Source organism: Malaclemys terrapin, chromosome 9, assembly GCF_027887155.1.
Source record: "Malaclemys terrapin pileata isolate rMalTer1 chromosome 9, rMalTer1.hap1, whole genome shotgun sequence".
NCBI lineage: Eukaryota > Metazoa > Chordata > Testudines > Emydidae > Malaclemys > Malaclemys terrapin.
The window spans coordinates 78,637,869-78,709,811 of record NC_071513.1 but is presented as its reverse complement, the minus strand read 5'-3'; the positions used below and the strand labels follow the sequence as shown (position 1 = coordinate 78,709,811).

General features: G+C 43.9%; 1 protein-coding gene and 1 long non-coding RNA gene across 6 annotated transcripts; one reads left to right on the top strand and one right to left on the bottom strand.

Moving 5' to 3' along the window:
* Positions 1-43,561: 43,561 nt before the first annotated feature.
* Positions 43,562-59,470, bottom strand: LOC128843030 (uncharacterized). Of its 4 annotated transcripts, XR_008446165.1 has the most exons (4): positions 56,621-58,573; positions 55,749-55,877; positions 46,286-46,390; positions 43,562-44,119 (listed from the first exon to the last, which is right to left on the bottom strand). It is a non-coding gene; the product is annotated as an uncharacterized LOC128843030 (long non-coding RNA). The 4 variants fall into 4 exon arrangements; XR_008446162.1 differs by lacking the exons at positions 55,749-55,877; positions 56,621-58,573 and adding an exon at positions 58,693-59,470; XR_008446163.1 differs by lacking the exons at positions 55,749-55,877; positions 56,621-58,573 and adding an exon at positions 46,821-50,177.
* A 6-nt stretch (positions 59,471-59,476) lies between these two features.
* PFN2 (profilin 2) lies at positions 59,477-67,259 on the top strand. 2 transcript variants are annotated; one of them, XM_054039497.1, is made up of 3 exons: positions 59,477-59,903; positions 62,478-62,670; positions 65,542-67,259. In XM_054039497.1, the coding sequence occupies exons 1-3, from the start codon at positions 59,772-59,774 to the stop codon at positions 65,637-65,639; spliced, it is 423 nt and encodes a 140-aa protein (XP_053895472.1). In that variant the 5' UTR covers positions 59,477-59,771; the 3' UTR covers positions 65,640-67,259. The 2 variants fall into 2 exon arrangements, with proteins under 2 accessions (XP_053895472.1, XP_053895471.1); XM_054039496.1 differs by lacking the exon at positions 65,542-67,259 and adding an exon at positions 65,236-65,429 and having other exon boundaries at positions 59,484-59,903.
* The last annotated feature ends 4,684 nt before the right edge of the window (positions 67,260-71,943 follow it).

The window sequence follows — 71,943 nt, the reverse complement described above, 5'->3', positions numbered from 1 at the left end:
CTTTCTTTGATAGGATAACGAGTCTTGTGGATAAGGGAGAAGCTGTGGATGTGGTATACCTAGACTTCAGTAAGGTATTTGATACGGTCTCACATGATATTCTTATCGATAAACTAGGCAAATACAATTTAGATGGGGCTACTATAAGGCAGGTGCATAACTGTCTGGATAACCGTACTCAGAGAGTTGTTATTAATGGTTCCCAATCCTGCTGGAAAGGCATAACAAGTGGGGTTCCACAGGGTCTGTTTTGGGACCGGCTCTGTTCAATATCTTCATTAACGACTTAGATATTGGCATAGAAAGTACGCTTATTAAGTTTGTGGATAATACCAAACTGGGAGGGATTGCAACTGCTTTGGAGTACAGGGTCATAATTCAAAATGATCTGGACGAATTGGAGAAATGGTCTGAGGTAAACAGGATGAAGTTTAACAAAGACAAATGCAAAGTGCTCCACTTAGGAAGAAAAAATCAGTTTCACACATACAGAATGGGAAGAGACTGTCTAGGAAGGAGTACGGCAGAAAGGGATCTAGGGGTTATAGTGGACCACAAGCTAAATATGAGTCAACACTGTGATGCTGTTGCAAAATAAGCAAACATGATTCTGGGATGTATTAACAGGTGTGTTGTGAGCAAGACACGAGAAGTCATTCTTCCACTCTACTCTGCTCTGGTTAGGCCTCAGCTGGAGTATTTTCTGTTAGTCTCAAAGGTGCCACAGGACCCTCTGTTGCTTTTTACAGATTCAGACTAACACGGCTACCCCTCTGATAGCTGGAGTATTGTGTCCAGTTCTGGGCACCGCATTTCAAGAAAGATGTGGAGAAATTGGAAAGGGTCCAGAGAAGAGCAACAAGAATGATTAAAGGTCTTGAGAACATGACCTATGAAGGAGGCTGAAAGACTTGGGTTTGTTTAGTTTGGAAAAGAGAAGACTGAGAGGGGACATGATAGCAGTTTTCAGGTATCTAAAAGGGTGTCATAAGGAGGAGGGAGAAAACTTGTTCACCTTAGCCTCTAAGGATAGAACAAGAAGCAATGGGCTTAAACTGCAGCAAGGGAAGTCTAGGTTGGACATTAGGAAAAAGTTCCTAACTGTCAGGGTGGTTAAACACTGGAATAAATTGCCTAGGGAAGTTGTGGAATCTACACCTCTGGATATATTTAAGAGTAGATTAGATAAATGTCTATCAGGGATGGTCTAGACCGTATTTGGTTCTGCCATGCGGGCAGGGGACTGGAGTCGATGACCTCTCGAGGTCCCTTCCAGTCCTAGAATCTATGAATCTATAACTTTACATATAATTTTACATATATTTCACCATGATGTTATTGACCAGCAAATGATTAGGTTTTAATGATTGACCAGAGAGTGATTAGCTTTCAATGATACCTGTTCGTACAAAGTTTATTACAATAGTGTGTAGGGTATGAATACAGAGGTGCCTTCTGTCACACTCTCCTTTAGACAAGTAGGCCCATTGAAGTCAATGGAACTACTTGCCTGAATTAAGGATTATTTGCCTGAGTAAAGATTGCAAGATCTTGCTCATAATTGACAAAGGCGAAGGTTGATGAAGCAGTGAACATTTTAAAATCTGTTGGTTAAAAGTTAATTTGGGGGTGAGGATTACCTTTTTAAAAATCCCATTTTAAGTCATGGTTTACAAGGCCAAACAACTATACATAAGCATTGTGATAACAGAATCCATCCTTATTCAGTCATACCTTAAAATAGGATAAGTAACACAAGGCGAACAACTAAAAGTCCTGAGCTGCTGCCAATGGAACTGTCTCACTTCACTTCTAACATGTTTGCTCATGTTTACAACATGTTATTGTAAAAGGGCAAACTTAAGTATGACTCAGAAACGTGCTGAGCTGAGTGTTAATAAAGCCTAAAGGGAACTTCATCTGTAATCTAAACATCTCAAATCAATATATCAAATGCAATTTAAAAAAATCAATATTAGCTCTATGTATAATGTATGTAGTCTATAGACAAACACCTAGCTTTCACCATGATTAATACATTCATATCGCCCTTTGTGATCACTGGAAAGAGTCTAATGATGCCAGTTCTGTTTGTCCAAAAAAAAAAAAATTTTTTTTTTTAAAAAGTGCTCCATTAACATGATAATGGTATTGGAGACAAACTTGGTGGAGTTAAAAAATCCAAACACTCCTACTAGCATTATATTGAGTCTATTGACAGAGCTTCATATACTGTATTGTTTTCAGTGTCACAGTAGTTGAGCTGCATATACATCTGAAAGCCCTACAGGATATGTCAGTTGAAATGTCGCATGCACATAAGTTTCAATGAATGAAACTGTATCTCATACCCTTCTCACTAGAATGTCATTTGATATTTCGCACCCTGTATCAGCTTGTAATAATCTGTGTCAGATACATGCACCAACCTCAGAAGAGGCATTAGGTTTGTGAACTAATGACCTTTGGTTTCAAAGTACAAGTCTTTAGTAGGAAACTAAAGCAGCAGTTTCATCTGTTCAAGTACAGTAGTAGAGGGGACTGTTATATATGGTCAAGACCCTTCGATTCCAGTAGAGTATAGTAGTACATAGATACAAATCATGACACGCTTCCCCAACTCCTGCCCAGTTACAGTGGATCTTGGAGGTCCCCCTTGAAACTTAAAGCAGAAATCTGGTTTTAAAGTGGTTTTATAGGAGTGCTGGTTCTGTCATTGCCCTATGATGGAATTTCATTTGTTCATAACAAAATTTTAGTGGATGAACAGCTTATTTTAAAAAATACATCTGTAGTGCCCCCTTGCCAGCAGCACAACTCACCTCAAACCTGATTCAGAAGCATATTATTTTTGTGGTCACTTCCCACCTGTTTGATTCAAGTTACAAATGTTTGTTCTTTACCCAACCAGCCTTCCATGGATGACCAGTATGTGCTCTGCAGGCTACTAGCCACCCACATACCATGGTTTGGGAACCACTGGACTATTGGATGGTTTGAAAGAGGGGCAGGGTTTCATGAGACTACTAGCACAACAGGAGGGAAGGAAACGAGCACTGTGGTGTGTGAAATAGGAGGGACACAGGATGTCCTATTGGAGGCTTCATAGAGATGGGGAAGCTGGGATAAGGCTATAGTATGGTTTGTGTGAGGAGAAGGCCCAGAGAGAGATGACATACCCAAAGAATTTGGAACCTGAATGCCTCCAATGTTGAGGTGTCCAAATCTGTGAGAGAAAGTTCCACAGTAAAGCGTGTGTGTGTGTGTGTGTGTCGGCGGCGGGGTGGGGGGGAGTGGAAGAGCAGAATTAAGTGATCCACAGTCTAGGGAAAGATTCTTCCCCACCATCCTTGAATCAATATTAGGCTCAGAGGAATCCTGTGGCTGACACTCGTGGAAACTAAATTTCTGCTATGTACCGTGTGCAAAGTGTACTAGGTTGCAGGCCCAAAGAAAAGGTACAAAAAGCCAGATGGTTGCTGATGGAGCTGTGGGGAAACCCTTTCTGATTGGCTACTTTCCCCCTTTGTCTCCCTCCTGGGGAAGAGCAGCTAATCAAGGCTGCTGCAGGAAGCAGGCCAAGCTCTCCGCCTCCTCTCAGGATCTGACTCCATTCTCACAGAAGTGGGGAGGGAGCAGAAGGAGTCCAGCAGATCAGGGCAATTCCATTCCCTTCTCCTGCCTCCCCTCTTCTGAGCAATGTGCTGGCTCTTCTGCTCTTCCCCTTCCCTTCCTGCAGTAGGTGGTCTGGAAGGGGGAAAGGAGATCCTGCTGCAGCCCCTCCCACCCTCCCCACAACCTGGGAGATGGGGGTGAAGAATGCCGGCTCTCCAGGAAGAACAGAGGTGAGGCTGTGAGGAAAGAACTGAGGGTGGGGAGGGGCTGGAGGAGGCAGAACTGATGATGGACAGAAGATTGATTTGGGGGCAAAATTAATTGCTGGGCAGGGAGATGGGCAGCTGTGTGTCGGAGGGGAAGGGGTTGATAGACCCTCCCCACTTTTTCAGACCACTTTAAACCCTGGCTAAGCAGGGGCCTGATCTGGTGACCACTGCACTCAGTGGGAGCCTTCCTGTGACTGAGATCAGATCGAAGCCTAATTCCGAAGGTCTTTTCGTATACACAGGGGAACAGATTGTCACGTAACAGATCTCTCTGAGCTGAAAACTAGATCAAAAATACAGGCAGCTGTGGCAGCAAAAAAATGTTATCTTCCACATAGACACAACATCTGCTTTTTAAAGCATTGCCAAATCCCAGACTCTGTTTCACAAAATCACTTCTGAACCCCATCTTTACATACCATTCTCATGATTTACTGGATATGTGGCATATTGAAAGACTAGTTGTTTCCTTCTTGCGCAAACCACCAGTCTCACTCTGTTATTGTCTCCATTGACTCCTTTCCTTCAAGGTTGCCTGTTTCTTCACTAAAAGGAAATGTTGCAATCCTAGGGAAGGAATGGCACAAATTCACTTCAGATTATGACAGCTGCAGTAATTTCTGTGATAACTATCACTAGCTCTTTACCGTCTTCAAAGTGTTTTACAACCATTAACTAACTAATCACTATGACAACATGTCTAAGCAAATGTTATCCCCATTTTACAGATGAGAAAAATGAGCCAGGGGGCAGTTTAACCCTGAAAAATGAGTATGTAAAATGGCATGTTCTTACTCAACAGATGTGCTCCTTTTGTGCGTTCAGAGTCATACATGGTTACGGTTACCTTTGTGAGAAAAATGTCTTTACTATCTCTTACTCCCATTAGCCCTGCAGAATCAGCACAGCTATGGGAGACTGAGATGCAAATTCTATTCCATCTTGTGGCTCATCAACAGAAGAGTTTGCTAAGCTCCAATCAGTTCGGAAGGTGACACTGAGGGCTTACTTTGAAGGCAGTGGGTTTACTCCAATAGACTAATTTGGCCTGCAGAGCCCTTACTGCTGCTGCTGATGTATGAGAGATGGAATGAACCTAGCTTGAATCTGAGTCCTGGCTGAGTTTGTAGATCTGACAATAAATCTTGTTGCTTGTAAACCACTTCTCAAAGTAGAACTGCACTTTAAGTAAATTGGTTAAAGCCACAGTTGGGATAGGTGTCAGAGCCAAGATTGGAACTCTGAGGCTCCTGCTCTAACCACTAGATGCAACTCTCTTCACTGACTTAGTTTTGCTATTTTTCAAAGCTTTATTTGACAAGGTCGTAATTTGTGGCGCTAGCCACTGCTACAGTAAGCATGGGGCATGCTCAAATACTGTTCTGCTGTGTGTATTGTTATAGCTCCTAGGTGCTAGTCCTGGACCAGAACCTTATTAAAGATGCTGTGGAAGAGCAGAGAAAGCCCAAAACAGATTCTGTATAAATAGAGCATTGTTTCATTAGCAAAAATGTTGCTGTGATTGCAATATTTGATCTCTTCAGATTATTGTCCAGATCAGAAACTCTTGGACTTCTTGTATGATAGTTACAGTGGAGGAGGAGGAGACAAGACTTAGGACAGGGGTTCTCAAACTGGGGTCGGGACCCCTCAGGGGGTCTTGAGGTTATTACATGGGGGGTCGCGAGCTGTCAGCCTCCACCCCAAACCATGCTTCGCCTCTAGCATTTATAATAGTGTTAAATATAAAAAAGTGTTTTTAATTTAGAAGGGCGGGGTCACACTCAGAGATTTGCTGTGTGAAAGGGGTCACCAGTACAAAAGTTTGAGAACCTCTGACTTAGGAGGAAGAAGAGAACCATTTAAACTTTCTTCAGAATATGGAAGAGACGAGGGAAGAGTCCCTGGCCTGGCTCCTTAGTGCCATGCATCTCAGGTCTTTCACCACACATAGCACAGCCAGACATGAAGATTTCATTTGTTCTAGCTTTACACCATTGAAAAGGCATCTGGAATCACATGCCCTTTTTAATCCTTGTTACTCTCACCCCTTCCAGTCCAGTTCTCTGTGTTCTTGTTTATAGTAACTGTAGGCTTTGAAATGCTCTGGAGCTGGGTCAAAAGAGTAATGTGCCTCATTGAAAACTATACTCCAATTTCACTGGTAGATTTCATTCTGTTTCAGAGCTGTCCTGAGAAATAAAAGGAAAGTGGAAAGTCCTAATATGCAACCAACAGCCATCAGCAGCTAATTCAGTTACAACCAGAATGTGCAAAAATGTGGCTTTATTATATTGTGTTCAAGTGTATGGGTTATTCTATGTGTTTTTATGATGATGGCTGTTTGTTTATTTTTAAACATTTAGGCCTATATCTTCCTGTGTGATTTCTCAAAAGTGAACACTACTAGGGCAGGGGAGTTGGGGGGGGGGGAGGGGGGAAGGGTGGGAGGTTAATCTTCCTCTGCCTGCCATGTGCTGTTGCAGATCAGGTTGTGGGGAAGCTTAACAAATTGACATTCCCACTGCAGCTGGTCAATGTTGAACCAAAGTCTCCGATATTGGAGTTTGATTATGTGTGTGTTCCATCTGACAACACAGACCTTTTGTTTTAGCTTGCCTCTCCACCTTCCACTGGACACCTGATTATATACAAATTATCATCCCACCTGGCACAAACAGACTCTGTGGCACAGGTACGAGTGTGATTAAGAAAAACAGCATCAAAAGGGCAAGTTCAATATGTATTTTCAAGATGGATCATCTAACTGAATGGGAAGCTCAACTTAATTATATTCCAGGATAGTCAAATGTTGTACAAGAAGAGCACAGGGCTCTTTGTCAAGTTTAGATCATTGACACCAGCAATTTAGGTCCAAAACTAGGCAGCACTAACAATGAAACAAGTCTCTGTTAAAACAGTTGTAGAATCACAGCAAAAGGGCAAAACATATCACGTTTTGTAAACAAAGTAGTGCTATGTTCCAAGGCAGTAACGTCAAACACTACATGAAGAGCAAAGCTCTGGTTGCATACATGTCCAATAAAGTGTACCAGTGGACAAGTCACTGACATGCCTGACACATGTCCCTGAATGCAACACGATGATGTCACAGTGTTGATGGTATCTCAGGTTCCTGTACCCGGTTTTGAATAATGATACAGTGGTTCACAGGTTACTACCTTCAATTACGTTGGTCTGGATCCCACCCTCTAAAACAACCTGTTTATGCCACTCCAGCTCTGCAAAAGGATGATAAAGCTTCTCTAACTGGGCAACTAAGGATTTCATTGGTAGTAGGGAATCCTTGGGTGGCGTAGCCAGCCCTACCCCACAGTCCGTTGGCAGAGTAGGGGCTGGGTAATGGGCATTGGCAGAACCCTGCTGCTCTCTGGAGCTGCCCGGCCAATGGTAGTATGCAGGAGAGCTTAGCCAATTCTCATGTTTGGGCGCACTGACTTCTGAATTACACCACATGCAACCTCACTGATTAGAAATTTCAATCTGTGGGCCTGTCATGGGGCAGTTGCCCTTTATGGGAGTTAGAGCATGATCTGCCCATGACTGACCTTTGAAGGCCCCACCTGGAGGTCATTGACTGCCCCAGGTGGCTGATTAGTAAATGAGCATCTGGACCTAATAAAGGTTACCCAAGCTCAGTTAAAGGAGAACTCCCAAGGGAGACAGGAAGATCCTGTGGAGATGAGCTCTTAGAAGAGGCCTCAGCCAGGGAACAGACAGGATGAGTTCTCTGGGGAACCCACCAGAATGGAGAGCCTGTAAGAGGTGTTCCGAGAGAGGGGAGCCCCCCTAGATGGAAGGCTGCAGTTGGCAGGCATCCAATAGGGCCTGGTCTCAGCCAGGGGTCTTCCAGACACTAAAGATCACATACTGTCCCAGGAGAAGAATTGCAATAGACAGATCTCCCTGGAACCCAGATTCCAGAGAAGGATCTTACTCTAGTAGGACCAAGAGGCCTAACAGTAGGGGCAGAGACTAGAACCAAGATACCCCCAGGGAAGAGCCTGGGAAGAGGCTAGAACTGGACTCATGGGACAAATGAACTAAGAATGACCTGGTCACCCAGCTGAGATGTTGGGGTAACAGTTTTGTTTATGTTCTGCATTAGCTTTTCTGTTAATAATTGAGATCATCCACAAGAGGGTGCTCTTTAGCATCTAGCGGTTTGAGCGGACTCAATGCTTCTGTGGGTGAGGGCTCTGGAGTAAGGGCTCTCCTGCAACACCACTCCAACTTGCAAGAGGTGTGCCAGTTCTGCCTGGAATTATGACAGGGCTCAGACCTGAAATCTTTGGTCAGATTACTCAAGCAGAAGTCCCATGGAAGTCAGTGGTCCAGCCCTCCACTAGTGATGTGAATGCAAAGCACCATGGAGGGGACTTGCAGAAGAATCTTGTGAAAGGTTCCTGAAGAGGGAAGGTGGAGTTTTGTCTGAACTGGAGGACATAATCATTCTGAGTTGCCTTCAACATCCAATAATGCAAGATGACAAATACCCAAAAGGGATTGAAAGAAGAGAGAAATAGCCACTGACTTTAACCACTGTGACCTCATTCCTGACATCAAACTAGCTGCTTTGCATCCTGCAGTAAAGACCAAGCAGGTTGATTTTGAGCAGTGGAAAGTCATGTTTCACATTTTCTGCTGCTAACCACCTGGAAAAGCTTTATTCTGTAGAAAATTTTGGTGGCCATAAAGATATCATGGAGCTAAAGGCAAAGTGGGAAAACTGATCTGATTTCAAAGATACCAGTAAGGCTGAGAGAAGAAGAGCCTAGCAGGAATTAACAAAGTTGTCTATTTCATTGTGTTCCTGTAGCTGAGATGACAAACCAACAGTTTTTCAGAGCTGAATAGTTTTAGTGCTAAAACATTCCTGATCAAGTTTGCTGATGACACAAAGACTGGTGAGGCGATGAATTATAGTGGGGGCACATCACTGATACAGAGTGGTTTGGATCACTTGGTGAGCTGGGTGCAATCAAAGTACATATTTTAATACCACTAAATGCAAATCCAGTCATTTAAGAACAAAGAATGTCCGCTATATTTATAGGATGGGGGCCTGTATTCTGGAAAGCAGTGATTCTGAGAAGGATTTGCAAGTGATCATAGATAAACTAATTGAACATGAGCTCCCAGTGTGATGCTAAGGCAAAAAGGACTAACAAGCGAATTGGACTTATTAACCTGGGGAATATCAAGGAGCAGGGAGGAGGTATTACCTCTGCATACAGCATTGATGAGCCTGCTACTGGAGTACTGTATCCAGCTCCAGTAGCCACATTTTTTAAAGTGTTGGGAAAACTGGAGAAGGTTCAGAGAAGAGCTACAAAAATGATTTGTGATCTGAAAAACATACCTTGTAGTAAGAAATTCATTGAGCACAATTTATTTAGTTTATCAGAGAGTGTTAAGAGGTGACTTGATCCTAGTCTATAAGTACTTACATGGGGAGGAGATGTCTGATACCTTTAATTATGCACTTTTAGAGTATCATATGTTGAATATAGCAAATTTTTTAAATCCAATACAGTTTAACAGTGAAGAAAATTAACCAATGGAACAGATCACTACAGGGTTTGATAAATTTTCCATCATTTGGAGTCTTTAAAGCAAGTCTTTCTAAATGGTTTGCTCTAGTTCAAACAAGTTATTGGGCTACATGCAGGAATTTCTGAGTGAAAGTCTATGGCAGGAGGTCAGCCTATATGATCACAATGGTCCCTTCTGGGCTTAAAATCTATTAAATCTGTTTCTTTCCCAAAAGGAGTATATAGAAACTTCCCTTTGCCACATCTTCAATGCATGTTTGAAGATCATGAACTTGTACTTCAGATCAAGACTCAGCTTCCTAGTTGATTAATAGAAAACAAACCTCTGGGCCCACCATGACAGAACAACTCTAAGAGTTCCTAATAAGTCCCTAAACATTGCCTATTGTCCCATTAGGTGGGAAATCCAGAAAGGGAGTTGATTACGGACACAGATGACATATAATTGAAGATCTACAAGCTAAATTCTCAAAAGAACAAATGTTTGAGCATCCTAATCTAGGCATCTGGATAACATGGGAAGTTATATGATATGGTTTCAAAACACTGTATTATAAGGAACAAGACTGGAAATACAAAGAAATATATCTTACCAAATGATAAAATGTTTCTGAATGCTACATTTTACTGTTGTATATCAATTTAAAATAGTTTTGTCACAATGACATTGTGACTTATTTTGCCTTTATGTGAAGAAGATAAGATATACTATACAGCCATTCACTGAGACATCAATTACTGTGAATTGTGTAGATTAAAAATACCGAGTTCTGAGATGTTAGATCATCATTCTTAATGAAATTGCCTTCCAAGGAACATTTTAAATTTAATTTACACAAATGTTATATCACTTTATCAATTATATCTCCTCCCTTTTCCTCAGAGCTTCTTGGGCATATGTTTTGCCAGGGCTATACGCAGGGCCGGTGCTACCATTAAGGCAAACTAGGTTGTTGCCTAGGGCACCAAGATTTGGGGGCGCCAAAAAGCGGTGCCCCCAATTTTTTTACAGCGTTCCTACAGCCCCTCCCCAAGTGCACAGTCGCCGCTCCACTTCTCCCGCCTCCCAGGCTTGCAGCGCCAATCAACTGTTTGGCGCCACAAGCCTGGGAGGGGAGGAGAATTAGAGCGGGGGCAGCGTGCTCGGGGAGGAGGCGGAGCAGAGGTGAGCTGGGTTGGGGAGCTGCCGCACGGCTCCCCGGGCCGGGGGGGTGGGGAGCTGCCACGGGGGTGCCTCAGGGCGGGGGGGAGCTGCCACAGGGTTCCCCACGCCAGCTCACCTCTGCTACGCCCCCTTCCCGAGTACACTGTCGCTGCTCCACTTCTCCCGCCTCCCAGGCTTGTGGCACCAATCAGCTGTTTGGCGTCGCAAGCCTGGGAGGAGAGGAGAATTAGAGCGGGGGCGGGAGGAGGAGGAGCAGATGTGAGCTGGGGTGGGGAGCTGCCGCACGGCTCCCCGGGGGGGTGGGGACCTGCCACGGGGGGGGGGCCCTCAGGGCGGGGGGGAGGCGCGGGAAGCTACCGCAGGACTGGAGCGGAGGGCGCAAGGTGGAAGTTTCGCCTAGGGCGCGAAACTTCCTTGCACCAGCCCTGGCTATACGCTAACATCAAACAGCAATTGCCATGAATAAATTGTGACCATTGTTTTGTCTTACTGATTTTTAAATTCCTGAGATACATAGTGATCAGACAGAAACTTGTTAATAGAGTGAAAACACATACTAAAACACATAGACACAAGAGAGTTTAAAGTGATGTATATGAGTGAAATTAAAAGCTCTAAGAGCCATACACCAATTTTGGCTATGTGCATCTCTCATGGCTATCAATGGCAGTTGTGCACATAAATCTAGTACAGCATGTGTCACTGCACCTGGAATCTTTCTACATTTAGAGTGTGAATCATGACCTTGCAGATACTTGATAACAATACCTCGGATTGCAACAGAGCAGATCATTCACTGTAAGGTGATGAGTGTTCTGTATGGAGCATGATCCTTGTCTAAGAGGAGTGAGTGTACACACTTGGCAAACCAGATGTGGAGGAAGGCACTACTTGCTTGTATTTTTGCCTAGGTTTCAAGCAAGGTTTAATCTAATAGCTTGCTCAGTCTTTATGCTAGTTTAATTAGGGTTACCATACGTCCGGATTTTCCCGGACATGTCCGGCTTTTTGGGCTCCAAATCCCCGTCCGGGGGGAAATCCCAAAAAGCCGGACATGTCCGGGAAAATTGGGACATGCGGGGCCGGCGGTGCTGGGCCGGGGGCCGGGCCGGGGACCGGCAGTGCTGGGCGGGCCGGGGGTGCTCGGCCGGGGGCCGGCCCGGGGCCGGCACCCCAGGGCCCGAGCCGACCCAGGCTGGAGACGCCGGGGAGGCCAGACTGGGCCGCGCCTCCTCCCCCCATCCCCCCTTACCTGCTTCAGGCTTCCCGTGAATCAAATGTTCGCGGGAAGCAGGGGAGGGGGCGGAGTTGGGACGGGGGGCATGGGCGGGGCTGGGCGGGGCTGGGGGCGGGGCCAGGGCCCCGTGGAGTGTCCTCTTTTGGACACTCAAAATATGGTAACCCTAGTTTAATATTTGGAGGGCAGATGCTCTGTATGGAGGTTGTGGTCGTGCCCAGGCTAGCTGTTCTAGGGGACCTGAGTATATCCATCCTTCTTCCAGATTTCCAAACTATTTGCTCTACAATTTAGTTAAAATTGTAATATCCTTCCAGATCTTCAACTTGTTCTCTCTTAATCTGAACCTTCCACCCCACTCCTTACTTCAGTAGATGGTGCACTTTGCCATTGTAACTATTGGATTGTGCTAACCTGCTACAAATGAATGTTCTCTCCGTATTGCCCACAAATCTCTCTGTACAGTCCTTCTCCTACACTGAGCTAAACAGTAGCTGACTAGATGTTCTCTCCAGGAGAGGGTGGTGGTACACACTAGTCAGTCTAACACATACTGGTACTCCCCCACAGTCAGGCTAACTCAGGGTTTGCAAAATCTAAAATCTAAAAAAGCTTGGATTTCTCATATGGTTAAATGCTGCCATCGGGCACGACTCCATGACAGCATATCTACAGACATCACCATAACCACATACTTGCAGCAACAAGGAAAGAACTCACAAACTTTTTCTGCCAAACACAGGTCTCTATTTGGAGTAGACAGAACGGTATTAGGGCTTTTATTTTCTGTGCAGTTCAGTCGTAATCAAACAGTTGAGCTGGTCTGCCTTTCTATCCAGTAGAGGGCAGTGATATACAGACACACTAGCAGGTTTATTACAGGTTTCAGAGTAGCAGCCGTGTTAGTCTGTATCCGTAAAAAGAACAGGAGTACTTGTGGCACAAGTTTAATAAATTGTTAGTCTCTAAGGTGCCACAAGTACTCCTGTTCTTTTTAGGTTTATTACAGGCACTCCACTGACTGAGCATTATGGTTCTGGGTACATGAACAGTCACACTCAGCATCCCACAGAGTAGGTGTACTGCAGATCACTTCATGAGGGTTTCTGACCAGTCTCCTTAGTAGCAGAGCTCAAAACGCTTGAAGAGGAGTAGACTTTACTCAGGAGGGTATCAGAGCTTTCAGTTAAGGGCCCGGTCCTGCAGCCCTGACACAGGCCAAACTTTCCTTGACTTTATTTAATCAAACGCAAAGCTGCGATCAGTGTTGCAAGTGAAGAGCAATTGAAAAATAAGCTATTTGTTATTAGAGTACAGATATGGAGCAGTGGACATGCACAGGGAGAAGGAAAGAGAGGAGTTGCATCGGTTTAATATAAGGCAGTAGTTCTCAACCAGAGGTCTGAGTAGGGTTGCCAGGCATCCATTTTTTTGGACACACATGGACACATTCGTAGGATCTGGCTTATATGTATTTGTGTTTTAGATTCTAATTTATTGTGATGGTTTATATTACTTTTGTGTATAGCTGTTTCATACATCTTTTCAATATTGCAGTTGTTGCTTTTAGTAAAATCATTTGGTGTTATAACCAGGCCATGGAGTGAAGTGGACTAAAGATACTTCTTGGATGTATTGGGAATACTTAACTTCATCTTGCACCTTATTAGGCACCTGAGAGATAATGTTAATCAGCATTACAATATGGTCTGTCACTTCTTATTCTTTAAGTAAATTGGTATGACCCGGCCCCTCTGTGCATACATTTTGGGGTACCATAGGGCAGTAGCTGCAGAATAGAAATTTAGTTGAAATCAAGAGACTGTGCATCTCTAGTTTATTAAAGATCCATTTGTGTAAGATTTTAAAAACAAATAAACCTGTGAGTATAAATCAGAAACTAGCTTCTATTGATATCTGTTCTGAGGGACTAGACTGCTTAGGAACTGGTAATGGAATATAGCCTGTTTCAACTAGGGTGACCAGATGTCCCGATTTTATAGGGACAGTCCTGATTTTTGGGTCTTTTTCTTATATAGGCTCCTATTCCCCCCACCCCGTCCCGATTTTTTCACACTTGCTGTCTGGTCACCCTGGTTTCAACTCTAGGTTATTGGGGAACTCCAGCCCAGGTTGGAAAGGACAGAAAGGAACGACCACGTGATGGCTTTTTGGTGGCCTATGTGAGATGATGATGGTGGTCTCAGTTCAATTCTTACTCAACAAGCACCCACATAATATACACAATCATTCTCCTTCATTGGTCTCTCCGTATCCAGCTGTTGTGTCTTATACTTAGATTGTAAGTTCTCTGGGGCAGGAACCATATTTTTCTTCTATGTTTGTATGTGCCTAGCACAGTGAGGTCCGGGTCCATGACTAGGTGCTATGTAATTAGTAATAACTGGCAATCTTATTGGCAGGCTCAGCGTAGAGGCAAAGGATTAAGTGCCTGATCCTGAGCCCACTGAAAGCAATGGGAGTCTTTCTGTTCATTTCAGTGGACTTTGGATCAGTTCCTAAATGGACTAGGAGATTGAACTGTCTTCTGGCCCTTAGAGTTTGTCCCTCTGGACGGGGGTTAAGGCACTTTGATGAATCAGTAGTAGGACAGAGAACTTCACGCTCCAGGGCTGTCAGGCCTGGCCCCTTTTATGAGCACAAAGTTTCTCAGAAAAATATTGGTGGTCATCAGAGTAATATCCAGTGCAATGCTATGGAGAAACTGAAGCTTTGTTACTTATAAAAATGAAGAGTTACATAGTGTACTTTGCTTTTATGAACAAGTGGTTTCATGTTGAACCTGATTTTCATTTGGGCCTGGTCCATACTAACCCCCCACTTCAAACTAAGATACGCAACTTCAGCTACGTTAATAACGTAGCTGAAGTCGAAGTACTTAGTTCGAACTTACCGCGGGTCCAGACGTGGCAGGCTGGCTCCTCCGTCGATGCCGTGTACTCCTCTCGCCGAGCAGGAGTACCGGCGTCGACGGCGAGCACTTCTGGGATCGATCCGGGATCAATTTATCGCGTCTAGACAAGACACGATACATCGATCCCAGAAGATCGATTGCTTACCGCCGGACCCAGGAGGTAAGTATAAACCTACCCTTACACTAAGGTCCCCTGCAGTGCAGAGGGGCTTCAAACTGGGCATAAATGACACTTACCTTTACACTACCAGAGTGGTGTTAAGGGGCCGCAGTGTAAATAAGAATCAGGCCCTGTGCTTGTTTAAACAAAAAGGGGGGGGGGCAGATAAGGGCTAGATTGAGCAATAAGATTGGCTTTAATGTCATTAATGCAAGTCCTGTCATTTTGGACATAAGAACCGTACAAAAATATCCTTAGTAAGTTAAATGGGTAGAAAAAGAAGCCCCCGTCATGTTTATTCATGCTACATTATATGTACATCTTCCGAGCGTGGGGTCAGAATATTCTAAATGTCCTTTTATCTAAGAGACTGGAATGTGACATATGGAGAAAATTGTCCAGCCTATGTCTGTAAATCTTAATCCTGGTGTGACTTGCCATAGAGGGTAATATAAAATATATAAAATATGGCAGTAGATTTTATAGTATATCACTTTTTTTTTTGTCGATATGCATTTATGTACGGCGGGACTACAGAATGGCTCATGGTATGTTAACATATTGATTCTCACACAAAGCTGTTGGCAACTAACATATTGCCCCCAATGACAGTGATGAATGAAACACAGTAAAATAACTATTGAATGTTGCATCAGATTGTGTGATGTTAGAGATCCTGATTTCAAGACATGGCTTTGCCCTCCTAAGAAGACTGAGAACTGGTTAGTGGAGGAAAATGAAATCATATTTAATTGGTTTTGTTTGTTTTTCCTCATATAAAAGATAGGCTGTTTTCATTAATCTGGGTCGAAAGCACTAATTTCTCTTTATCAGTGCCCTACAGCCCAGAATCTTTTCATGCTTAGTTTAGTGAATCAGAAATTGGTGGGATGTACAACATGGTTCATGCAGGACACATTGCAAGAATGTGGTTTGAGAGCCTTGATGTGCTCTTGCTTGGTTGCAGAAATGAAGAGCAATGTGATCTGGTTCAGTTGTGCATTATGGGCCAAAATTCAGACCTGGAGTAAGCCAGTGGAACCCCACTGATGTTAATGAAGTTGTAGCTACTTACTCCAGGTCTGAATATTGTCCTAAATTTTTGTTATTTTGCATCTGTCTGTGTGTCACAACCCAGGTTCATCCTACAGTATATGAACAAAGAAACTCGCTGGGATTCACTTTTAAATAAATTAAGTTCTGGTACTGTGTAACCCATTATAGAGGTGTGAAACAAAGTGGTTTCACTTTGCATGGGCCTGTGCAAATGTTTTCTTCAGTTTTGATCTGTGCGGTTTCACAATTCTTGATTTGTGCTTTAAGGCACAGGTTCAAATGAACTCAAAGCTTAAAGCAAAACTTGGTCTGAGTTTCATCTGGTTTAATGTCAGATTCATGCAAAACAACAATATTTGTCATGATTAAGGCTACATTTTAGTCATGGGTATTTTTAGTAGAAGTCATGGACCTGTGACCTGTCCACAACTACTACTACTATACCCCTGATTAAATCTTGGGGGGGAGGAGGGTGGCTGGCCCAGGGGTGCCACGGGTATTAGGGGAGGGTGGCCCAGGACCCCCGCCGGTGCTGGGGGGGGCGAGGGTGGCAGCGCATGGCCCAGGATCCCCCTCTGGTGCTTGGGGGGAGAGGGTGGCAGGGCTGGCAGGCTCCCTACCTGGCTCCGTGCCTCCCCGGAAGTGGGGACATCCCCCTCGCTCAGCTCCTAGGCCAAGGTGTAGCCAGGCAGCTCTGCCCAAGTGCTGGTTTCGCAGCTCCCATTGGCCGGGAACTGTGGCCAATGGGAGCTGCAGAGATGGTGCCTGCAGGCAGAGGCAGCACGCAGAGCTGAGCGAGGGGCATGTTGCCGCTTCCAGGGAGCTCCACGAGGTAAGCACCGCCCAAAGCCCGCCTCACCCCATCCCATGCTCCCCAACTCGCTGCCCCCTCCCACACTTAAACTCCTGCTGCTGCTGGGGGTGGGGGGCACGGTGGCCCAAGACTGTCCCAGCAGCAGCTGGTGAGACTAGTGCAGGGGCTGCCTGAGCTGTCCCCAGGCCAGCCGCACCGGCTGCTGCAGAAGTCATGGAAGCCACGGAAAGTCACGGAATCCATGACATCTGTGACCTCCATGACAAACTCGCAGACCTTAGTCATGATTATTTTGTAAAAACATAAATCATCCAAGGTTCACTACCATATTTTGAATACCTCAAATGGGTTGTTTAGTTTTTGGGGTCTCAGATTGGGTCCATTGTAACCACTGTTTCTTGTTACCATTTGTATTTTTTTCTGTTCTTCCTAAATTATGGAACCAATACTGCAATATTTTAGGTGTGTTTACATCCAGATTAAGCACTGTGCCATTAATACTACATATCCCATGTGATCCTCTTCCCAGAATATATGCCTCATGTATCATAGAGGTTGGATGATGAGTAGCAAATGAGGCAGGGGATTGCAGGAAGAGAAAGGATAGTCTCATTGTTAAGGCAGTTGAATCCTGTCCTGGCGAATTGGATTCTATGTCTGCTTTTGCCACAGAGTTCCTATGTGATGCTGGGCAGGTCACTTAAACCAAACTTTTCAGAGGTGACCACTAATTGTGTGTTCCTCACTTTCTGGATTCCCAACTTGAGACTATGGAGTCTGATTTGCAGAAGTGCCGAGTACTCACGTCTCCAGCTGAAGTCAATGAGAGCTGTACTTGAATGTATAAAGCTAAATATTCTGAAAAATAAGGTCCTCGGTGTCTCAAATCAAGCACCCAAAATTAATGGATACTCTTGGCCTTAATCTCTCTGCCTCCTCAGCTACCTATCTATAAAGTGGAGATAATACCATCCCCTCACCTCATAGGGGTTTTGTGAAGATAAATTAAATATTTGTGAAGCACTCAGATACTATAGTGATAAGTGCCATAGAAAAGTCCATGAGAAAATTTAATGATTGTCTTCAGAGCAGGGTTTGAATAGTGTGAGGTAAATAAGGCCTGGGGCCACACATTGACCAATGAGGCTAAAACAAAATACTGAATAGCTGTTCATTCACTGAGTACTATCAATCCTGTTCACTGAACGAGGCAGGGAAAAAATAGTATGTGGTCACGTAATTAAAAAGTGCCTCACTGTGCTTATACACAAAGGGCCCACATTAAGGTAGCCTTCATTCTGACATTTCTTCACTTTTGAGTGCTTGAATACAACATTTTTTTAACATAACTTTGTGTGAGTTAGGTATGTATATATCTAATAATAGCAGTAGCTTTTCATACCAACTCTGCTACTGTATACAAGTCTGCTAAGAGTGCTGTGCAAATTCTTTCCTTAAGAATAATATCAAGATAAGGTGAAACTTTGGTTTATCATCGCCATTTACCTTATTTTGTAAATGGATCTGCATGAGACAGCCTGGTGTCTTGAATAATGTTTCTTTGTCCTGTTTTATTTATATAATGAAACAAACACCAAAAGTCTTCACTGGCTATTTGACGTTGTTGTTTTTTTATCTGAGGGCATTCAGGGTGATAAATATTTGGCAGAATTGAAAAGGACTGACTAAGATGCAGAGAAAATTGTTCTGCTTCCCAAATATGCAAGAAAAGACCTTTTCATAGATTGAAAAGCCTAATTTTAAGGCAGTAGCAAGCAAATGACTTAGCCTATGATATAATTAGAGGTATGGCTAGAGTGAGACCACAAGATAAGTACTGTACTAAGTTAAATGCATTTTAAGACGTCAAGAAGCTTTGTAGCTAAAGCTTGATGAAGGAAATGCCTTGAACTTAAGCAGCCACAGCACTTAAAATCAGTAAAAAGGTCAAGACTATTGAGTGTTTTATGAAACGACAAGAGTATCATCCCCTAGTGCTACTACTGGAGGGCAGCTAAAGCTGATAGAACACGTTGGCGTGCTGGCTCCACAGCCCTGTTTGTTCCTCAGTCCCTAGGATCCGATGGAAGACCCTCTGTATGAGTTGTGTAGATTGTACAGAAATTTGAGGATGGGCCTAGGGATGGAAGGGAGTGAAAGGAGAGCAGCTGCATTCCACAGCTACTGCCCTCAGGTCAGGACACCACATAACTCTGAGCGAGTGAATATCTCCAAGCAGCGTTCACTCCCTCCACAGCTGCCTTGTGTCAGATCTCCTACCCCACCCCATCCACTGCTGTCTTCCTACTAAGTTATTCCAGATCAGTGTCCTGTCTTCTTCCCTCCTTCCCAGCAGTAAGGAGTTAAAGCCCATTCCCCCAACAACCTCCTAGAAGCCAGGAGGAGGAGGGATGGAAATCAATACTAGTTTCTGCAGCAACCTGGAAATATGACAGCAATCAGTCACAGAGGCTTTTATTAAATTAAATATTGACACAGCTGATCAAGCTGTGTCAATCAATCATTTAGTTTTAAATAACCCTGATTTTCACAGTGTTTCTTGCTGCATCTCATACTGCTGCAAAGCTTACAATTTGTTATAGAATTCAGCTGCACTGTGCCCTAGAGACCAGGGATTCTTGGGTTTGTAGAACCTTTAAAAATGAATATTTATAAAGCATCTAACCAGAGTTCTGGGTGCTGTATGAATAAAATGAATACCAGCACCGCTCAGAAGGTCAAAAAACCACAAACTGACATTCCCGTCCCACCACAACACTCCCACTACTGACTGTAAGTACAGAAAGGGTTCTGCTTCACACCCCAACTCTCAACAATGCTTCCCATCCCAGCACACTCCAGGCACCTCTGCTCCTTTCATAGCCTGGCGTGTCATAACATCTTGTATAGTGTCTGGAAAGTTGTCAAATTCAGGCTGTGGTTATGTGTATTTTGTACTTTTGTAGGCAGGTAGTGAGTGTAGATGTGTACGCAAGGATTAGGTACAGGCATGCACAGGTATTGGGTGCAGATGTACAGAAGTATTGCTCCTAAGGGTATTTCCTTTATCTTTTTCAATGCTTGTGTTTTCCTTCAACGAGAGCCTTAGCTCGGAAATGAGAAGTAAAAAGAATTAATTGTCCTTGAGTACCTTTTTCATTTGGCAATTTCCTTCTCTGTGTCTTGGTATAAGAAACAAGAACCAGTTTCAAATTGTGATTGTGTTTCTGTTGCTGAATTGGCCCATTAAAGTCAGCGGGCCAAATTCTGCCCTAGGATACATATGTCCGTCTCCCACTGACATCAATAGCCCCACACACAAATCTGGTAGCAGAATTTGGTCCAATCAGTGGAAGAGTCACTGACACAGGTAACAGGTTTCAGAGTGGTAACCGTGTTAGTCTGCATCAACAAAAACAACGAGGAGCCCTTGTGGCACCTTAGGGACTTGCTGGTGAGTATTGGCTTCAGGATGGGGGGCTGTCTGTAAGCGAGGACTGGCCTGTCTCCCATGGTCTGTGAAAGTGAAGGATCATCCTTCAGGATAGGTTGTAGATCCTTGATGCACTGGAGAGGTTTTAGTTGGGGGCTGTGGATGACGGCTAGTTCTGTTACTTTCTTTGTTTGGCCTGTCTTGTAATAGGTGAAAGATTTTTGCAGCTGGTTGTGTGTTCTGTGGTATCTTTATTTTTGTAAAACTAATTCTTCATCACCTTTATTCACTTGAATGAAAGACTGGAGCACAGAATCTCAGCTATCATCTTTGAATTCCACTTACTCCCCACCTAGGCCATTTTCATATTTGATCTTTCAGTAACCTGGAAAGATTCCCTACCTCTTTTACTTTTGTCTTTAAAATTTCTTTAAAACAATTTTTAAAAGTAAGTACCTTTTTAAACACTGATAAACCATGAAGGAACATACTGTATGCACAAGAATATTTGTCACATTTATCTGAATTTTATCCATTACACAGTAGGATGCTCTCATTCTTTTCTAAAACCAAGTTGAACTGACAATAAACACGAGAATCATAAATTCCATATTGTGGAAAAAGATTTAAAGATTTGCTGCTCTAGTGTACAAATTTTCCACTGAGCCTACTATTCTTATTGAAATTGTCACTGGCATCTTTTCTGGTACAAACAGGGAATATGGTAATTTCTCTGCAACTAGTAACACCTGAGCTGGTTTTATATACAGTATCTTCAGCCACTATTGCAACCAGCAGAGTAATTTAAAAATCTAATAATGAATGATGACTAAGACATTAACGTATTTCTCCTTTAGGAATATTAGCCCTTTGTGTTTTGCTTCTACTTCAGAACTTTTGTTGTTAGTTGTCTGGCAAAAAGATAACAGTTCCTTTATGCTACAAAAACTAGGAATAGACCCAGTGTTTAGGGGGGGAAAGAGCAGGGAGTGTAGCTATTTTCTAGTATCTGTGACCTGCCCCATACTGAAGTAAAAGGCACATCACATGCTAGCCTCTTTTGGTGTCAGGACATAACCATTTATGATCATTTTAATGGTCACCTCTACACAACCTTGTTAACCTTTTATTTTATTTTATTTTTTAAAGGCAAGACAGTAATTTCTTAAAACAAAACAAAACCAATTTTTTTTCTTATTTCAGGCTCAAACCCTTGAGAAGCCTGGTAATGTTTTAGGACATTACTTTTGATGGTTTTTCCTGCCCTTACAATAATATTATCAAACCCGCTGAAATGACAGGCATATCGTATACAGTGGAACCTCAGAGTTACGAACACCAGAATTACGAACTGACTGGTGAACCACACATCTCACAATTGGAACCGGAAGTACACAAGCAGGCAACAACAGAGACCAAAAAAAAGGCAAAATACAGTACATTACTGTGTTCAACATAAACTACTAAAAAAAAAAGGGAAAGTTTAAAAAAAAGATTGGACAAGGTAAGGAAACTTTCTGTTCTTGTTTCATTTAAATTAAGATGGTTAAAAGCAGCATTTTTCTTCTACATAGTGAAGTTTCAATGCTGTATTAAGTCAAGATTCAGTTGTAAACATTTGAAAGAATAACTATAATGTTTTATTCAGAGCTACGAACATTTCAGAGGGCATGGCTACACTTGCATATGTAGAGTGCTTTGAGTTAAACCAGCCTTCGTAGAGCACACTAGGGAAACTGCTGTAGTCTGTCCACACTGACAGCGCACTGGCGTGGCCACGTTAGCAGCTCTTGCAACGGCCATAGAGAGCAGTGCATTGTGGTAGCTATCCCAGCATGCAAGTAGCTGCAATGTGCTTTTCGAATGGGGGGAGTGGGGTGGAGTGTGACAGGGACAGTAGCATAGCTAGCGGGGTGCAGGGGAAGCAGCCGCTTCCCCTCAGCAAATTTGCCAAAAGCGGCGCCTTTCCAAAGGTGGCTGCCGGCCGGAGGAGAGAGTGGGGGCGCAGGCTGGCCGCCAGTAGTGTGTTGTGTGCAGGGCTGGCTCTAACTTTTTTGCCGCCCCAAGCAACAAAAAAAAGCGCCGCCCCGCTGTAACACACACTCCCCCCAGCACCACCCCACCCCGCCGAAACACCCCCCACCGAGTGCTGCGCTGCCAAAAAACCCCCGCCGAGCGCTGCGCTGCCGAACACCCCCCGCCGAGCTGCTGAACACCCCCGCGCGGAGCGCCGCCAAACACCTCCCGCCGACCGCCACGCCGCCGAACACCCCTGCCCCCCGTGGAGCGCCGCACTGCCGAAGCCCCCCCCGCGCGGAGCGCTGCCAAAACCCCCGCGAAGCGCCGCGCTGCCGAACACCCCCGCCCCCCACGGAGTGCCGCGCTGCGAAAACCCCCGCTGAGTGCCATGCCACCGAACATCCCCAAGCGCTGCGCTGCCGAACACCCCCCACCCCCGTGGGGCGCCGCGCTGCCGAAATCCCCCCCCCCACGCATAGCACCACCGAACCCCTCCCCGCGGAGCGCCGCGCTGCCGAACCCCTCCCACCGAGCGCTGCGCCGCCGGAACCCCGCCGAGCGCCCGCGCCACGCTGCCCCCCACCACCCCAAGATTAACCACCCCTTACCAGGTGCCGCCCCAAGCACGTGCTTGGTTGGCTGGTGCCTGGAGCCGGCCCTGGTTGTGTGTATGTGGGGGGGGAGAGAGTGGGTTTTTGGGGGGCTGAGAGCATGTCAGTATGCTGTTTTGTAAGTTCAGACAGCAGCAGACCTCCCCCTCCCCCCCGCCTCTCTCTCTCACACACAGCATTCCACAGTAATGGTTGCTTTGTCTCAGAGCAGATAAGCATGCCGGCTGTCAAACGGAGGGCATATCCAAAACAATGACAAGAGTGGCCACTTGACTTAAGGGGATTATGGGACGTTTCCGGAGGCTGATCAGAGCGCAGTAATGCAACACCTCATTCACACTGACACTGGGGCACTCCAGTGAGGGCGCATCAAACATTATTCCACTCACCGAGGTGGAGTACCAGGAACGCTCTAGCCGCGGAGTCAGAGCGCTTTACGTGCCTTGCCAGTGTGGATGGGGAGTGAGCTAGTCTGCCTGGGGCTCCTTTAATGCGTTGCAACTCGCAAGTGTAGCCAAGCCCAGAGTTACGAACAACCTCCATTCCGAAGGTGTTTGTAACTCTGAGGTTCTACTATACTGGCTTCTTGGGGACAAATATACAGCAATGACTTAATGAAATTGCTAAGATACAATAGCAGAAATATTTGGGCATAAGCTTTTGTGGGTTTTTTACTCACGAAAGCTTATGCCCAAATAAATCTGTTAGTTTTTAAGGTGCCACTGGACTCCTTGTTGTTTTTGTGGTTACAGATTAACACGGCTACCCCTGATACTTAATAGCAGAAATGACTGTGAGGAAAAAAATCACAGAATGAGTGTGTTAGAGAGCAATAGTTTTTAAACTTTTTTAATATTCTAGATCACTTCTTAAAATAGAGCCTAATTCAAAATCCATTTAAGTCAGTTGGGTATTTGCTAAAAGTCCACCAGCCTACTCAATCCAGATGTTCCTCTAGGGCTTGGTTACATATTTATGATTAGGACAGTATTCAGGAGACCAAATAACAATTAACTTGCTTTAATATACTTTTTAAATGTCCACGTTTTGTTCTAAATCTAGACTGAATGTATTTCAAATGGGGTCTAAATTTGAACAAACAGGTTTGCCCCTTCCCATTCTACATTAATCTTGCCTCCAGTAATGCTCCATTTTAAAACAGTTTTGTAAAAAGGAGCCAGGAAATCTATTTGTCATGAGCAACTGCAACAGAAACAAATTGATTGGGTTAGTGTAACCCATTTTTCCAAAAAAACAACTCTCAGAGAAACCATCTGTTAGAAGTATTCTGCACTTGCTAACACGGACTAACAAAGTTCAGATTTTAAATTTGTGTTAGTGATTTCTGCAAGCTCCTTGGTATTCTGCTTGTCCCTAATGGAGAGGTCACATAGGGCATTATTAAAATACTGTCTGTTACTAAGTAGCAGCCGTGTTAGTCTGTATCCGCAAAAAGAACAGGAGTACTTGTGGCACCTTAGAGACTAACAAATTTATTAGAGCATAAGCTTTTGTGGACTACAGCCCACTTCTGCATCCGAAGAAGTGGGCTGTAGTCCACGAAAGCTTATGCTCTAATAAATTTGTTAGTCTCTAAGGTGCCACAAGTACTCCTGTTCTTTTTGTCTGTTACTAGTATGCCCCTGAAACACTACTGACTGTCAAAGATGAGTCACTAGACCAGTGGTTCCCAAATTTGTTCCACCGCTTGTGCAGGGAAAGCCCCTGGCGGGCTGCGCTGGTTTGTGTACCTGCCACGTCCACAGGTTCGGCGTATCGCAGCTCCCAGTGGCCACGGGTCACTGCTGCAGGCCAATGGGAGCTGCTGGAAGTGGACTGCTACATGAGTGCTAACATGCTATATACATACAATAATGACCATTCACAGCTCAACTGCATTTAAAAGTATGGGTCACATTTTTCATATGGAACTCTGAGTTTCCTCTTGGCTTTGGTCACCCAAATTCTTGTGTGCCTCCAAATTCTGCTTTGCTTGCACAAACTATCGCTTCTGCAAATCTGAATATTTGAATGCACAAAATGTGAGCAAAAACTGGAGCATTGTAAATGAGGGCAGTAGAAGAAGCCAGCATGTGGTAGGGCTTTCATAGTAGGAAAAGACATAAAATACTGCATATTTAGTTGTGAAAACCTTAACTCCTTGATCATGGAATTGACTTTAAATAGCCTCTTCCCTCACTACATGCTAAAGAACTAGGGGGCCTGACACTGTTTCCCCCTTCCCCAGTTTCAGGCTTAAAATTCCTATTAATGCCCCTACTTGTCCATTACTACTACGATTGTGATCTGAAGTGTGGGAAAATTTTTCAGTGTCTTCCAGTTTCTGGTGCGGGGGAGGGAGAGGAAATGATACCCATGGACTATTAGAGTTTACATACTGCTTGGAGGACAAATTCATACAGTAGCTGAAGGACAAAGCAAAAGAAAAGAACAGGTGACCCAGAGAGAGTTGCCCATTGTCATTTTTTCCAAATCTGATTTCCCTTGTGCCAAATAAATGCACTATGTGCCTCTTATTTTAAGAGAGATGACTTCAAAGTTTGGAACCAAATCTGAACTCCCCCAAAGTTTGGGGTTTTTGGATCTAGAGTTTTCATTCAGGTCCATTATAGAGAAGAACTATCCCTAGGTTTGGATTCAGAGCTATCCCCTAAATTCAGGGGTGCGTTAGCCCACGTTTGGTTTTAATAAACAACAAAGATTATTTTTCTTTCAAAGCAAAATTTCGAAATTTAAAGCATTTTACCAGCAATCAGGTTTACGGTCTCTCCACTCAGGGCCGGCTCCACTCAGGGCTGCCCCAAGCCAAAAAAAAGAGTGCCGCCCTCCATAGCGCCGCCATAACACACACCCTCAGCACCACGCCGCCACCACCCCCCTGCGTGTAGCGCTGTGCCGCCGAACCCCCGCAGCCCCCCACAAAGCGCTGTGCCGCCGAACTCCCCAGCCCCCCGCGGAGCGCTGCCGAACTCCCCAGCCCCCCGCGGAGCACCGCCGAACACCCCCACCCCCCCTGCGGAGCACCGCACTGCCGAACCCTCCCACTGCCACACACACCTCCCACTGAGCGCCGCCAAACACCCCCACCGCCGAGCCGCGCTGCCGAACACACACACACCCCTCCGCGGAGCGCCCCGCCGCGCCGCCACCCCCCTCCCCCGGAGCGCCGCTGCCAAATCCCCCCCCAGCCGCCAAAACAAAAACAACCCACCCCACCCCCAGCGCCGCCCAACCAACCCCCCCCCCAAAATAAAAAACCCTGAGCGCCCCCCGCTATCCCAAGATTGGCTGCCCCTTACCAGGAGCCGCCCCAAGCACGCGCTTGGTCGGCTGCTGCCTGGAGCCAGCCCTGTCTCCATTTCCTCTTTTTCCAAGCATTTGGTAATATGAGTAAAATATATGCTTCTATAAATAGGCTTGTAGCTTTGTTAGAACAGTAGTAAGGGGTCTTTAACTGGCATCCAGACAGTCATCAGTGATGGGCAGAAAGGAAGCCAGTTTCATGTCTCATCCAAATTAAATTCTCATCCAAAGGAGCATTTTGTCAGCAGAATGGGAAGCACATTCCTCCTCCTTCACATAGCCACATCTATTAATCTGCACACTTGGCACATGTGCATAAAGGAGGAACACACTGTGCCAGCACATAGCACAAACCATTCATTCTAATGACTCACAATATTGAAATAATATTTATTAAATATTCAGAAATAACTTTTAACAAAGTTTTCACCAGCAGCATCAGGCATAAAAATGAAGGAAGCTCTTGGCACATGTGTAAGTGGGAACTTCGTGGGCCAAATTCAGAATGTGTCCCCTTCTGTCATTTAATTGTCAGAGCCCCTGTCATGTCTCTCATCCCCTGCAACTAAGGGGTGAGGAATGTGGACCGTTCTTGCTTGTGCTTTCTATGTTCTTTGCGTATGGGTCTCAACAATTCTCACTGAAGAGGCGACCACTGCTGCCTTAGGGCTGGTCTTCTTTTAAAGGGTCCTTTGTTGTTCCTATCACAAGATCAAATAGATCATCCATTTTCAGTAAAACTAAATGGGAGTTGAAAAAGAAGACAATAACCATAGCCCCAGAAGAGAAAACCTGATAGGATTAAACTGCTCTGACATGAAGTGTTACATCCTGAGGCACGGACCCTCTGTTTTCACAAAAGAACATGCTGTGAAGGAGGTGAGGTGAGATGATGGTTGTAGGCTCATTCCAGTCAAGCCATGTGACTTCTCCAGTAAGGCAGACTGTTCTCTCAGTAGAGCAATTTCAAGTGACCCATTTCACAGTTGCCAACATATCCCAAAATATTATTGGGATAATTCAGAGAAGAAGCCATGGTTTTGGGGCTCCCCAGGGAGCGGGATGTCATGTGTGCATATTAGGGAGTTTTAGGTGATTGTTAATGTGAATATCTCCATTCCTTTCAGGGCCGGCTCCAGGCACCAGGCAACCAAGCACGTGCTTGGGGCGGCACCTGGTAAGGGGCGGCGGGGAGAGCGCGGCGCGGCATTCCGCGGGGGGGGGGGGGGCCCTCCGGCGGCGCGGCGCTCGGCGGGGGGGTGGCGCGGGCTTCTCGCTTCTCACCACCCCTATTGGCCCGGGATGGCGAACCGCGGCCAGTGGGGGCCGCGATCGGCCGAACCTGCCCCGTCAGCAGGTAAATAAAACTGGCCCGGCCCGCCAGGGTGCTTACCCTGGCGAGCCGCGTGCCAAACGTTGCCAACCCCTGCATTACAACTTCACTCAAGCCTCTGATAATAGCAACTTCGGCAAGTCTGTGTTACAATGTCTGTTCAGACCGTCTGAAGTCCCTCCACTTGTAAAGGAACAGCTGATGAGGCACCTGCAGTGGGATGTACACGTGCATAATCACTCAAAGGAGAAAAAATGGTTATTTGTACAGTAACTCTTCTTCAAGATGTGTGGTGTGCATATACATTCCACGTCCCTCCTGCCTTCCCTGCTAGTTCAGACATTAGATAAACAGCGGTGCAAAGGAACAGAGAGGGAGGCAGCAGATGCCTTTTTATGCCCTCAGATGGGTGCATGAGGAGAGCAGAGGGTTCATGCACTTCCTAGTGGTATTGCTGGCAAAAGTCTCTGACTAGAGTACATTGGGTGCACATACATCTGCAGTGGGAGTATATGCATAACACATCTTGAAGAAGGTAAAGTTCCATTATACTAAACTGTACTTCTGTCAATGAGATGTACAGTGCTAGAAGGGCTAAAAAAATGGTTACTTATCTGTACAATAACTTATTCTTTCTGGAAATCCATGAATGTTGTATATGTATATATGAACATCAAAAATACTATAACATTTCCATCAGATTAATATTTTTCCCTTCTACAATGCTTTTAGCAGAGGATCTCAAAGAAGTTTGCAAAGGAGGATAAATACTATTGCCCCCATTTTACAGATAAACTAAGATACAAGACTGTTCAGTGACATCACACAGTAAACTGGTAGCAAGTAGATAACAGAATCCTGGTTTCCTGACTCCTGTATTCCAGTGCTGCCATCTCTAGGCCACACTCCTGCCCTATGATGGAAGGCAATGATCTCTATCTTTACATATTTTAGGAATATTTCCTTAGCTCTGACACTCTGATTTAGCCAAACCCCATTTTCCATTATCTATTCCACTCAACTCAAAAGTTCCCCCTCCTTAAATAACCTCTACAGAGGGATTCCTTTTGCCCTCATTAGTATTGGTGTAAATCCAAAGTAACTCCAGTGAACTCAGCAACAGAATGCAGAAATTGGCCACCGATATTTTAAGACACTAACACAGTGTGAAATTTAGTCATAGAAGAATAAAACCCATATTTATTAGGAGTACCAATTTCTAGGAAATCACTCTTCAGTGTTAGCCTGAATTAGAATGGATGTTACATGTCAGTGTAACCTGTAGTGCAGGGGTGGGGAACCTACGGCCCGTGGGCTGCTTTAAGTCTCCACGCCTCGGGCCAGAAGCCCTAAACCTTGGCACTTTCCTGTGGGGCTGGAGTTGCAAGTGCCGGCTTGTCCTGATGCAGGGGGAAGCTAGGGTTGCCAGGCCATTAAAAGTCTGGTCAGCTCCATGCAGTTCCCGGAAGTGGCTGGCACATCCCCTGGCCCCAGCTCCACAGCTCCTATTGGCTGGGAACCATGGCCAATGGGAGCTGCGGGGGCGGCGCCTGCAGGTGCAGGCAGCGCGCACAGCGCAGAGCCCCCTGGCCTCCTCTGCCTAGGAGCTGGACATGCTGGCCGTTTCTGGGAGCAGTGCTGAGCCAGGGCAGGCAGGGAGTCTGCCTTAGTCCTGGAGCCTGCACCCTGAACCCGCGCCCCAGGTTGGAACCCCCTCCTATACTCTAACTCCCTCCCAGACCTTGTACCCCAACCCCCTGCCCCAGCCCTGAGCCCCTTCCTGCATCTCAAACCCCTCATCCCCAGCCCCACCCCAGAGCCTGCACTCCCAACCGGAGCCCTCACCCCCTCCTACACTCCAGCCCCTGAGCCCCTCATTTCTGGCCCCACCCTGGAGCCTAGCAGAAGCCCAGAGCCTCTGCACCCCTGCAGAGTTGGAACTCCGAGCGCCAGCTCGCCCATCCGCAGGGCTGTGTGTGGCCCACCTGATCTTTTTCTGTGGGTCAACGGCTCCTGACAGAAAAAAGGTTCCCCATCCCTGCTCTAGTGAGTGCTCAAAGACATCCTCCAAATAACCACTTATGTAAAGTCAGGTCTGATTTTATGCAGGAGTTTTCAGTCTCAATCTCTCTCTTTAGAGGGCAGGAAGAGATAGTGTTCTCTGCAGTTCTCCCACCTCTACTTAATTTCTGTGCCAGCATGACTCTCCCTTTGATCCTAGGTAGGATGACCCTAAAATCGGGACTGTCTCAATTTTCAGGCGTTTGTCCCACGTCCCGACCGATGTTTGGTCGGGACGCAATTTGTCCCGATATTTCGCACTCCTGTTTTTGTTTTGTTCTGCTGGCGGGACTCCGCTTTTTTTTTTTTCCCCCTTGCTCTGCCGGCGGGACTCCCCTTTTTTTTTTACCCCTTGCTCTGCCATCGGGACTCCGCTTTTTTTTTTTTTTGCTCCGCCGGCAGGATCCCCTCCTCCCCATGTGTCCCGATATTTTCTTTATCCCATCTGGTCACCCTAATCCTAGGAAGCCTGGACATTGCTCCCTCTAAAGGTCATCATTGCTGCTCCATGAATTAGCAGTAGGGTTGGTGGTCACTCAAGTCATGTGTGAGGTATTCCCCACCCTCTGGGCGCTCATTCACACAGCTTCTGACAGTGCTCCCAGCTGCCTCCAGTGCAGCACTTTTAGGAATGCTTACACAGCCACTAGTCCATAAATATATCTGTACTCCTCCACTGCCTAGAAGACTCAGCAAAAGAAAAAGAAAAAAAAAAGTGCCCACATTTCAGAGGATTCTTGGGGAGAAAGAAAATGTGGGTTGATATTCCAGTTGAGCTATTCACTGATACTAGATTTTAAAGTACAAAATTCCAGATCTTTATTATCCAAAGGGTAATAGCTTTGAGAAGTCCTGAAAATGTGAAAGAGATGGAAGTGGAGGGACTGATTATGCATTTCTAATCTCAAGCCAATGTAACAAAGAGGGTGAATAGGCTGTTAAAAAAAAACAAACCTAGGAGACAGGCTGCTGAAGAGACATGACTCATTGTTGATTCAGAAGCAATATCATTAGCCCGGAGCTAAAAGAAATAAAATGAGGAGGTAGAGCACTTGACGGAAATAATATTCTCATTTGTTTAATTTGATATTTAAAAGATATTGCCACCAGCTAGTCTAAACTGTGGCAGCCTGGAGAATGTAAAGAATTCTGCTTTGAAAATATGGTTCAGTATGTTCAAAGATGTGTATTTTTTTTATTCCTAGGTGTGTCATGGTCATTGCTTTAGATGATGTAAAACGAAGAGTTACAACCAGTTTTCTCATTAGGTAAGTGTAGATGAGTTACACTCTAGGATACGCATTGTTGACAGATGTGATATCATAGCTGATGAACTTCAGTGCTGCTAGCAGAATAAAGAGACGACATCTGTCACATTTACATCTGGAAATGTTGTATGTACTATTGTTATTCTCAGGCCTGCGTAAAAGACCCTCTAACAAACAGGCAAGCAGAAAATCTTTAAAATTGTTAAAGAAATTTTTTCAATGAAACGAATTCAGGACATATTCTTTAAAATTTGCTGTTTAAGGCCTGATTCTGCAAACACTTATACACAGGCATAATTTTTCTCGTATGAGTAGTCTATTGATTTCATGGGAATAAATGTTTGCAGCAGTGTATCACAGGTGAATGGGACCTTATGCATGAAAATGTCTGCTTTAAAGCACTTTAGATGAGATATAGTGGCCAAGTGCAGAGAAGAAAAAAGGATTAAACATTTCTATGGAAATTGAACAGTTACATTAGATTGAACAGAAATTATGTGGGTTGCAAACCCTCTTGTTTCATACCAAACCCTGATGGGGTTAGGGCATGAGCAGTGATAGAGACTGGTCTCTGGGCAAGCTACGCCATAACTGTCTGATGCAGGATTTCTGGCACATTCCTCTGAAGTATCAGATGCTAGCCATTGTCAGAGACGGGATACTGGACTAGAAAGGCCACTGCTCTGATCTGGTACGGCAATGCCAGTGCTTCCCTAATAGCGCCTTTGGTTGGAAGGGAAGATGAGTTACATTCTCCCTCCCCCACAGCCTGCCCAGTTAACAACCTCTCTCACAGCACAGACCCCAGACTGTGTGAAGAGATTTCTGTTATCTGGCTAAGGACAAGGATGATGCAGAGACGGGCCGGGCTAAGCCTCTCTGGAAGTGAGATCAGTACATGGATGGTCCCCTCTATGGCTAAGTCACAGTCTGGGTCTATGGGTGTGGGCCCTCCAGTGAGAAAGCCTGGCCAGGGAGTGTTCAACTTCAGGAACTGACTGCAGAAGCATCCCACACCATCAGTGCCATCATGGGGTGAGAAGTCAGTGGAGCTGCAGAAGAGATAAGCTAGGTCAGCTTTTGGCACTCCACAGCTTATACTATTTGTTCTTTCTACAAAGGGACAGGATTTATTGCTGAGTTAATTGCAGCTGGCTGGCTAAGATTCCTTCCCACCAAGCAACTGTAGCACAACAACGGTACCCATCAGGAATTGTTAACCACATTAACCCCCTTGGAATGGTTTGCCCAAGGAACAGATTAAAAAGAAATGAGACCTACCTGCTATTTTAAAAATGTATTGTAATCAATTTAAATGACTAAAGAAACAGTGGAATTCTTGGGGCCTTAAAGCTCCAATCTCTGCTGAACTGAACGTGATGATTTAGCCTCAGTCCAACCCACCATGGTGTCTTCTAAGTGAGGCCTTCAAAAAACCATAGCTACAGCTGAATTAGGTCAGATTGATCTTAACAGAGAAACAAAGACTTTTCAAAAAGGAGAAAGATTCATAGATTCCAAGGCCATAAGGGACCTTTGTGATAATGTATTTTAAATTACAAAGAGGGTGGCTATATTCTGACGGTATGTCCTTTATCCGTATCTAATTGTTGCCAGTTGTGTACAGATGTTAGGGTCAGATTCTTTCCTATTTGTCTAATGGTTAAAGCAGAAGACTGGGAGTAAGACATCTGAAGGGATACAGTTGAAATCTACCGAGAAGAGAGTGAGGCTTGTTGTCTCAGATCCAAGGGCATGGACATGTGGGAGAGACTAGTTTCTTCTTCCCACATCCCTAAAATGTAGTGCAGGTTGTGTTTTGGTTGGGTCTCTTAAGATGTTTGACGCCAAAATTCCAGCTGTGATCACTAAACCATGGTCTTTCCTAGGACCAGGAATAGAAAACAGTCCTCAGAGTTAACCTCTAGTTCACTCTCCCCTGAGTCCCCTCCCAAAACCCACCTGGACTAGGCTGCACAAGCCATACTCTGCTCTAGTTACAAGAGAACACACTCTCTCGGAGCCAAGAATAGAACCCACAAATCCTCAGTCCCAGTTCCCTCTAATCACTAGTCTCTAGTTACTATGTCACAACCTTAACAAGTAGCTGATGCGGTAAATCATTTAGGCCCCAATTCAGGTGTCAGTGCAGCAACTAGGGTGACCAGATGTCCCGATTTTATAGGGACAGTCCCGATTTTTGGGTCTTTTTCTTATATAGGCTCCTATTAACCCCCCCACACACACACTCCGTCCGGATTTTTCACACTTGCTATCTGGTCACCCCAGCAGCAACAGAGGCGAGGCAGTTTGCACCTTTCCAAGTCAGGTCTGTAGGGGCCATGCAGCTTAGGGCTACCTAATTTATATCCCTGCTCTAGTGGTCTCTGCAGGAGTACAGAATTGCTGAGATATGGGTGTATCTTGGCCACCCCCAATCCCACCCACACACTGACTTATCCCTAGGCCTCTCTGCCATGCTGTCTGCCCCCTGGGCTCCTGAGGCACAAACATTCCCTGTGCTGAGGGCTATTCCCCAGAATGGGGGAGTTATGCCTGTCTTACATCTAGGCTAGCACAAGGAAACATAAGGCAATAATGTACTGAGCACTTTCAGCCTGGCAGTTATGCTAAAGCCCTGCCAACAGTAGATTCAGATTAGCTGTTAGCTATACTGAATGAAAAACCAGTTTGACTCAACACAGGTTTAAGGCATTTTTCTGAAAGCAATGTAGACCACTGTAGGAAATCTAACCTTACAGTTTTTCATACTGAGCAGGCTCCATTTCCTAAACCTGTGCTATACAGAACCAGTTTTCAAAGGTGGGATAGACTAATACAGGTTTCTTCTAGTGTAGATGGGACTTCAGCTGGTTGGTTGTATGATGAGGTAAGGACCTGCCTTCCTCAGGCAGAGCTCCCTCTGTCGATGTCCCTGGTTGTCCTCACACCAGTTTTACTCTGATGTAGTTCCCCTGGCTTCTGTGTAATTATTCCTGACTTGCAGGGGAGTGAGAAGAAAATGAGGCCCAGTGGGAGTTTTGCCTAATAAGAAAGGAAGAAGTAGTTCTCAGCTGGGCCCTAAAAGAGGAAATAGGAAAGTCATAAAGAACTACTTGCACTTTTCTCAAAAGCAGCAGCTTTGCTTCCTGAGCAAATAGCAGCTCTAAATAAGCTGCCTGGAGTAATGAACTGAATGTTCTTTGGACCAAGCTTCCAAAAGAAGCTTATACACATTAAACAGAAAGAAAAAAAAGATCTACTGTCTGTCGCTTGTACTTTACTAAGGAACAAAAGGCTTGGACTGAATCCATTTTAGGGCAAACTTTACAAGGGCTGACACTAAGTTATTCAATGGAAAGAGAGTTGAGCAGAGTCTTGGGGTGTCTGTGGGGGATTGATTACCAAAAGCCAGGAATTAAAAAAAAAAAAACAGAAAAAATAATCAAATACGCTCTCTTTGGCTTTGGCAGGAGGACAGGAAATAAGGTGATAAAAGGGCTGTTTCTGAAGGTCCAGCAGCAGCACTGTGCTATCCAGGAAACCTCCAGAGTTACAGATCCCTGGGCCTGGTGGGCTGCTGGGCATGAGTGAGATAGCAGCTCTGAAAAGGGCTGGAATTGAAGGGGAGAAGAGGAGAATGCCTTATGAACAGACAGGAGGACAAAGGGAGTTTGTTCTTTTAAGGGCTTGATCCTGTGGTGCTGAGTGCTGAAGCTGAGATAACTCAGCACCACACAAGATTCACTCAGCACCTTGCAAAATTGGGCCCTACACACTTACCTCTGATTATTGGGGTAATGCTTTCTTTTCCTAGGGAAAGGTAAAACCTACCCCATGAAGCAGGAATTATTATTAATAATAAACGATAACATATAGCACATGTCCTTCCAAAGGAAACCACAGTCATTGCTTTACAACCTGGACAGGGATAATCAAACAAGCCACTGAACTGCAGCCACCTCTGGGGTGGAAACATAGCAACCATTCAACACTTACAACACTACAAAACAGTCAGACCCTCTATCCCTGTGCTGGCAACTACACCGGTGCAGGAATGAATCTGTCCCTAGGCATGTGGGGGATTGAAAGGGGAGATGGTAAGGGTCAAATCCTATAAATGCAGTGTAGGCAGAAAACTTGCTTCTACTGAGTTCAATAGTAAAACTCCCATTGATTTCACCAGGAACAGTATTTGGCCCTTTAACTTGTCATATGGTCTTTATAAAAAGCCCCAGACAAAACCCTAGCCCTCCTGTTGCCTTTGCCTTGGATCTGATATTTCATTTCTGCGGAGGTGAAGCCAAAAGGAGAGTCAGATGGCAGCATGTGGGGTAGGGACGCCGCAGGCTGCAAGTGCTGTCAGTGGCCACGAATAAAAAAGGCAGCCTGAAGCCTACAGAGAACAGAGGAGTACTGTTACACGGCCCTGCCAGTACTCCACACATGAGCTGAACGCTACTTGCGTGGTTAGTTGCTAACTACTTTAAAAAGCTGTTGCATTCTCATGATAGCCATAGGAAGCTTTGATGGTGTGACACTTTGGCTGTCTGTAGTTGGCTGAGTATGAAAGGTCCGACTGGGACTTATCCAGGACATGGGGCGTTCCATATGCCTGACAGATTGTCTCATGCCAGTTTTTTTTAAAGCAAGTTCAGTCAGAATGACCTGGAATGATACAGACATTTTCACTAACAGGTTGTGAGAAACAGGAAGGTCCAGGGGCTTGAGCAGAGCTTGCGGGGGGGACATGAGTTCAATTCCTGCTACAAATACCCTGTGTGACCCCGAGCTAGTCACTCCATTGCTCTGTGCCTCAGTTCCCCTTCTGCCCAATGGGACAATGGTTAACCTATCTCACAGAAGTGGTGTGAGGATAAATACATTAGAAATTGTGAAGTACTTAGATGATGCAGTGATGGCGGCTGTATAAGTACTTAAGACAGATAAAATTTAAGGCCCTGATCCTACATATACTTATGTACCTGCTTAACGTTACATGCTGTGGGCTTGATCCTGCTCCAATTGAAGTCAGGAGCAGAACTCACTTTGATGTCAATAGTGCCCTAGTCCAGCAGTTCTGAAACTTCATTGCATCACGACCCCCTTCTGACAACAAATTACTACATGACCCTGGGGGTGGGGGAGGAGCCCCATTTCCCTACTGTGTGGATGAAAGGAGGCTAGAGGCCTGCCACCCCAGGTGGGGGTGGAGCTCGGGCTTCAGCTTCAACCCTGGGTCCCAGCATGTCTAGTGCTGGCCCTGGCAACCCCATTAAAATGGGGTTGCGGCCCACTTTGGAATCCTGACCCACGGTTTGAGAACAGCTGCCCTTGTCTCACTAAAACGCCATTGGGTGTGACTCCAGATTTACACTGGTGTAAGTAAGATTAAAATACAGCTCCTACTTCATTATTATTAATATTTCAAATTATAAGAGCAGCGATCTTTCTGTTTAATCAGGAGATAGCAGATCTTGTTATAAAATCATGGATGTATTAATAACTATTATAAGCAACAAGGGCATAATCCTGTGAGTTTTTTAACGTGTTCAATCCCATATTACTTAAAATGAAAATCGTTCAAAAGAGAGGTGAGTAAAAGACAATATCAAAAGGTCTTTCTGCAATTTTTGTTGTGGAAATCAATCTTTTATTTAAAATAAAAAAGACATTTCTTGCAATCTTTCCAATAGAGAAGAAATTGTAGCATGTAAATGGATGAGTTGATGCTCTGGTAAACCTGGCATGCAGAAAATTGTCTATTACAGAAAAGAGCAGTACTGAGAACTCCCTCAATGTGCTGTTAAAGATGACCTGCAAAGGAAACAAAAGAATTAGACTTGAGTCCTTATTTACTTCTTTGTAGTGCATAAAGATGGACTGAAAGAGCCATCTACTTTAGGGTTACCATACGTCTGTTTTTTCCCAGACATGTCCGGCTTTTGGGCAATCAAACTCCCGTCCGGGGGGAATTGCCAAAAAGCCGAACATGTCTGGGAAAATGCCGGCCGGGCACTTCCCCTCCCGCGGCTGCTCTGCTCCTCCCCTGACTCTTCGGCTCTGTTTAAGAGCCGAGCTGCCTGAGCGTTATGGGCTTCAGGCAGCCCCCTTGCCTCCGGACCCCAGCCGGGCACTTCCCCTCCCGGGCTCCGGCGGTGCAGGGTCCGGAGGCATGGGGGCTGCCCGAAGCTGGTAGCGCTCGGGCAGCTCGGCTCTTAAACAGAGCCGAAGAGTCGGGAGGAGCAGAGCCTCCGGCTGCGGCGGCTCTGCTCCTCCCCTGACTCTTTGGCTCTGTTTAAGAGCCGAGCGCTACGGGCTTTGGGCAGCCCCATGCCTTCGGACCCTGCGCCGCCGGAGCCCGGCCGGGGGCGCAGGGTCCGGAGGCATAGGGGCTGCCCGAAGCCCAAGCGCCACTGGCTTCACGGTTTGCCGGGCAGCCTCCAGACCCTGCGCCCCCAGCTGGGCGCTTCCCCTCCCGGGCTCCAGCTGCGCTGGGGAAGCGCCGGCCGGGGGCGCAGGATCTGGGGGCTGCCCGGCAAACTGTGAAGCCGGTAGCGCTCGGGCAGCCCTTTTCGCGTGGCTGGGAGTGGGAGGGAGGAGGGGGCAGAGTTAGAGCGGGGTTGGGGCAGGGCAGGGGTGGAGTTGGGGCGGGGCTGGGGGTGGGAAATGGGCAGGGCCAGGGCCCCGTGGAGGGTCCTCTTTTTTTATTTGTTAAATATGGTAACCCTAATCTACTTTCTTTTCAAAATTAAAAAGCCTTTTTCCCTGCTTACTTTTACATTAGAAATTGAAGTCTTGTTTATGCTGGATGACTCTCTGATGACTGGAGAACTAGTGAAATGGTGAAAGATTCAACTAAAGTGGGACAGCTCATGTATGAGGCCTTAAAAAGCCCTCTCCTAAATCCCAGATCAGACTTGACATTCCAGATATTTCTGAGAAAAATAAAAACAGATTTATTTTATTTTTAAAAAATCTTGTATGTCTTCTGAACTGGGTGGTCTTCCCCTTTAAGGGCCAGAAATCTGGGGCCAGCTATCTTTAGTCAATTATCAGACCCAGCTGGGAAGGGATCAAGTGATTATAAAAGCCAGCAAGAGGCCTGAGTCAAGGAGGAGTTGTAGGAGGGAGATGGGTTTCTGTAGTAGGCAAGGGATGGAAGGGTGAGGAAGTGCACATCCTCTTTTCAGCATTGAGAGACACTAGGGGAAAAGCCTCTGGACAGAATTGCTCTGTTTTGCCTAAAGTTTTATGTTCAAAAAATAAAACTGTGCCTTGGAGGAGGGGTAGTTGCTTAATTTGCGCCAAGGCTGAGCCCCGGCATCTCTAGGTTTGGCTGTTCAGAGCCCCAGCCCCTCTGGGTTTGCTGTATCAGTTATGGGGGGTTGGAAAATAATCTGGGTGCTGTTATACATGCCACACTGACATTTTTCAAAATAAATTGTTTGCCGGTCACCTGTAACGCCATACTCTAGTTGGGCCTATGAGTAAGCTGGTATTATTAATAATACTGTGAAAGTGGTGTATTTTATGCATCTGTGACTGTCATTTTATGGTGATGGTGGGGGGATTGCTTTTAAATGGCTCACTTAAGAAGCATTTTCATAAACCTGACTGCTGTTTGATTTTACTGCTTTGAGCACAGCTTCTCTTCTGCTAGATATTGATACAACTACTGCTGTTTGCAAGTGCAAAAAAGGTATTTCATTGGAAGATTGCCACTTGTTCTCAGGCAAAGCCCAGTGACAAGAAATGGGTGGCATACCAGACTCTGAAGGTCAAGACTCATGACCAGTTGAAGAAAAACATTTTACTTATATTAATTCAAAATGGAGCATAAAAGCTTGATAACACTTCATCTGAATAAGTTCCCTTTTCTTGATTCCTGTGAGTTAAACCAGTGTCTTTGTTTTTAAAGCCTAGCATCATTGTAATCATAGAACAAAAAGTTTTTCCTCTTTGCCATTTAATTGTAACTTAGCTGGAAAGAAAACTGAAACATTAATATTCAAGGCAGCAAACTCAGCTTTCAGTTAGGAGCTTCTTGCTGTGGCCTTTTGTTGCGGTAGTTACTTTAGACCCAATTCTTCTCTGTTACACTGATGTGAATTTAGGGCACCTCCACTGAAGTTAATGGAGTTACCTCAGTGTTAAACTGGTGCAAGATCAGAATTGGACCCTGATTCTTGAAAAATGAGTATTTGCTCTTAATACATTTTTTTTCCATTTCTATATTTCATTCACAATGGGGTCTTTATGCCAGACTGACAAAAAGCACCAATGAAAGGATTTAAGGGAAACATCTCCAGAAGTGTGGCTTCCTAAGAAGTCCTCTGTACCTCAGCTCTCTGAAGTGGCAAATCAAGAAATGTCCAATAAAAATGATAAATAAGATATTACAAGGCTCCGCTCTTAAGCCAGCACTCAGAAAAACTCAGCACTCAAAGATAAATCAATGTTTTCTGTCACTTCTATCTTTGGATGTAATAATGCATTATGTTTAAGAATCCCAGTCAGAGATTTAGAGCTTTCCCCATGAGAAAGGGTGTTAACATGTACACCTGTCCAGAGTTACTCTATTCAGGTTAATGGATTATTTTGGATTTACACCAACATAACAGCAGAGTTTAACACTGTCACTTCTACTACATTCCCCACTTGCTTGATCTCATTATCCTGATGATAAAGAGTAGTGTGAATTATTCTGAATTAGCTGCAACTCTAGTTTATTTTAACTTCTCTGGGTAGCCAGTTTAAATGTGCAAGATTATGTTTGAATGATTTGTGCATGGTGACATGTTTTATATTTATGGAAGGATGGTAACGTCCTTTAAAGAGAATCTTGACAGTTGCACAGAAGTACTCCCCCAAGTATTATGTGAAGAAAGATGGATTAACTGCTCTTCTAATCACTTATTTCATTTCAAACTTGTATAAGGGGGTATTTGGGCTCTTCAGTATAAGAGTTCTGTGGGGAAAAAGGGAAACATTGTGGCCCCATTTTATCAAGGGCAGTGGAGCTGTACCTGCCTCCACTATGGGTGAATTTGACCCTATGATTCTCCTGCAGTTAGCTGAACTCCATATCTCCATAAACACATCTGCACTACAATTACAGCCTCGAAAGGGGAACCTCAGTACATTATTGTTCCAGTGTGTAGTGCACCCCAGAGCTTAACTATACACCTGAACCAGGTTAGATTTGGTTGTCTAAACTTCTAACAGGAACACTACCAATACACAGTTAAATCAGATGTACACTGCAAAATGGATCCCTGATGTAAGTGGGTCAACAGTACTGTAGCTGAGTCCTCAGCCATGGTTGTTAACATTATAGAGCCCAGTTCAAAGCCTACTGAAGTCAACAGGAGTCCTGCCATTCACTCCAATGGGCTTTGATTCACCCACAGAATGTATTGGGAAGCAGGGAGGCTGACTGGCTAGGAGCTGGACTGGTTTTTAGGAGACATGGGTTTTGTCCTCAGCTGTTCTACTGACTTGCTGTTTGACCTTTGGCAAGTCTTTTCATCGCTCTGTCTTGGTTTCCCCAATTATGAAATGGCTTTTGATCTACTCCTCTTTGTAAAGTGCTTTGAGATCTACAAAGGATAACTGCCCAATATTATTAGATCATAGAAATGTAGGACTGGAAGGGACCTCAATAGGGCATCTTGTCCAATCCTCTGCACTGAGGCAGGACTAAATATTATCTAGAGGGGACACTTTATTTTGAATACAAACACATCTTGTGTGTATTACCAATATATTTTTATCTGGAAATATCTTGCATGCTTTAACATAGTTCAGATTACATTTAGACTGGACTGAGGGTAATTTGACGCTAGGAAAAATACTGAGTCCTAGCATCTGGTGCAGCGGCTAGAAAATTTATTTTAATCAAGCCATTGTATAAGCATATGTGCTTTTCCAACACAATACTGATCCTGTGCCCATGAAGCCAATGGGAATTTTGCCATGCTTCAAGGGGAGCATTGAGCCTTCATACAAAAAGACCCTAGGAAAAAGCACCTCTTGCTACTGTATGTAGAGTGCTTCTGTTTTGTTTGTTTGTTTGCTACAAGATCACAAAGCAAAATTAGATGGCTCCCAAATATATATTGTGGATGTGCTTATAGCTAAAACGTTTACAGAGCTAAGGATGGGTCAAATATATTCTGCAGTGTGCCTGTCCTTAGTTCCGCTTTTCAGACCGATGCCCCGTCCTGACAGTGTGTACAGTTAGATGACCCATAGCAGTAGTGGTATACAGAGAACCTAAGATGCCACGCCCCTTGGCTTAAAGTGGTTTCCATTATATGCAGGGTTTACAGTTTGGTTAATGGCTCTCAGCTCCCCCACTATAAAAATTGTTCCAGCATCCCTGGACGTGGTGTTGTGCAGGACTGTTTGTTGTTAAATACTGAGCTCTTCTATTATGCCTTCTTCACTGGGCTAGATTATGGCACTAGCCACAGCGTGCAGAATGTGGCAGTGAGGAGGCACAATGCAGTCTTCAGCTACTCAGCACACAGGGGAATGTGTAAGCTGCACTGTCCTTTCAGATGGTGCCTCTTGCTCCCCAAAGCACACCCAGACATGACCATCTCTACTGTCCAGGATGAAGCAGATGCAAGGTGTACTCGTAGGAACAATTTGTGCTCATTGGCTGCACTGAGGGAGCTGTCTCTCTGGTTTCCCCAGGGCAGGGACTGCATTTGTCCCTGGCTCACCAGCAGGCTATGCAAAGCAAGGTGGGAATAATGCTCCTTACGTTCTCCCCCACCACTAGTGCCCCCCAGCCTGTAAGCACTTGCACTAAATTCAGGGACAGGCTAGTTCATAGTGTCTTCTGTCAGACACTCTCAGTCTGTCGCACGTTCATTGAAGCTTTACAATATTCAGGTATCATGGTGGACAAGAAACTTAATATGAACTCCCAATACAATGCTGTGGCAGACAGTACTACTGTGATCCTTGGATGTATAAACAAGTGAGTAGGAATAGGGAGTGATTTTCTCCCTATGGGTACAGCATTGGCGAGACTGATACTGAAATGCTTCATCCACTTCTGATGTCCACATTTTAGAAAGGATGTTGAAAAATTGACGAGGGTGTAGAAAAGAGCCACACAAATTATTTGAAGGCTGGAGAAAATGCATTTTAGCGACAGAATTAAAGAGTTTGTTCCAACTGCTTAGCTTATAAAACAAAACAAAAAACAAAACTGAGCAGTGACTTGATTACAATGTAAAAGGACCTTCACAGACAGAAAATAGCAGGTATTAAAGGGGTCTCTTATCCAGCAGAGAAAGAGAACAAGAACCTGTGTCTGGAAGCTGAAGCCAGACATAGACACAAATTCCTAATTGTGAGGGTGAGTAACTATTGGAACAAAACTGCCAAAGGAAGAGGTAGAGTCTCCATTTCTTGGTGACTTCACATCAAGATTGGAGGCTTTTCTGGAAGATATGCTATAGTCAAACACAAGTTATTGGACTTAGTACAGGGGCAGCTAAGTAAAATTTAATTGCTCTTGATATACAGGTCAGACTAGGTGATCTAATGTTCCCTTCTGGCCTTAAACTCTCTGAGTATGGCTACACAGCAAAAATCAAACAAACCACGGCTGGGAGTCTCAGAGCCTGAGTCAACTAAATATTTTTAGGCCCATACTGTGAGACTGAGTTAGGTGACCTACACTCTGGGAGATTTGCTGCTGTGGGTTTTTGTGTGTGTGTTTGCGTGTTTTTTTGCAGTGTAGCTATACCCTCTGAATCGATAAATCCCAATGGGGTAGGTAAATATTATCCTCATGTCACAGATTGGAAAACTAAGGCACAGAGGGTTAGATTCAGATCAGACATAACCAGGCGCAACTCCAGTAGAATCGCACTTACTTATGTCAATGTTCTGAATTGGGCCCTGAGAGGTTACAGGCCTAACCCAACTTCTACTGCAGTCAAAAGGTGTCTTTCCATTGTCTTCAATGGTGCCAGATTGGGCCCTAAGTGGACTTGGCCTGATCCTTCAATGTATGCTATGCAAGCAAACCGGACTTGCATGGCACCCCACTGAAGTCAAGAGGGACTAATTGTAACCTGTTGCCGGGTTGCATCAGTGCTAGGATTAGAATCCAGTTTACATTCTGTCACCACAAATCTGCACTCCCTCCCTGTGTTATTTTTTCAAATGACTTTACGGTTGCATGTAAAATACATTGGCACAAGACAGTAGTCTTATTACGTAAGCACAGGGCCAAATTCTATCCCCTTTGAAGTCAGTGGAAACAGAAAGGGACCCTATTGTACCTATATTCTAAATTTCTGATTATGGTCTTAAGATATCAGAATATTTAAAACTAGCTAAACATATCAAACAACAAAATAATAACAAACACAACCATGGTATTAGGTATCCTTTGATCCTTCTCTTTCCCTTATCAAAGAAATATTTAAAACTTTTCAAAACTTTATTTTATGCGCTAGAAAATAAAGACCTGTATGTTTAGGATTTTTTAAGAGTTTTATTTGTGTAACTCAATTTAATGTATTTGTGTATAGCAACTTGAATACATAAGTATTTCCAGTAACACTTTGTAGAATTGGATATAGCAACTTACAACAGCTAGCCAGACCAAATGCTGCATGAAAATGAACTGAAGTGAAAGAATATAAAACTCATAAAGAGTGCTAACAGGATTGCTTTTAATTGTATTGTTGTAGGCTAACATTGGAGGGTGGGAGATGGTAGAATAAAAACAAGCCTTTTTTCTTTGGTGGTGTTGGTGAAAAGGACGAAAAATTCGTACCTAAGATCTAGTAGATTTCAAGTGAAATGGTGGAAACCACATACTTGGGGCAATTACAATGAGACTGGGCAAAACAATGGATAATACAGAACTGTATTTCGATATCCTGTGTTGGTCCCTGAGTCATGTACTAAATGACCTTGTTTTTTGTGTTTTAAGATTTTTTGCAACAAACTCCTGATCACATTTATTTTCTCCTACCAGTAAGGGTATTGATCAGTGATGGGCATACCTCAAAGGCCTCAACTCCTCATTTGAATGTTAAAATTAACTTGAATCATAACCTCCACATTTAGAAAGAGGAATTTTTCAACTTTCTGTGGTCAGTGGGAATTATGTGGCTCTCTTTGAAAATGTCAGGTAAGTATCTTCTGGTCCACTTGCTAGATGACAGGAAGTGTAGTCCAGCCACGTTAACTGGTATATAAGAATCTAAAAGAGAAAGCAAAAGAAAAATCAGTTCATCAGTTTACTGTACCATCATTTAAGTTTGATTATTATGTGATATTTATATAAGAATGTAAATTTTAAAGGCCAGATTATCAGCTGGTGTAAAAGAGAGTAGCCCCATTAATTTCAATAGAGTGATGCCCATTTACATCAGAAGAGGATCTGTTCCAAGTGTTATAGAGATGCTCAACACATTGCACTTGTGCTTAATAGTTTATGAAGCTATCTCTATAAATAGAAAAATATATAAATAAACTAAAATATGCCCTTACTATATACTTTGTAGGTGAGGCATCTCCAGGTATCCATAACCTCCTTACTGCTTCCCCCAAATTAAGCTGATGATTTGAAACATGGCCCATTTCTATTTGCTTATTGCTTCTCACCACTCAAATATGCGAGGGTGACACTTTAATTTGTTTGGAAGAGGAGACAAGATGCTTCTTTTGAAGCCAATGCTAATGCCACTAGTGGATAGCAGACAGGTGATATTCTCAAAATGGCCATCAAACTTTGGCCAAGGCTCCAAAGAAACCATGCTAGCATCTTTCTAGAATACAGTTCTGAAACAATCCTTCCTAGAAAGTTGCTCACACTGGTTCCTGAGATGGTACAGCCAACTCCTAACCATGCTATAAAACTGGTGTACAAATGATGCTTTCTGCAGTATTGTATGTGCATTTTCTATACAGTAACATGGTTTCTGAAAAAGTTTCACAGCACAGTGAAGTCCTGCCTGTATGAGACAAAGAAACCATGATAGTACCTTTCTAGCAAGACCTGCATTTATGCACAGTTTCCTAAAGAGGTGCCTCATCCTGCAAGATGCTGAGTGGTCTCACCACCTGATAAATTCAGTAGGGGCTGAGGATGCTTTGCACAGCAGAGAAAATGAGATCTAACATGTGATCTTTGTTGTTATGATCTGCTTTGCACTGGCTGCAGGATAATATGGCTTGTGGTTTCTTCCAAATATAGATTTCCTGGCTTACTATATTTAACTATTTAATAAAATGGTACAGAAGCACAATATGGAAGCAAATTAAACAGTTCAATACCTCAGTGACTGGACAGTGGTTTTGGCAAGACTACCTTTGTGCCACAAGGAAACATATGCAACAAAACACATTTTGTAACAAAAAAGTATGTCTACACTGCAGTGTAAACCCAGGATTTGAGCTCAGGCTCAATCCTAACCCCCCTTCCATCTACATGCAAAATATCCTAATTCAGGGCTTGGCTCCCAGCACCCCACAGGGGTGGAAGATCTGAGCCTGAGTCAAGGTGGGGCCCAAGGTTCAAGCCCTATTGCTTTGAAGTGTAGACACAGTCCCACTGGACGCATTCTCTGGGAGTGCAGCAAAAGTATCCCACAATCTCATGGGTCAACTTTTTGTCTTTTGGACAGTCAAGATTTCCCACATTGCTCCATGAACAAAGGGCTAACGCAGTCACAGTTTGGGAGGGCACTAGGAAGTCTGGGATATGGGTGGTTGGACTCAGGCCCACATAATGCAGTGTAGACCTAGAGCCCCGGGTTGGGAACTAGAGTTCAACAATTCATAACCTAGAGTTACAAATGAGTGTAGATGCTCAAGGCCTAGATTAAGAAGCTCAGAGGCTGCTAACTTGAGTTCTACTAACCCAGGGCTTACACTACAGCGTAGAGATATACCCAAAAGGACCCAATGCTACTTCCACTGACATCAGTGGAAGCAGGATTAGACCTTTATTGCCTCATGCTCTTGATGTACAGCCTGTCAAAGGATGCTGGCAAAGCGAAGAGTACAAAAACTATAAGCAGCTATAAAATTATGGCTTTTATCTATTGATCCATTGTTTCTAAGACTACTGTACTTAAGAAAATTAAATGACTGAGGGGCTAAGGCCAACATTTTCAAAGTCAATTTTAGGTGTCACACATGAGACATTTTAAGCCTCATTTTGAGGGATGTTGAACACCCACAACTCCTTTTGAAGTCAGTAAGATCTAGACATACTCTAAAAATCAGGCCCTAGGTGCCTCAAGTTGGGCATCCAAATATTAAAGTTAGTAGATATTTTTGGAACTTTGGGCTTGAGTGATTTGCCTAAAGTCACTATAGAAGACCAAAGCAAACAAAAGGGCGACACCCATGGAGTCTTTACCCCAACAAAACTTCCTTTGCCAGAGCTTTCTTCACCAGTCAGCATAGCAACTCCCCACAGTGGTTTACCATACAATCTTATCCCAAATCAAAATGAGACGAGTGCCTGTAAATAAACAAGCCATAAAGAAACAAAAATGAACTGAAAGTATGTGAACATGTTGTCAAGGTTCCCTCCCCACTCTGAACTTTAGGGTACAGATGTGAGGACCCGCATGAAGACCCCCTAAGCTTATTTCTACCAGCTTAGGTTAAAAACTCCCCAAGGCACAAATTCTTTCTTATACCTTGGATTAAGTAACGCTGCCACCACCAAGTGATTTAAACAAACATTTAGGGAGGGCCACTTGGAGCCCTACCTTCCCCAAATATCCCCCAAAGCCCTTACACCCCTTTTCCTGGGCAGGCTTGAGAATAATCCCCTCACCAATTGGTACAAGTGAACACAGACTCAAACCCTTGGATCTTAAAACGATGAAAAATCAATAAGGTTCTTAAAAGAATAATTTTAATTAAAGAAAAGGTAAAATAATTACCTCTGTAAAATCGGGATGGTAAGTACTTTACAGAATAACAAAAGACTCAAGAACATAGAGGATCTCCCCTCTAGGCAAAACCTTAAAGTACAAATCCAGGATAAACCTCCCTCCTCCTACAAAGGAAATCACAAGCCAAAATAAAAGTAAGTTAACGCATTCCTTCGCTAGTACTTACTAATACTAATGGAGTTAGATTGCTTGCTTTCTTGATCTGTCTCCGGCAAGCACACAGAACAGACAAAACAAAGCCTTTTCCCCCTCCCCAGATTTGAAAGTATCTTGTCCCCTTATTGGTCCTTTTGGTCAGGTGCCAGCAAGGTTACATGAGCTTCTTAACCCTTTACAGGTAAAAAAATTTTGTGCCTCTGGCCAGGAGGGATTTTATAGGACTGTATACAGAAAGGTGGTTATCCTTCCCTTTATAGTTATGACACAGGTAATTAAAGCCTTTATGATAGCTTGGGTATAATAAAGGTTGCACAGGCAACATTATTTCTTGCATTTCCTAACTTTTGAGTGTTGACTTTGCAATTTTAAACACTCTTTTTAACAGTTTTTTTTATTTGTTTTGAATGCAGTAGTCTATAGAATACCACGGTGGCAATGATAAGGATTTTCCCCCCTGCGATTTGTGCTAGCTAAACCATCCTATCAATGCTCTAAGGGGAAAAATGCCAGAATTCTGCTGGAAATATCCCTGTTTTATCACAATTCTAGCTATTGTGGTTCTGATCCCAAGGCTGGCAGGGCCTCTGCTTGGTCCTCAGTTCCTCTTATGCACTTCTAGTGAGGTCAGTGAGGTTGCAAGGGAAGAAATTAGAACAGAATCTGGCCCAAATCAAAGAACTCAGCACGCTGAATGAACATGCACGTACACATACACACCCTTTACATCCTTTGGTTAAAAATCCAAAGATTTGGATACGATTATATGTGCATTTAGTTCTTTTCTCTCTTCTTTTAATGGAAAAAATTTCAAGCTGCTAATTACAAAAAAAGTAATTAAAATGGCAATTTTAGTTCTGAAAGGGATCTTGCCATTTTAAGTATTTTATAATACATGCATGCTGCCAAGCAAAAGGTATTCTGTCGACTACTACTGAAAATATTTCAATGGTAGACTTAATCATAGTTTTCAAAAATATAATTAAAAACATTATCTGGAAAGGATTTTTGCACACTTCATAACACATTCCACATGTTTCTATACAAAGTCTTTGTTCTTTGAGATTAAAATAAAAAAATTGGCAAAGAAGATAGCTTGGATCAGTTAATCTTAGTTAAAGCTCAAGCTGTTACTTACATATAAGTTAATCACATTTATACAATGGTTAACTCGGTTAATAAAAATGAGATACATTACTTGTGGAAATACCACAAAAAGTACTATATATAGTTTTATTTATACCAACCAGTTTCCTAAAATAATAGATCTCATAAAAGTTTGTACATTACTATTTTAAATGGAAAATGTTTTCCCAGACAACAATTAATGGATGTCATTATTCTTTCACACTATTGTAAATCATGAGTGACTCTACCAAGACCCATGGAGTTAAAAATCTTGCACCAGCTTGGAGAATGGAAGATAACAGGAAGATGTTATGGACAGAAGAAATAACAGGAGTGTGAAATGTGGTATTTCCTCAAATAAAATAGGTGGTAGGGAGGGAATAGCTATTTAATTGACTAACATCTCAAACAAATTCCATGCCAATGTTTGATTTTGAGATACAACCCCACTGTAGCGGGGTGGTCACCCCACTCCGGTCCAGAGGGGTTAAAAACAGCCCTGGCAGGGGGCTGTGGCTGGGGCAAACAGCTCCCTGGCTGAGTGGGAAGTCAGGCTCAGCTGGTCCTATAAAGGACAGGGCAGCCAGAAGCCCAGACAGTTCTCTCTCTGCTTTAGAGAGAGAAGGGCCTGGCTGCCTGGAGTTGAGAGGTACCTGAGGAAAGCAGGGCTGGAGGAAGGCTAATGGAGCTGGGGAGCTCTGGCCTGGGAACCCTCCAGGCTGCGGGCCTAGAGTAAGGCCAGGTAGGTACTGGGGTTGCAAAGGGACAGTCCTGGGTAGGCAGAGGCAGCAGGTCCAAACCCAAACTTGCCTGTGATGAGTGGCTGATACTGCAGTCTGCCCCTGGGTGTGGGGCTAGATGGCAACTGGCAATAGCCTTATTCTGAGGTGAGGTGTGGTTAGTGGGGGGTTCCCCTGGGCGGGGAGACCCAGTAAGTGTGGGTACTGCCAGGGGGTAGCACCCAGAGCAAGGGGCACCGGGGTCCTGGGAGGGACACGGGGGCCAGTGCAGACGACAAGGCGGATCACCGGCCTGCAGAGGGCGCTCCAGAGGCTGGTGAGCTAATTCCCTGGACGACCAGCAGGAGGTGCCGCAGGGGTGAGTCCGACCCCTTACACCCACATTTGCCTAAATGGTGCCTCCAAGCTGTAGAATGTCAATACAACACTTCAATTGTCTTTCAGATCAAATGCTCAGGCAGTGCACACTCCAACCCACTCAACCAATTCACACCTAGAAAATAGAATGTCAATTGTTTTTAAAGGATTAGGCCCTTGCTGTTTACTACATTGCTCTACCCTGATTTCTATACAGTACAATTATCACTAAGATGGATGTACTAGAATATATTTTAAAAGGAAAACTTTGGCTTACATTGTAACATTAAACTATGTGCACAAAGCTAGAGTTGCTTTCCTAGTTTCCTATGTCTAGTAACATTTGACTCAGATTATCAACGGTCAATAGAGTTTACCACCATTTTGCTTGATAGATGGCTATGGAAACTAGAGTACACAGAAACATCCAACTAGTGTCTTTGCTTCCCTCCCCCTCCTCGAAGTTCTTCCAGTCTTAATCACTAAAAATGTACCTGTTAGTGGCTTTAACACAAGACACATGTTAGACATCACAGCCCGAGTCTTCTGTTGTAGTAACAATAAAGATTTGTATAGCAGAAAATGGTAAACATTCTAGTGGAAAATTAATATATATGTGTCAAATATTCTCAAATAGACCCAAAAAAATGGACCCCATGCTCTACTGTGCATCTGAGTTCCTCTGGATTCTTTCATCTCTCCACTGTTGAAACCCCATTTACGAGCACTTTCAAGGACAGCTGCAATAACGGGAATCCTAATAGCTAAGTTCAACAGGTGCACCCCTGTTCAAATTGTGCAGGAGCTGATGGAGTTAGGAAACACAGTGGAGGTAAATGATATCTATACAGATACCTCTTGCTGCCTGAATTCCCCCCAAAATCAAAGTGGGTCTTGGGAAATCAGAGTGAAGAAGTGGAATCAGAACGTGAATAACGTAGCTGAAGTCCAAGTACCTTAGTTCGAACTTACCGCGGGTCCAGACGTGGCAGGCAGGCTCCCCCGTCGACTCCGCGTACTCCTCTCGCGGAGCAGGAGTACCGGCGTCGACGGCGAGCACTTCTGGGATCGATCCCAGAAGATCTATTGCTTACCGCTGGACCCGGAGGTAAGTATAGACCTACCCTAAGAAGAAATGTCTGTGAACAATAGGTACCGACGTAGAATTGCTTGATTAATCAATTATGCTGTGTTGAAATACTTATCCATATATTTTTCTGTATGCTATTTTTTCATTATGGACAGTAGTTTTGTGAGGTTTAAACAAGATAGAGAAAGTCTTCTGTTTCCAGAGTTTCAATGGGACAGTAAAAATAAAAATAACTAAAATATATTATAAGAGAAACGGACTTTTCATTATGCCATTTTTTTCTCTTTTCTTCCATTCATCTTTTCCCTGTTCCTCCATGTTTGTGTTTTCTTACTGTTTCCTTTCATCGTCACCATTGTTGCTGCTACACTTTGATTCAGTAGTAGTAGAATTTAAAATGAACACCTTGTCTAATGAGAGCATTCATTGTCTGATTTAATTTTTCTTTGTCCTTCTCTGGTGATTGTATGTAGGTGATTCTAGATAGAATTGTTTTTCACAAATTGGTTCATCCCTCTTCTTAATATACACCGCATTTGGCAGCTGTGGTAGAAATAGCTCTTCCAGATGAAGTAGCCTCTTCAGTGTACCAAAAATCTGTTTGATATTAACTGTTGTACCAATCATTCTTTGATGCAGAGTGGGACAGGCCATTCCACTACTAGTCAGAGCTACAACTTGATATTTTGGGACTAGAAAGTAATTTGCTACTAAATGCCAAAAATTGACAGAGTAAACATAGAAAAGAAAATTCTGCAATATTTTCTGCTTCGTTGTGAGAATACCATATGCTTGCAGCTGTATGGAGCAGAATTAAAGTTATGGTTGTAATTTGAGTTCAAGTTAGTGCTTTTGTTTGGAAATTATATTTCCTGGATTTCTAAAATGCTATGTCCCTGCAACCTTAAATCCATCTTAAAGATTTTTGCTTGGCAATTTTATAAAAATAGAGAAATATTGATACAGTTCTATAATCCAAAAATCCTATAACAATTTAACAAGTATTAAGCAGTGGTAGCACTAACAGCAGAATATTTTACTATCAGCAAAGGAAATGACCAAGACAGTCAGATGTATAGATATTTTGGCTAAGAGATTTATATAGAAAATAAAATGCAATAAAGTTCTAACAAAACTAAGTTCACTGGCAGACTATCCAGCAGAGGGTAAAAGGAATGAGCAGCAGCAAACAGCCTAATAATGATCACATAAAGTAAATGTCAGATAGAAAAACATAAAGCCCTGCCAACTTAATAATAGGAACATGACATGACTCAAAAGGCCAAAGCTGGACATAGACTATGACAAGTGTATGATCTGCCAGAAAGATGCTGCTGATATTTTGATCAACATTAAACCTGAAAGAGTGACACATTGGCCTGATGATAGAGCAGTGCACTCAGAACGTGATACAGTTTCCATTTACATATACCAAAGTGGCACAAAAACTGCAAAACATAATGGACCATTAGAAAGCTCCATTTAAAATGCCAGTAGAGTTTCATAGAAAATGGAAATGAAGCCTTAGACAAGTCAAAAACAGTTCTCTAGTTCTCACTGATGTCAATGGGAGTGTAGTGGGGTGCTCACCCCACTCCTGCCCTGTAGGGCATAAAACAGCCCTGAGAGAGGGCTGCAGTGGGGAAAAGCCAGGCTGATTGGGGGAAGCAGCCACAGGTGGGGCCACGCCCCAATCAGGCCACAGCTGGCCCTGTAAGAGTGCCGAGGGCCAGAGGCTAGGAGATAGACGCACTCTCTCTCTTGCTTTTGAGAGGGAAGGACCTGGCTGCCTGGGAGCTGAGCAGGGCTCCTGAGGTGGAGCAGTGATGGGGAAGGGCAGAGGGAGCTGGGGAGCTCCAGCCTAGCAAAGCTGCAGGCTGAGTTAAGGGCCCACAAAGGTACTGGGGCAGCCCAGATATAGGCAGAGGCAGCTGGTCCAACCCCTCTTGCTGATGATGAGTGGTTTACAGACTGCAGTCTGCCCCAGGGAGCAGGGGCTAGATGATGACTGGCAGTAGCCACTGAGGCAAGGTGGGGATAAGAGGGTTGGGGGTGTCCCTGGGTGGGGAGACCCAGATTGTGGGTTGCTGCGGTGGGCAGAACCCCTGAGCAAAGGGCACCGGGAGGGACATGGGGGGGCCAGTGGCAGGCACGACATCAGGCAGCAGAGGGCGGTCTGGAGCTGGAAAAGAGCTAATTCCCAGGACGACCAGCAGAAGGCGCTGGGCTGGTGAGTCGCTGCCCCGCCACAGGGAGGTTTACACAAATAACAGAACTGTTAGTCATCAGTTAAGTCATGTTGAGTGACACTCAATGGGAAAATATGCTTCCATGTAAGACCCCTGCTCTGTCTGCCCTGTGCTGCCCTTCTGCATCCTCTTCTCTGTGTGTTCTATCCTCCTCCTCTATCTTTGAATGTATCCTCTTTTCTTTCTCTGCATTTCCTTACCTGCAGCAACTCGTTTTTTTACCCAGGAGATTCACTCTCACCATCTTCCCCATTCCAACCACTAAAATAATGTGTGATGAAATAGTGATGACATGTAAAGTCTCCCATCTGAGGCTGATCAGACTGGGGAAGTTCACACCTCAAAGTCATTATTTCAGGCTCTCTGTAGACTCAGGAAGACCTCTCTGCAGCGACTTGCCATTCCTTCATATTTGGAAGGTTAACTTCATAACCAAGAGGGCTAGAAACTTGGGGGAAGGGAGGTTAAACAAAAGTTTAGGGTTTATCTACATGGTGGAGTAATCTACACTATATGGTGCGGTTTCTAAAGTGCACCAACATATTGTGCATTAATTGGTCCGTAGCGCACATTGCCACACTGTATAGACAAGCCCTTAGAATCTGGATGGCATTTTTCTTGCTCCTTGGGTTTTATTCACCACAACTGAAACTGTTAACTCATAGTACTACTAAATCAGTTTCACCCTCTCTACTTCCGAAAGCACTTGTGGTAAAGCACACAGATTGTCACAGGAAACACAATGTGGTTTACAAAGGAAGTATCAAAAGTAACACATGAAATGACTAAGTTTAATTGCCAACTGGAAGAGAACAATGCATCAAACAAGATTTGTTGGGCTAAATGTATTGAAATGAATAGCAATAGTCAAAGCACTAGAAATCCACAAGTGTGGGATTTCCTGTTTTGTGTAGTTTCAGGGTATTCCCTTAGGCCTTGGCTACACTCGCCTAGTGTAGTCGCGGCGCCAGAGAGCTCTCTTGCAGCGCTGTATGTACTCCACCTCTCCGAGGGGAGTAGCTTGCAGCTCTGCGAGCGAGCGTGCAGCACTGCAGGCGCTGATTACACTGGCACTTTACAGCGCTGCACTCGCTGCACTCGGGGGGGGGTGTTTTTTCACACCCCTGAGCGCAACAAGTTGCAGCGCTGTGAATTGCCAGTGTAGCCAAGGCCATAGACTTCTGATATCTGTGGTTCCTGCAGAGTTCACGTTTTCATTTGCGAAACATAGGGGCACCATCAATTTTAAAATCATATTTCTATGTGAAAATTCTCTACCTACTACAGTTACCTAAGATTACAAAAGCTGGGGGTGGGGAAAGCATTAATTTTGTTTCCTATGAATTTACTTGGTATATTTGACTGCACTTTGTGTATAGTTGGTGTCATTGTTTTGTTGATGTTCAGTTGCACTCCTTCCTCATACACTGATATGTGATGATACCACACATGACTGCGATGACACAACTGTTACAGGGCTTTGGAGAGCTCGGATTCATGCTCTTCCCTAGACCTCCCTCACCCTGGTATCTGAGCATCACTGTGGAATGTGGTGCTTTGAAAATGTGAAGTGCTACATAAACAATAAGTAGTAGCATTATTCCCTTGCCAAATTCTGCACTCATTTACATCCCTGTAACCCCACTGAAATAGTATTTGGTCCATCAATGAAGAAATACATGAAGTTACAAACAGCTAGTCTTAGTGACAAGATTGGTAATATTCTAATTGTCACTGGAATTTTAACATTCTCATGGTGGTCCAGTATTTATGAACATTAGGGGATGAGACAGACTGAGCTGTCAGTCACCAGGAGCCCCTCTAGACCTCACCCCCACCATGCATCATTGAGCCAATATGTCATGCCTCTGAGAGAAAGCGCAGTGAAGACTAAGTGCTGTTAGTGAGGCTCCTTCAGCGACACGCCAGCAGGGATTATTTTTCCAATTTTAATTGGGGATTTGAGCAGGGGGTTGGACTAGATGACCTCCTGAGGTCCCTTCCAACCCTGATATTCTATGTATCAGAGGGGTAGCCGTGTTATTCTGGATCTGTAAAAAGCGACAAAGAGTCCTGTTAGTCTATAAGGTGCCACAGGACTCTCTGATATTCTATGCTTCTCAAATACCTCAAAAAATATAATGCCCTTTGAGAAAATACTGTGTGTAGCCTTTTAGAGCAAAAATGTGAGTGTGGCCGAATTTCCCCACCTCTGGCCAAAGAGGCACCAAGATGGCTGCCAAAGTAGCAGTGGCTCCCTTAAGCCCAACCCTGTCTCCTAGCTGGCAATGACAGCTGGGCCTCTATATAGGCTGGACCACAAGAGGATATTATGTGCCACTGCTCTGGTTCAGACTACTGGAGATAAAATCAGCTAATGGAGTTCTTAGTCCTCCTGTTCAAGAGGAGTTCCTCTTAAACATATCTGGCCCTAATAAAGTGAGGGAGTTCCAGGTAGGAGGTTCATTCTGTAGTTCTTTACTATCACCTTTGGAATCTGAGGTTTCTATTCATACTACAACCACCACAGTGTGTCTGCCAGTCAGCCCTCTATCCATGTGAAGCCCACCTCTAACCACTCAACAGATGATGACGACGTGTAGCCCATTGAGAAGGTGAGTCAAAGCTTACCCTTTCAGAAATGGGCCAGATAGGCTAAGAAAAAGCCCATTTCTGTGTTTAAGTTGCTAAAAGGAAGCAATCTGGAATCTCATCTGCTTCTAGTCACCCTGAGCTGCAGAAAACCACACCTTGGTCCAGCTCCAGAAAATGAGCCCAATTGCCCTAACTCAAGCACAAAAGACTTCAGCCTGGATAGGATGAGGTTCTGTTCCTGAATGACAGCTTCCAACTCTCTAAATTGAAGGATTCTATCAAACATAAAAGGTACAGACCTTTCCCCTTCCCCCAAGAGGGACTCAGAAATAAAAATCCAAACACCAACAAATAGCATAAATAAATTTTTAAAAATCCAAAAGGAAATTTAGATCCCAACACTCATCACAAAATGCAGGAACATGCAGGCATTTTTGGCTCCACAGCTGGTTTGAAAATACACAAGGCAAACAGATCTCGGCTGAGGAAAATTCAGTGGGGAAAGATTCATTAGAAAGAAAATGGTTGTGCTTTGAAATATAAGAAGCAAAATAAGCTCTCTCCATAAATGTCTAAAATGGAGTTTATTCCATATGCTTACCACAAATCCAGAGGTTCCTTTTATTCCTCTCATCGACAAAAATTTCAGTTTCCATGGGATCCACTATTGTTCAGGTTATCTATCACAGAGCGCATCAAGGTTTTGATAGTTTTGGACAAGATTTCTGACCTTGATAAAGATGAGTCAAAGAAGGAATTTGAAAGAGGCCACAGCCAGCATAATCCCTATGTTTTTGAATCACAGCTTCATAGTAAATTACATAAAAGCAACCTCATACCCACTTAATCCCCATTACACCTACAAATCCTAACAAATACCAAGGAAGCAAAGTCATCCTATCTTAAGGGAAGCTCACCAAAATTAGAAATCTATACCACATTGAACAGTTGTTCAGTCCATCTCAACATTCCTGCAGTTTTTCAGGAACATAATGAAGAAACTACTTCTCCCACAGAAACTCAGAGGAACCTGAACTTGCCCTTTATAACATCACGAAGGGAGAATATTAAAACAGATGTTAGTGTAACAAGATGGGGATCCCACCATTTTGATACATGGTTAGGGTCAACACACAAATCTTACTATATCAACAGGAGATTAATCTGCCTTTGCTTGAGTTAATTCCACTAGTCAGTGGCAAATATGTTGGCAAAGTTGGACTATATCAAAACAGTAATGTATTGTGAACCAGCCAGCAGTGGCCAAGAGCTGAGCCTTTTTAAAGAATGCCCCAATGCTGTTCTGTTGGGCAGATGGAAACATAAAACGAATAAAAGTAACCCCCACCAAAGGATCTCAAAACATAAGAGCCAGCTGGCTCAACCAAAATGAGAGAAACTTGAAAGAATGGAGCTTCAATCCAGAGATTTTAAACTGGATGCCTAGAGAGCTGGACCCTATTTTATACTCACAGAAAAAGGATCGACTCTGACCCAACAAACTGAAAATTTAACAGTCTGGTGACTGAAGACAGGTCCTGAAAAAAAACATTCATACTCAGATCATGTAATCAATAGGCTTCTTGCAACTAGAAAGAATTTCTCTTCCAGGGCATATTCTGGGATTTATCTTACATTCAAACACTGGTGAAAAAATGTAAGGTATTGTACAAAAGGGACTTGAATTTGCATTCACCTGCAAACTAAGCCTATACGTGATGTCAAAATGAAAGATCCTAATATGAGACAAACACCAAAAGAGATGCCACACCAAAGGACTTGGACTTGGTTACTCCTCCTAGGCTGCGCTGTCTGTTTGGTGGGGCTGTGGATTGCTGACTACGTGCTTATTTCTGCTTTGCTGGGCACCATGTAGCTGTTGCTGTGCCTCTGTCTGCTGCCCTCTGTTTCCATCACCTCATCTAGGAAAATTTCAGAACTGAGCACCATCTCCATAGAAGAGCACAGCTGCATGTTTCACAAGGATAAAGTTGTCCTCAGAGTTCCACTCTTTTCTACCAAAAGTATCAATAGTATTCCACAGATCCTAGGAAGTCATCCTACCATCCTTTTGCCCATAATTTAGCAACCTGAAAAAAAGCATGGCATGTGTAGAGTAACAAGGAGTTAAGGTAATACATAGAAAGAACACAGGCATACCAAAATCCCAGTTCGTGTTTGTAATTGCCATTCTCAGAGGAAAGAGAAAAAACTGCCCAAGGACACTATTAAAAGATGAATATGAGACAGACTATTTTGTGGAAGTAAATCAAAGAGGAGGACAATAACCCTCCACAGTCACATTGTATGTTGAGAAGGCTAGTGCATTGGCCAGAGAAATATGTAAAGCTTCCACCAGGACCTCTAGTCTATAATCTCACTCATGAGACTTTTCAGTTTTGAACTTTCTTCCATTTTGGATGCACTCTTTAGAAAGAAAGTGCTTTAATTGATGACAATGCAGCAGTTAGTGTAAAAAAAAACAAGCACCCAGCAACAAAATAAATTCACTTCAAATTCCAACAAACTGTCCAATCTCTTAGTTTTGATGGGTTTTTTGACTATTCTAAACTTCCTCTTATATGCTCTGCTGTTTATAATCCATAAGTAGTTTCCTCTTTTCCCCATTTGCTTCCCCATACTTCCTTCCCAAGTATTCCACTCTCCCTCCAGTTCCATGCTCTTCCCCATTTCTCCACAAGATGTGAGTTCCTTAGGAAATCAACAGGAGGCATGGGGGCTCGCAGAGGAGGGGGGGGGGTTAAAAGGCAGCACTGCAGGAATGCATCTTTTCTCCCCAAAAAGTTGAACAGATGAAACCATTAAACTTACTTTTATATCTCCCACTCTCCTTTATCAAAGTAAGATCTCACAAAAAAGTATTAGAGATTTCTTGTCCTATGACTTGATCTCAAACAGATTAGTTTAGTAAAGTACATTTTTAGCTGCTTTTTTTTTTACCGTTTCCTCTTACCTATTTTTCAGTAAAAATGCAGCTTCACCAGTGCTACCAATGCTGCAAACTCTACGGCAGACAAAGCATGGGCATCAGATGGGGGTATACCTGGACGTGGTGTACGCTAGTTTGCACCATTGGTACCACTAGTGCAGATGCACCTTTGGTGAATATCAGACAGGAGTTTTTTTTAGTTGAAACAAGTTAAAATCGTTATAATTCAGGAATCTCTTGCCTAATTTACTTTCAAAGAAAAACTGAACCTCTACTGCAGATCTAACTTATCAATTGTAAAGGGAATACTACTTTATTTAGGGATTTCCCTTTATTTTGGGGCCGATAGCAAAAATTGAGTTTATAATACAAACTCAGTCGAAACCTTAACTCTGGAGTGGGTATACTACTCTATAATATGCCTGTTTCCAAATAAAATGTTTCCTCATTGTTTCTTATGGCATGAAATATGCTCTTTGAAATCTCACCTAGACAAAGAGTTGAGTTTTCCAAAAGACTGATAAGAAACAAGCAACCTCAGATAAATATAACAAAATAAAAAGGTAATAATTTAGCTTTCATCATCTTTACATACAATCCACTCTCACATCCTTTGGTTTTGTGATAACAGGCAAAGTTTCAATAGGCGAACTTCAAGCCCCACATTTTATGTTAAAACCAGTTACTCCGGAATATGCAAAGAAAATCACTGCAACTCTCTTGAGCTTGCAATTACTTCATTGACGGTTTAATGAATAATGATCTACTTTCCCTCAATGACTAAATATAGAGGTTAAATTCTGCGCTGATACATTGCTGTAAATCCACTGGCTCGATGCAGCGCAGTTACTCATACGCACGAGGTTAACAGCTGAAACAAGAATCTGGTCCGTAATCCCAACAAGCATGTTTGGGATTCCAGGCAGGTTTGTTGTCTAGTCTGAAAGGTCTGACCGGTAACAAAGATAACGCTAGACACACCGATGCCTGCTGCCTCCTGGGCAAGGCTCATCTCTCCTACTGAGAAAGACCTCAGAGCAACCTCCCCAGTACCGCAATCAGTGCCACAACAAGGCTCTTCTCTCCTCTGCCACCCGTTTGCAGTACAGGTGCCAGGCTCGCCATCTGTCACCCCGTGCAGGGGGAAAGTGGAAACCACTGCCCGGGGAGGTGGCTGATCCGAGCGTCACCCGCACTGACTGTCTTCCATGCAGGCTGGCCGGGCTGCTCAGGGGTCGCGAGCCGTGCCGGGCAGACCCCACTGGCGAGCGCACGAGGGGACAGGCGCCCCCACCCCCCGTGCTTTGCAGGCAGCTGCCACGAGTCGCCACCACCGCCAATCTCCCCGGCTCCCTCCATCAGCACCCTGCCCCTGCTCCTTCCCCAACGTATCCCTCCGCCGGGGCCGTCGCGCGGCGGAAGGATTCGCGCAGCTGCTCCGCGTTCTTCCCCCACCCCTCCCCCGTCCGCTGTTCTTGCTGCGGCGGCTCGGAGAGACGCGGCCGAGGGGAGGGGGAGCAACAGCGCGGCGGTGGCGGCCCCGCCCCCTCTCCTCTCCCCGTGGCCGGGCGCGCGCTGCTCGCTGCAGGGCTCGGCTGCCGCTTCGCGCGCGCGTGTGAGACCGCCGCCGCCGCCGCCCTCCGCTCCTCCGCCCGACTGCGCCAGGCGAAGACGATGGCCGGCTGGCAGAGCTACGTGGACAACCTGATGTGCGATGGCTGCTGCCAGGAGGCCGCCATTGTCGGCTACTGCGACGCCAAGTACGTCTGGGCCGCGACGGCCGGGGGCATCTTCCAGAGCATCACGGTAAGGGCCGCGGCCCCCGCGCCGGCTGCGAGCCTCCCGCCCGGCCCGGCTCGAGCCCCTACCCGGCGCGCCTGGGGGGTGATGCAGCAAAGAGCCGCCGCCGTGCGCTCCTGGCGCCCGCGGGCAGCGGCCAGTGGGGGTCCCGCCCCCGCCAGCTGTACCCCCTGCACCCCCCCCCCCGGGCCGTGTGGGGCCCGGCAGCTCCCCAGGGCGCTTTCCCGGTAGCGCCGAGGCCGGCGGTCAGCGGGGACCGGCCCCGCTCACCACCCCCGCCCGGGATGCTCGGGCCGCGGCGCCGTGCTGGGAGCTGCCCGCGCGGGCTAAGCCGGAGCCGGCAATGCGGCGGAGGGAGGAGGAGAGAAAGGCCGGGCACGGGAGAGACTTGGCGTAGGGTTCCCTGCGCCCAGGCCTCATTGCTGCGGACAGACTTACGTATCCGGCGTAGGAGGCTTTCGTGAATCCTCGCTGGTGGCTACATGTTTTTCATCTCCAAGATGGCGCACTGCCATTGATTTCCCCCCACCCCCTTCCTTCTCTCTGTCCTTTCCTCCCCGTCTGTCCTCCTCAGAGGTATTCATCATCCCTGTTCCTGCAACACAGCCCCCTTCCCACCCACGGCTCAGATCTTCCAAGGGAAGGGCCCTGCTCCCATGGGGAAGGGTTTGGAAACCCTTTAAGGATCAGGGGGAAGACTTATTTAAATTGGGAGCCCTTTTAGGCCATACCTATATTGGTGGGTGGTGGTGAATTGCATGTTTTGATTATAACCTTGTGTCATGATGCACGGTTTGCTGCAGACTGATGCACCTTCGCCCTGCAAATCCGTCCTGTAGGTCTCTGCCTTCTGCACGGGAATTTGGGGTTACTGCTTTCTCTGAGGAGAGGAGGGCTTGGCTCGTGTTGGATTCCCCCCCCCCCCCCCATGTGGCTCCTGTGCTTGCCAGTTCTCCTTTTTCTCCTTAGGCCCCGCTTTGCTGGTAGCCTTGGTATGCAAAAGCAGCTCTCCTGCATAAAAGCTTTCTCCCCCCCTCCACCTCCATAGTTAAGTGATCTCATTGCATGGCCACAGCAGCACCCCCTCCTCATCATACCCCTTCATGGGATGTGATCTCAGTGGGGAGTAGCCATACAGGCCACCGCTCCGCTGGGGAAACCAGCTCTGCCACCAGCCCGGCCCTTCCTGAATATGGTTAAATAAGTGGTGCCCTGAGGATTTCCAGCTGCTGACCGGGTCCCCTCCCCCAGGTGTCTTTGTGCCTTGCTAAGATGTGGCTTGGCAGAGTCCCGGTGTGTGATTGGAAATCACAGGGCCTGCTATGACTGTGCAGTTCTGGAGGGCAACGCCTCCCATCTCCTTACTTGCTTTCTTACCGTTAGAAAGCACATTGCTCCTGTCTTGCCTTCACCCCACCCCCACCTTCTCCTCCTCCTCCATCCTGAAAGCAGTGCTGTAGGGAGACTCCCCCATGGAAGGGGGCACAGACTTTGTGGGTGAAAGGCGTGGGGGGGTTAATGTAGCCTGATCCCTTTCTAAATGCAATCTGTCTTGGGCTCCTGCTGGGACTAGACAACACAATTTCCCTGTGCACAGAGGGGTCACTTTAGCATTGTGATCCCCTCCCCCACTTTTTAGGGTACTGAGAGACCTATGTGTTTGCTGGAGCTATGGCTTTATGTATCTGAGTTTACTGTCTGAGTCATTGAAACTTAGGCATGATATTATGTAACATTCCTTGCCTAGAAAAGGGCAGAGCTGAACATTGTTGTGCATCATCAATTTGGCTACATTTTGCATTAGAAACATAGTTGTTGTTTGACCTTTCAGAGACCTGTGGCAGCTGACCTGGGAGGAGTTTGATATCCCACCAATTGCTAAAAGAAGAACAGGAGTACTTGTGGCACCTTAGAGACTAACTTCGGTATGCATCCGAAGAAGTGGGCTGTAGTCCACGAAAGCTTATGCTCTAATAAATTTGTTAGTCTCTAAGGTGCCACAAGTACTCCTGTTCTTCTTTTTGCGGATACAGACTAACACGGCTGCTACTCTGAAACCACCAATTGCTGTTAAGGCAAATGGGACTGGGAACGCACCTGCATCATTGTTATCTAGACACGGTCCTGAAGGCTTTTTTGGTACCTCATTATCAAGTAGCAAAAGTCTGATTCATTCACTTACTAAAATAAATGGCTCTGTGGTTAGCAAAATGCCTGATGACATCACATTGCCTTCTTCAAAAAGACAACTTACTGGAATCTAACTTCTAGGCCTTATCAGTATTGCAGACTTAATCTATAACTTAATATTTGAAACATCTCAAAACAGCACTTGTGTTCACTGAAAATGGTACTAAATTAATTAAAATATATCTGTGAATAACAAAACACTTGATTCTAAAGTATCTTGTCTTAGGAGAAGCTTGAGTGTCCCTTTCAAATCTTTTTGCTGGTGACAAGTCTCTTTTGAGTGGAAATTAATCTGTAAACTACTTCATTTAAAGTACATGAAATCCAATGTCTTCTGTGAAAGGTAGTTGTGAGAGCTTGCTATATAACACTGAATTTCTTTTTTAACAGCCCATAGAAATAGATATGATTGTAGGAAAAGACCGAGAGGGTTTCTTCACCAACGGTCTGACTCTTGGTGCAAAGAAGTGCTCTGTGATCAGAGATAGCCTGTATGTTGATAGTGAATGCACAATGGACATCAGGACAAAGAGTCATGGTGGCGAGCCAACATACAATGTTGCTGTAGGCAGAGCTGGTCGAGGTAAGCTGTAACTTTTTTTCCCCCCCCCCAGAAATTTAAACTAGCAAAACAAGAATGCAGCCTTCAAAACTGGGCTCTAATCTTTAAATTACTTACATTAATCTGCATAAAAAGATTTTTTTTAAATTTCCACAATGCAACCTTGGTGTAATTGTGGTCCATCTATTTTCCAGGACTAGATCCGTATCTAGCAGTCTTAGATGAATGACCACAGTTTGGCATTTAACTATTTTTTTCAAATGGTTACTTGTGCCTACAAATTTTAACAAGCTAGTGTAGCCTGTGTATCAGTTGGATTAAATTTAGTCTGTCACTCATTTGCACTAGGTATATTGCAGTTAAAATGTTTGGAGTCCAAAGCATAGGGTCATAATGATGGTGGATGTTATTATATCCTATTGAAATCTCTTGTTCAGCATAAACTTGCTCTAAAGTGACTTCTATTAAAATTTCTTCCACAAAGACTTGAATTTCTTGTATGGAACTACCTAGTTTGAATCATAAGTTTTACACTAACTCTTTACAATTTCCTGTTGAGAACCTTGGAAGTCTGATTCTGAGCCAATGAATGAACTCTGTCCAATTGGGTAGCTGCAGGCTATTTATATAAAGCTTGTCTAACTACTTGTGCATTTCATCTAAGCTTCTATAACATACACCCTACTTGCAAGGAGCTAGACTCCATTCCAAAAGAAACTTCTCTCAAAACCCTGGGTACAAGCAACATGAGGACATCCAAGATATTATCTAGGCATTCTGTTGTTAGCTGTTGTAGACTGAGTATGTTAGGGACCAAGGTCAATGTATAAACAAAATAGAGCTACAGAGACACTGCTGTATTGTGTATTTTTACGTAGGCTATGGAGATGTTACCAGTATTTTAACAATACAGTCAAATGAAACAGGTAAAGATTTCTGTGCTGCTTGGGCCGTGACTGTAACTAATTCTCTTCCTTTCCTTATAAGGAAAATAGTATCCCTATCTAGATAATTGTTTACTATAGTGATTTTGAAGTTTATATTATTTAAGATATGTCCCCTTATGATCTGGTCTTAGTGATGTTCTGCTGTATACCCGCACATAGGCAAAATGTATCTATATTGCAGTGATTCCTGTCTCACCATTCCTAATTCAAAGCACAATTAAAATGAGCCAGTGTTCTTGTGAAGCAAAATTTGTAACATGTAGTTATGCTTGGCATAATTTGATTTTTATTTTTTATAATTTCAGTGTTTACTTTGAAGCATTTTTTCAATTATTGATTTAAATGTTCAGTTGTGTAAAATTATAGGAGGGACACACAATGGGGGGAGGCAGAATTATTTAATGTTAGTAGATTCAAAAAAATAGTACGCCTCTACCCCGATATAACGCAACCCGATATAACATGAATTTGTGTTATAAGCGGTAAAGCAGTGCTCCGGGGTGGGCGGGGCTGCGCACTCTGTCGGATCAAAGCAAGTTCAATATACCGCGGTTTCACCTATAACGTGGTAAGATTTTTTTTGGCTCCTGGGGACAGCGTTATATCCGGGTAGAGGTGTATTATAAATGTTAAAACACAAATTGTCAACATCATATCAAAATATACAAAGAGAATATCCTCATATCAAACTCTTAATTCATTCTCATATAATATTTCTTACTTTGTCTATCTGTAAATTTCATTTATTGATGGAAATAGTATTTCACTGGCTTGTGTGGATGGTGAAATAGACGTCTACCAACTTTACTTACAAAAATCTAATCCTTCCAAGTTTACATGTACTCTGTTCTAGTGACATCTGCTGGCAGTTAGCATGTAAAGCCTTATGGCATGTAATGTTCTATTGACTATAGTTCTGTAGGAAACTCTTCACAGTAAAACAACATTGTTATTTTTGTAGTCAATTTACTGTGGGGGGAAAGGGGAAACTAGATTTAAAATCAGCTCAAAATTACTTTACTCCATACAAAAAGCTAATTGCACTATAATGGAAGGAGGAACTCAACATTTCATTCAGAACTGAGTTGTTGGTTTACTCTTACAGTAGTGTCATAAACACAGACTTCTGCTTAAAAGTTACTTAAAGTTTACCAATAAACTGCCAAACAAAACATACTTGGTAAAGTTGGAATGTACCCATTACCACTCTGAACTTTAATCTTTAGTCTAAAAATACTAGAATCTCCTATGTGTACTGACATTGCTACCTTTCTCCTTTTTAACATCATTACTTTGTCTATCTTATAAGATGTACCCAGGGTTTCCTGGTCAGAGAGGTCAGACGGTAACATGCACCATGATACATTTTATCTTTAAAATGGAAGTTACAGCATATGTTCAGGTTTTTTGCAAAGTCTTATGGCTAGCACACAACTTCTCCATCTCTGAAGTCATGGAGGATACTCTCTCCCAACCCTGTCTACATTTATACTTTAGAAACCTCTTGTAAAGCCAGCTTAATATCCAACCATTAAAACTTGAATTTGTGTACTTATTGCAATGTCTGATTAAAACTTGCATTATTTCCTTGTCTAACACACTCCTTTAAAACCTCTTTTTTTTTTCTTTTCTCTTTCAGTCTTGGTCTTTGTAATGGGCAAAGAAGGGGTCCATGGAGGCGGATTGAATAAGAAGGCATACTCAATGGCAAAATACTTGAGAGACTCTGGGTTCTAGTTGCTAGGCAGACTGTTAAGTATTAGGGGAAAATTGCTATTAAACTTTCCTGGCAGTGAGCTTTAAACCTTACATTCTGGAAACTTTATTAGCAATGCAGGATGATGGGGTATGAACCTGTGTCTCCTTTGTATCCCTTTGTTGGTGGGGAAAGGTGTTTTTTTCTTTAATTCTGTTCATTTCTGTTTTGTTTCATTGTGTACTCCAGCATTGGTTATAGTTATGGGAAAGGAAGGTGTCCATGGAGGGACACTGAACAAGAAAGCATATGAACTGGCTTTATACCTGAGGAGGTCTGACATCTAAGCAGCCTCTCCCCATCCACCTAGCAACTGTCTTCATCACCAACCAGTTATGTTCACTGTGCTACCAGACTGTAGATGGTAGTTGTTTTATGTTTTGTTTTTTTATTTATCCATTTTTTCTAATATCATGATTCCAGTTACCCTCGTGTTCATTTGTATGTTAACCACTGTATGTAATCAAGTCCCATATCTGGCACCATTTTCTCAGCATAAAAATGATATGCATGATACCTTGAAAAATGTTTTAGGAAGGGAAGAATGCCAAGTCTAGGCTTTGCTTTGTCTTAGCAATTAATACGATATTGACAACTAAAATAATTTAAACACTAAACAAGGTGCCGATTGTACAATCTAATTTGATCAATGTCTCTTCAGCACTTTGAGCAATTACACAGCTCATTTAGTCTTCCTTTTGTAGAGCATGGTTGGGGGGGGGAAGTGCATGCATATCTTTACTTCTCTCCTTGTCCACTCTTTCATCCACATTTTGTTTGCTTCCACCTATTTTTATACAGTGCCTGGTTTGTTTAACCAATTTGCGCTCAAAAGCTATTGTGTTTCATTAGTTTTGTTGTTGCACTTCACTGTAAACTTACAAAACTCTTCATAGTGTCTGAAGCACACACTGCTTAATGGGTGCAACTGCAAAACTATCAAAAGATGTAGATGCGTTTTCTTTGTGATCTTACAACCACTGTCCTGAATAAATACCTAGGGACAGTCCATCATTGCAATAGCTCAGGCACTTTTTTTTTTTTTTTTGCCAGCTCCAGTTCTGTAGTTGAATTATAAAAAGCTGCCATTATGGACATTAGATATCCCAACATAACCATCTGGAGTGTGTCCGATTTCAGTTTTTCATAGGACCAATTTTTAATTTGCAGCTTGGGGTTTTATATGAAACTACAGGGTCATTGTGGAAAACTGCCATCTTCAGCTATATACTGGTAGCCTGTACTCCAATCTTTCTGTCAGATCTAACTGATAATGTAAAGAAACATGCTGCTCTAATACCAATGTTTGCGTGAGGGGTGGTAGTTTATAAGCTTAAAATTGTTAAAATGATACCGTTTCAAATTTGAAATAGTCATTTGGCCTGCCGCACCCTTGCTGCAGAAATTGTGGAATAAAATGCCTCGTGCACTAGTCATCTAAAATGTGTAACCAAATTGTCCATTCAAGCACGGTACAAACTTGTATGTCCATTTAAAGAGAACTGCAGAACTCTGTATACAAAAGAATAAATGGGAGATGGTATTGGTTGGAATAACTGACTTGGCTGTCTTGTGATTAATTTTTTAATATGTATTCTGTGCCATACTATTGTTTTAAAAAAAAAATGAACTGTTGCTATTGTGAGATGGATTTTAACTGACTATAAGGATTTCTTTTGAATGGCACTACTTTAGGGACATTCTTGTATTTGCTTCTATTATTTGGGCCTTGTGGATAATGTACAGATTTAAACAAATTCTTGTTGCTGATTTGTCCATTTCTTTCCCTGCACTTTTACATCTGGGATACAGTCTAACTCATCTGATTTAATATGCATTTAAAAAAATGCCATAACTATTAAACACCTTGTTTACAGACGAAATAAATTTATTCCAACCAAATAAAATCAGACTCTTGTTACTTTTTTATGCACCAGACTTTTCTGAAGCAATATACTTCATCGTGTAGCTTACTACACTAACTTTGTGTTTGTGTGTTTCTCAAAATGTAATTCAGCTCTGCAGGGATTGTAAACTTGTGGAACAGCATTACTGTACTGATGTACTAGTCCTTTTGCTGTAAAGATGACTGTTTAGATTAGAACACTAAACTGACTTAACCACTTATTGAGCTTACGTCATAGCAAGAGCTCTAATAGTCTTCATGTTTGCTTCTTAAACGTCTTGTATGGTAGAAGGCGATACTTTAACTAAGGGAAACTAGTGTTGTTAACTTCACTAATCCAGCAGATCTCATGGCAGTTTCTCTTTCCTGTTAGGGATGCTGTTTAAACATTCTCTACCCAAGCCGCCTCAATGGTATGTGAATGCATAAACACTTTTTGCAACCTACACTCCTTTAAAACAGGCTGGATGTGACCAGTGCTGTACTAGTATAAGAGCTAACCCTCTTGTACAAATCCACACTGCTCTTGGAGAAAACATGTCAAACAGTTTAGCACCCAGCTAGTTAACCAGCTTCAAACCCAACAAGTCTTTCACATGGTCTTGACGGATCACTGTGCACAAATTCTGCCAGCCAGTCCTCAGGACACCAGCTACATTGGTACTGGGCATGATGGCTACTTCTAAACATAGTGCACTTTGAGGATATAGGAATTGTCTCTGCAAGTATCCAAGGAAGGAAACAAGGGCAAACCATGAGACCCTAATCTTAACTAAGGGCTAGTCTACACTGACAATGCTAAAGCTTTAACATGGCTTGTGTGGTCACGGCAGAGCGCAGGGAGAGAGCTTTAAAAAACCACTTCCACGAGAGGCGTAGCTCCCAGTGCTGGGAGCACTGTCTACACTGGCGATTTACAGCGCTGAAACTTGCTGGGCTCAGGAGGGGTGTTTTTTCACTCCCCTGAGTGAGAAAGTTGCAGTGCTGTAGATTGCCAGTGTAGACAAGCCCTAAGATTCCAGATGGCTCCTCTTAAACTGTGCTTGGAAAAATCTTCTCATCTGTCCTGTCCCACTACTTGTCTTAAACAATCTTCCCCTGCCTTCCGTTCAGTCTTTGAACCTGCTGCTTACACACCACAAGTACTCTCACCAGGCTAAGTAGTAACATCCCCATGACCATCCTTAGTCAAAGGGGGCGCTTCTTTTTTCACTGTTATCTTTATCTCATGTGTACCTTTTCACACTTTTGATTACTCCTTACTTTCAGCCCATTGTCTCCATTGACACCCATATCTTACTCCACCTGACTAAAAATTTTGGTTGCCTAACTTTTTTTCTTACCTTGCTATCATTGGTCTCTCCTTTCCTCCTAATTCAGTTGCACTTCCTCTTGTATCTGACAACTCACTATGCTGCAAAGACATCCTCCCTCCCTTTTTATAAAACAGCTTTGAGTCTTGAGTATTCCTTTAGCACCAAAATAACAAATCTGTTAGATCAATCCTGTGGTCTATCTAGTCAAGTAACATCTGACAGTAGCCAATATCAGATCTTTCAGAAGAAACCTTGCAATAGCCAGGTAAGGAATAACCTACTTGCAGGGAAAATCACTAAGACTCGTTTATGCCCCGAAGCTTGAGGGATTGTCTCCACCAGAATATTTTTTGTTGGTCCTCTCTCCCCCCCCCCCCCCCCGGTTGAAATTCTGGATGTTCTCTTTATCCATATACATGTTTGTTTGTTTTTTAAATCTGCTAAGCTCTTGACTTCAGTGGTATCTTGTAGCAAAGGGTTCCATAGAGTAACTCTTGCATTGTATGAATAATATTTTGTTCTGTTAAAATTTGCAGTCTTTCATTTATCCTCATAATACAAGAACAGTACAGGAAAGCGCTCAACCTACTTTCTGTATAACATTCATTTTTGTATACCTTATATCACATTCCCTCTTACTGCACTTCAGTGGCAATCACTCTGCATAGGTAAGCTGTTTCATGCCCAGTTTCATTGCTTGTCTGAACTCCAATTTCTGCTGTTTTTTTGAGACATGGTCACCAAAATTTAATACAGTATTTCAGGTGAGGGAATAGCATTCATTTATATCATAGCCTATTTTTAGTATTCTTCATCCTATTCCTTATTATCCATTGTTTCCTTTTGTGGTCCATGCTGAAATTTTAGCAGAGGTCTTTGTGTTCTTCACATGCCTAGAATTTTTTTCTAGTATGTTAGTGTAGAACCTAGTAAGGAGTATAGTTAACGCAAATTACTCCTTCCATTGTGCATTACCTTGCATTTGTCTCTGGTGAATTTCATAGGCAATAGTGTTTTCCATCCTTCACTTTGTTAGGATCCCTCCAGAGTAGCTTGGTCTTGACTAACCTAAACTATCATCTGCAAACCTTGCTGCTACATTGCTCCTTTTTTCTGGATCATTAATAAATAGCTTAAATATCACCGGTCCTTATGCAGAACCTTATGACTGCCCCTTGCTTAAATTTTCATAATAAAAATTGACTAATTCCTTCTCTTTTCTGTCTCAGCCAGTTTCTTATCCATGTTAGTTCTTTGCCTCATCCCCTCCCCCCGGTGAGTACTTTCATTTAATTAATAACTACCTGAGAAATTTTGTTAAAGGCTGTCTGAAATTCTAAATGACCAGTCTTTATCCACGTTATTGACCGTTCAAAGAACATTTAGAGAGGAACAACTTCCCCTTGTAGAAACCTGCTACTTACTCCCTATCCTATCATGATAACCTAGATGTTTTAATATTTCAATTTATTACTGTTTCAACCATTATGCCAAGTACAGAAATAAATCTTACTAGCTTATAGCTCCCAGTCTTGTCTTTTTTTAAAAAGTATATAATTTTCTAGCATGCACACCTCTACTGTAGTCACTGATTTTAATGGAAATTTCATAGTTTTTATTAGTAGTTCAGCCAGCTCATTTATTACTGAAAAGAGTAGGTATCTTTCCAATATCCTCTGTAGTGAAAATTAATGAACAGAAGGATGCTACAGAGAAGCTAAATATGACTTGTGCTTCATAGTTGCTCACTTAATCCCTTACAGCCTTTCTTCCATAATTAAAAAATTTATTTGTTTTCATATCTTTAGCTATTTACTTTATAGATTCTGGTGTAGCCTTCCTAACTTCCTCCTTGCATGTTGCCTGCTTAATTTATACTCTTATTAGTCTCTGCTAGGTATTGATTTCCATTTTCTGAAAGATCTCTCTTGAGTTTTCTGTTTAGCCATACCGGTTTACTTTTTGCCTTGTTCAGAGGTATGCATGCCATCTGAGACTCTCCATTGTTTCCTTAAATCTGTTTCCCAAACTTTTGAAATCTGAACTCTCCCTCTTTTCTGGAAAATTGAACCAGTTGTGGCCCTCCTCCCCTCGCTATAATCCTACTAATGTATTGTTAAAGGCCTGAATGTCTTAACTTATACATCTGCACTACTCTTTAAGTAATGCTATGCCTCTCCTGGGATGAATTGAACAGTGAAATAGTTAATGTTAACATTAAAGTATAAGTGGCATCTGAGTTGGCATCCAGTGAAATGAATGGGGTAATTCCAGAGCCATTGTTTCAAGCTCTCTACAAACTCACTGATTGCACTCGCTTCACTTTATAAATGTTTGCTTTCCTTTACTCCACCTTTGGCTAGTCCTTCATGCCTCCTAAGGATGCATGCTTCACACTTTGAGAAATGTTACCTTAAATAGTGTCCACGCCAAAAGGATTTGAATGTCTTTGCTTTTGACTTCAGTGCCATTTTTACAAGCTGTGAAATCCCCCTTTCTAAAACTGAATGTCACCATACTAGGTTTGGTGGTTTGTTTTTTTGTAACTTTCCTCTCCTAAGGATGCTGCATTTTATTATATTAATTACTTACTGTCTCATCTTTTACTGCTTATTTCTTGCAGTAACTTGTGTAGTATTTAGGTCTAAATCAGAGGTGGGCAAAGGCCCGCGGGACCCTCCTGCCTGGCCCCTGAGCTCCTGCCCCAGGAAGCTAGCCCCCTGCGATTCCCCTTCCCCTGCAGCCTCAGCTCGCTCTGCCGCTGGCGCAATGCTCTGGGAGGCGGAGCTGCGAGCTCCTGGGGCAGCGCAGCTGCAGAACCCGACCAGACCCAGTGCTCTGTGCTGCGCGGTGGTGACAGCGTGCCTGGCTCCAGCCAGGTGGCGCAGCTGCCTGTCCTGGTGCTCTGGGCGGCACGGCTGCAGTGCCGCCAGCCACCGATGCTCCAGGCAGCACGGTAAGGGGGCAGGGAGCAGGCGGCGTTGGATAGAGGGCAGGGGAGTTCAGGGTGATGGCCAGGGGCTGGGGGTGTGGATAGGGGTTGGGGCGGTCAGAGGGCAGGGAACAGGGGGATTGAATGGGGGCAGGGGTCCTGGGGGGGTCAGAAATGGGGGGGGGTTGGATGGGGTAGCAGGGGGCAGTCGGAGAAGTTGCAATATCATTTTTTAAAATTACACACTCTCCTGTAAACCTAGTGCACAGTGCTGTGCCCACAAATCCCTATCCCCAGCTGTAGGCATGCTCTGATACATTCTGTATGATAGACCTGGGGAAGGAAGCAGACATGGTTAAAACCTGTGGTGCTTAGGGTTCACCACCTGTATCAGCCTCCCGCCAGGCAGCCACACCTAGAACTTGCATGCCCTGGAT

Bases quoted from the DNA above. Each gene is read 5' to 3' on its own strand.
- PFN2 (XM_054039497.1), top strand. From the start codon at position 59,772: ATGGCCGGCTGGCAGAGCTACGTGGACAACCTGATGTGCGATGGCTGC. The intron at 59,904-62,477 runs GTAAGGGCCGCG...CTTTTTTAACAG, and splicing joins GCATCTTCCAGAGCATCACG to CCCATAGAAATAGATATGAT. The intron at 62,671-65,541 runs GTAAGCTGTAAC...TGTGTACTCCAG, and splicing joins TGTAGGCAGAGCTGGTCGAG to CATTGGTTATAGTTATGGGA.